General features: G+C 35.3%; 2 protein-coding genes across 2 annotated transcripts; one reads left to right on the forward strand and one right to left on the reverse strand.

Annotated features, from left to right (window-relative positions):
• Window positions 1-27,490: 27,490 nt before the first annotated feature.
• LOC107820402 (uncharacterized) lies at window positions 27,491-29,687 on the reverse strand. Its single transcript, XM_016646684.2, has 4 exons — window positions 29,462-29,687; window positions 29,280-29,364; window positions 28,615-29,074; window positions 27,491-27,948 (listed from the first exon to the last, which is right to left on the reverse strand). Exons 1-4 carry the CDS (start codon window positions 29,487-29,489, stop codon window positions 27,673-27,675), a joined length of 849 nt encoding a protein of 282 aa, XP_016502170.1. The 5' UTR covers window positions 29,490-29,687; the 3' UTR covers window positions 27,491-27,672.
• Window positions 29,688-47,783: 18,096 nt separating this feature from the next.
• Window positions 47,784-54,165, forward strand: LOC107769099 (MLO-like protein 6). The gene is made up of 15 exons (XM_016588286.2): window positions 47,784-48,125; window positions 48,223-48,280; window positions 48,757-48,995; window positions 49,327-49,443; window positions 49,581-49,641; window positions 49,769-49,857; window positions 50,530-50,604; window positions 50,732-50,826; window positions 50,984-51,033; window positions 51,445-51,485; window positions 52,028-52,201; window positions 52,308-52,343; window positions 52,449-52,516; window positions 52,632-52,692; window positions 53,399-54,165. The coding sequence occupies exons 1-15, from the start codon at window positions 48,003-48,005 to the stop codon at window positions 53,903-53,905; spliced, it is 1,794 nt and encodes a 597-aa protein (XP_016443772.1). The 5' UTR covers window positions 47,784-48,002; the 3' UTR covers window positions 53,906-54,165.
• The last annotated feature ends 17,924 nt before the right edge of the window (window positions 54,166-72,089 follow it).

Consider the following 72,089-nt stretch of genomic DNA (forward strand, 5'->3'; position numbering starts at 1 on the left):
CTACAACGGAGCAACTTACTCTTGTGATGAATTTACTACAAAAAAAACCGCTCTCGCACGGGAGAATCTTATACATTATATTTTGCATAATTATCCTCTTGTTTGGAAATCAATTCAAGTTGCTATAATAGGAGTGAACAAATCATATACAATTATAACTTCAAACCATTTACTCCTTCAGAGTTCAGAGATAATGATGGAAATCAATTGTATATAGTGGCATTCTTGCAGCCTTTAACAAGAGCTCCCATGCACGAACATGATGATCTCCCCCATCTTGCATTTTCCCATCCGGTGTATCTCTATATATATTGGAATCTCGATTAATCTGAATTCGTATCCTCATAAGCCTTTTTTACTTTTGGAAGGAAGCTTTGCATGTACAAAAATTTCCCCACAAACTAGATTTTCTAATTATTTTTACGGGGAGTGTAGAAAATATTTAACTACACTGACAATGTAAAGAATTTTTTTATTATTAGTGTATTTTAAATTTTACTCTGTTGTAGCAAGTTATTTGGCTTATTTCTTAGACCATTAATCTCATATATTATGGACAATTACCTATATATATATATATATATATATTTAATTTCTAATGAGATAGTGTAAAAATTCACCATTAATATGTAGGAATTAAATCAAGTGACAGAGAAATATATATATATATATATATATATATATATATATATATATATATATATATATATATATATATATATATGAAGTAATAAAGAGTTGATCCTAGGGCTTAAAATAAAGAACCCAACATTGCCTAACAATGTTCTTACACAGGAATGCCCGTATTGCATTTTAATTTCCACTGTCTTCATTTCTACCAAAACAAGTAGGCTATGATTCTTAATTCCCTTTGTTCTATTTCTTTTACTTTCTTTCTTTTTGAAGGTGTATAAGTAGGCCAAGATTCTTGCCTTTTTAAAAAGAAATTATCTCTTTCTCTCCCTTTTTCCTTCAATTTTTCTTTTTGGTGTTGCTTTTCCCCCTTGTATACGTTTCAAATACTTTTGTATATAAACAATTATTGAGTCAATCTATTTATCATTTGCATATATAAAAATAGACAGATCGTGGCACTACAAAAAAAAAACTGGAATTAGATACGAACTTCGTCGCTAATTCGCTTGTAGTTCAAAGAATTTCTTGATAATCTATCACTAATCCGTTATTAAATAAGATTTGCGATGAACATTTTCTATTTAGTTACAAAATTTATCCATTGCTAATTCCTATTTTTTTAGTCGTAGTGTAGCCTATGAGCATTTTTTCTTTTCGGGAATGTGAAGAAAAGAAAAGAGAATGTATAATAATACCAGAACATGAGCTTAGAACTGCCATTTTTCTCTTCTTCTAAACAATTTACAATCATAATACTTCATAGTAAACGTAGAATTTTTTTATTTATTTAAAATGTGTGGTCTAAGTAGAATGAGATTCTTTTCTCTAAAATTATTGGTGTCTCTTTCTGGGCAATAGGAATTTCTGGTTAAAAGAAGTCAAATTTTCAAAATGCTCATTTTTTGAGTGCCCTCCGACCAGACAAAAGATGGACACTTATATAGCCATAATGTTAGTTTGTCTGTGACAACATATATCCTAGATTGTCCACAATTTTGACATCCTCTTTTTATCACCTTAATATACTTGGGCGATGTTTTGGCGTAATAAACATATATTCATATTCATGTTAATTAGATTATTTGCTTAAATTTCTCTATTGGTAATATACAAGGCTTTATTCACTCAAGACAATTCAAGAGAAACTAAGGTCTACTAATGAAATTGGTAACAAAAATCAAAGAATAAATAGAAGCATAGATTGGCGGATAAGGTTGATCTTGACTTTCACGCCCAAGACTAATATTTCTATTTTTTTTTCCTTTTCGTACATTTCATCTTGTCTTTTTTCTTTCTTTTAATTGTTCTGTGTCCAGTGCTATCATTATAATTATACGGTACATTAATTCTATCCCCAAAAATACTTAGCAATGCATGGGAAGAAATTATCAGTCTTTTTTTTTTGTCTCTACAGGATATATATTGAACAGAAAAAAGTCAGTTCGGTATACAAGGTATCCACGTTCATGCAAGGTCCGAGAAAGGGCCACAACCTAAAAGGTATGATGTAGACAACATACGCTTAATATAAATATTAGTGCATGGTTTCACGGCTCGAACCCGTAACCTATAAGTCACATTGAAAAAACTTTACTATTGCTCGAAGGCTCTCCTTCTTTGCATGATATTAAACACCGGCAATAATTTTCATCCCATTTTATTGGTCATTAGGACAGACAGTACTCAAGTGTTAATTTTTCTTGATTAAAATGTAAAAATGATTGACTGTAGCATAGGATACATACAAAATATGAAATGTCACACCAAGACTTTGTCGAGGCCTATAATGGAGCAACTTTAATAAAGTGAGACTTGGGTAGTGTCTTTGTCAAGGAGAGAGAGATATGTAAAGACAGTGGCTTTGTCTGAGAAGAGCAGTATGATAGCGAGAGATGGGAAAGGAATGGATCGTTGTAACCAAAGCAAACTCTAAAAAACAAAAAGAAAGATAGGGAAAGAAAAGAAGCCCTCGAACTTCATGCTGTCAACTGTCTTACCCTCTCACTGTTTGATAACCACCACTCATGACTCGACACTTTCTCCCCTTATATACCTCTCTCGATTATCCAACGTGAAAAAAAAAAAAAAGATATATATAATGGATGAAACACGTATTTCAAAAAATAAAATAAAAAACTCTATCCATTTCATTTATTTACTCTAATTTGATTAAGCACGAAATTTAAAAATATTAAAAAGATTGATCGGACTTGATGCAACCTAGGGACGACCAGCCAGCTCTTTTGCTCCTCTTTATTGGTTCGTTCAACCTCGAGCTATATTTAAATCATCTAAAATTAAGAATATTATTTAATTTTTGTGATCTTAAATATGTCATGATATTCTTATAAAAGAATGTTATTAAGGATAAATGAAAATATTCGAATTAAAAACTTGTTAAATATAAAAATATAATATTTTCTTAAAAATATTGAAACAAAATACATAAATTAAAATGGAGGGAGTATAAAGGGTAGATTCGAAAAAAATGATGACAGTTGCTACGTTCAAATTACACAAAGACTTGTAATAATAGGAAAATATAAGGAATTTTTTGTCAATTATAAACATTTGTATAAATTCTTTTAATTGTATTGGCTGCCCTTGCGCCTGGCTGTTACTAAAAAACACAGACCGAAAAAAGATTACTCCATTTATTACACAGAGCTAGCCATGCATTTACAAAAGAAGTTGCATGGGCCACAAGCAAGAGTACAGTATTCAAACAGGGAAATATATGTGGAGTTCTACGAAAGTACTATACATATTTACAACTATATGGCTATGGCTAACTCTATGAAACTGCCTACTCTTCTCATCATAATCTTATACATGATCCAACTAACTGGCTAGCTTCATAAATCATAAGGGTACGTGATATTCAAGGTGCATCATGTTACTTCACTTCGTAACAGTACCTTAGGATTTAAGTTATATACCTTGTACCTATAATTAGTAGCGAAAAGCCATAATTTTCACTTAGCGATGTCAAAATATAAATAAGTAAATATACGAAAGAGTCAAGGGAGACAATATATGACATATATACAGAAATAAAAAAGAATCTTTACCTAGTTATATAGTGTAATTTTCCGACAAATACATGATATATTGTGTGTAAGTATTCTTTAAATACGATAAGTGAATTTAACCTATGATGACAACATGTGCGTAATTATTTTTACCAAATTATTAATTTTTAATGCTCACCAAAAAATTAATTATAATTACCTAATAAGTGATACGATTATATAAATATTATTTATATTATCAATGCATATAGCTTGAACTTATGTTCATATTATATTGTCTGCCGTTAACTAGCTAATGCTGCTAATAGTCTGTTTGGCCAAGCTTTTTTGGGCCAAAAGTGCTTTTTTTTATTTTAAAAAAATGAGGTGTTTGGCCAAGCTTTTAGAAGGAACAAAAGTGCTTTTAAGGAGAAGCAAAAACAGTTTTTGAGAAGCAGAAAAAATTAGCTTCTCTCCAAAAACACTTTTATGAGAAGTACTTTTGAGAAAAATACACTTAGAAGCTATTAACACTGGTACTACAGTCCATGCCCAACACAAGCAAAAGCTGCACGACCCATTAGTGGGTCCGTCCGCCAGCCCATCAAGCCACAGTTTTGTAATTAGATCTTTAGCTATTTTAGTTACACTTTTGGACATATTTTGTAATAAGTTAGCTGAATGTTCTAGACTAACCGTCTCTCTCTCTTCTCTCTCTATCTTTAGAAATCTTAGGGTTTTCTCTCAACTTCTTTTGCTCGATAATGGAGTTTGATGATGTTAACATGGTATCAGAGCACGAATTCAGAATCATCACGGCCTGAGCTTCACTCCGATGTAACCCTTGACCGGAGTTTTCGTCTTTTCTGTTTGGTTCGCTGATTTTGGGGTTTTCATCTAAAACGTGAGTTCCTCGAAGAAAAATTGGGGATTTCTACAATTTTGTGTTGAAGCCGTCTTTCCTGGCGATGTATTGCTGGAATCCAGTGGTTATCGACATTTTCTGCTTCATTCGAGTACCGTCCTAGGATTTTCGAATTTTGCTCAGAATTACTTCTCTATTTCAGAAAGCTGGTAACATTCTTCCTATCTCCAACTTTAAAATCTATTTCTCTCCATGTTTGAGGCACATTATGTGATTTGCATGTCGTGTGTGTAGAGATTGTTGTTCGTCTCAAGTTAACTCTGATTTCTGGTGATTGTATATTTTGTGATTGTGTGATTTGACTGAGTCTGCTACCATGGGTAGTCTTCACGATAATGTAGATAATACCACAACATCCAACTCTGGAAGTTTTGTGCCTTTCTCCTTCTCACCCTCTCACCCTTTATATGTCCACCCCTTCGGACAGTCCTGGCAGTCAATTGGTTTTAATACCTTTTAATGGAACGAGATTTATTTTTTGGAGAAGTAGCATGCTCACTTCCTTGTCTGCCAAGAATAAACTAGGGATCCTAGATGGAAGAATATCTCAACCTAGTACAGACTCATCCTATTACCCCTGTTAGGAAAGATGTAATGATATAGTCAAATCCTGGATCATAAACTTTGTGTCTAGAGAAATTGCTACTAGTGTAATGTGTTTTAAGACTGCCAAAGAGGTCTTGAAAGATATTAATGAAAGGTTTGGGCAGTCCAATGGGTCAAAATATCTACAAATTCAAAGAGAGATAAGTACAATTGTGCAAGGCTATTCAGACATAGCTAATTACTTCACTAAGCTTAGAACACTTTGGGATGAATTAAATTCCTCTTATGTGGGACCTGTCTGCTCATGTGGGGCTCTTCCCAAGTTCATAGAAGATCAGTAGTTGTTTCAATTCCTCAATGGGTTAAATGAATCTTATTTTACTGTCAAAAGCACCATCATGATGATGAATCCCTTGCCACCCATAAGTGAAGTCTATTCTATCCTACAACAAGATGAGAGCCAGAGAGAAGCACCATATGCCCCTAGTTTTTCTGGTGATTCTGCATCTTTTCTGGCCTCTCCTACTTCTTTTAACAACAACAACAACGGGAACTTCACTCAGAGAGTCAACTTTGACTCCAAAAGGAATGCTAATTCTGTGTCTTGAAACTACTACAAGAAAACTCGACATACCATGGACAAATGCTATAGGCTACATGGATTCCCTGCTAATTTTAAGTTCACCAAAAATAAGAAATCAGCCTCTTGTGTCGAGATTGAAGTTTCATATACCTCTCATTCTTGTTCTTCTGCTGCCTCCTCTGATAATTCAGCTCATAGTTTTACCAAGGAGCAATATCAATATCTCCTGAGTATGTTTCAGCAAGTTCAACTCTATATTAGGATGTCTCCTAAAGTTTTCTCCACATAAGACTCTGCCTTTGCTCATTTTGTAGGTTTGTTCAGTGCTTATGCTGTTGATTCTCCTGTTTCACATGCATGTGCATCTTCACATCTAGGTGTACAACCTTGGATTTTGGATTCAGGAGCCACAAACCATATCCACACAAACATCTACTTCAAAATCTCACACCTTTACCTAAACCCTTCCTTGTTACTTTACCTAATGATTATAAGGTATAAGTTATATCAACTGGGCCATTACACCATAGACATGGTATAATATTGCTTAATGTTCTTCTTGTACCTTCTTTCTACTTCAGTTTAATTTCTATTCATCAACTTATCTCACAGTTGGATTGTATAACAGTACTTAGAAAAACCAATTGTCTTTTACAGGGCCCTTCTCTAAAGAGGCCCCTAGTAATTGGTAAGGCTGCTGGGAGATTATACTATCTACATCCAGATGCTGATATGTTTCCATCTTCTTTTACTGCCTCTATAGTTCAACCTAGTTCAATTTCTTGTAATAAGCCAAGTTCATTTACTTCTTGTTTCAATAAACCTTCAATTGTTGTTGATTCTGCTTGTAATCAAACATCCATCATTAATAAAATGGACTTGTTTTGGCATCAAAGGTTAGGTCATATACCTTTTCATAAAATGAGATCTATTTCTTATTTGTCTGACAAAATTTCTTCTAAACACTCTTTTCTTTGTCCAATCTGCCTAATGGCTAGGCAATGGAGGTTACCTTTTCATGACAGTTCTATACATTTTACTGCCCCCTTTCAACTAGTTCACATTGACATTTGGGGACCCTATAACACTAAGACATATAATGGATTCAGATATTTTCTAAATTTAGTTGATTAATATACTAGAGTAACGTGAACACTCCTTCTATCTTGTAAGGCTAATGCCCTATCTCTCCTTAGAGCCTTCACATCCATGGTCAAAGTTCATTTTTAATCCAATGTTCACACCTTTAGGTCAGATAATGTTTTTGAATTGGGTAGTAGTACTGAAGCCATTGCTTTCTTTAGAAATGAGGGTATTCTTCACCAAACAACCATTCCTCACTTTCCACAACAAAATGGTGTTGTGGAAAGAAAACACAAACACCTTTTGGAAGTTTCTAGGGCTCTTCTCTTTCAGTCTAAGCTCCCTATCAAGTTTTGGGGTGAGTGCATACTTACTGCTATTTACCTTGTCAATAGAATGCCTTCACCTCTTCAGATCAACCTCTCTCCTTATGAAAAATTACATGGCAATCTACCCACTTAGGTACACTTAAAATCCTTTGGCTGCCTTTGCTTTGCCACATCTCCTAAGGTTGGCAGGGGCAAATTCTAGTCAAGAACCATCTTATGTTTATTTCTGAGTTACCCCTATGGGAAGAAGGGTTACAAATTGTTGAATCTTTCTAACTTTTCTGTTTTCTACTCTAGATACATGTTTTTCCCTATAAATCATCATCATCATCATCATCATCATCATCATCTTCTTCTTCTTCTTTTTCTTCTTCGTGCAACCAATTGTTGAATCCCCATCTCCTGTTTCTTCCACTCCTCCTGATACTAAAGATCTTCCTCCTCCTATTACCAGTCCTCTTGTGTTTCCTTTAGTACCTTCCATTCCTCCTCTAAGTCCTGTCACCTCCAATCTACCTTCTCCTAGTTCTATTGTTTCTACTTCCTCCTCTGACCTTCCTTCTTCTTCTCATATTTCTCTTATTCTTAGGAAATCTTTTAGAACAGTTACCAAACCTACCTACCTAAATGACTATGTTTGCAATTATGCTCTACTTCCTGCTCATCCTCTTGATTCCTCCTTGGTTTCTCCTAGTGATCCTCATATGCGTGAGCCCTAGTTTTACCAGCAGGCAGCATCAAATACTGCTTGGCAGAAGGCTATGCTATAAGAATTTATGGATCTTAAAGCAAACCAGGCCTAGGACATTGTTCCTCTACCACCTAATAAGAAAGCCATTCCTTGTAAGTGGGTCTATAAGATCAAACGAAAGACTGATGATTCTATTGAAAGGTATAAAGCAAGGTTGGTTATTAGGGGTGATGCTCAAAGGGAAGGCATTGATTTCATTGAATTTTTTTTCCTTGTGGTTAAACTGACCACTATTAAATGTCTATTGACCTTGGCTGTCAAGAGAGGTTTGACTGTTTTTCAACTTGATGTGAACAGTGTCTTTCTCCATGGTGACCTAAGTGAGGAAGTCTATATGAAAGTTCCTCCTGGCCTTGACATCTCTTCTTCTTCCACTTCTTCACCACTAGTTTACAGGCTTAAGAAGTCCCTCTATGGCCTCAGGCAGGCTTCCAAATAGTGGTTTTCAAAACTGTTTGAAGCCCTACTCTCTAGGGGCTATATTTCTAGTATTAATAATTATTCTCTCTTTACCAAATCAACTTCTGGTTCTCTGGTGGTTCTTGTTGTATATGTGGATGACATTCTCTTAGCTGGGGATGATGTCTCTGAATTGAATTTCTTAAAGTGCTTCTTGGACTCTCAATTCAAGATAAAGGATCTGGGTATAGTACACTATATTTTGGGGTTGAAAATTTCTCAACATCCTAAGAGCTACCTTATGACTCAACAAAAGTATGTCACTAATCTTCTTGCTGAGTTTAACTGCCAGAATTTCACTCATGTTCTCACTCCTTTGGACCCTTCCTCCAAATTGGTATTGAACATGGGAGAGCCACCCACTGATCCCAGCACCTAGGGATGCTTATCAGGCATATCGGGCGGATAATTACGCTTAACGGTTTGGTTTATCAGTTATCGGATTATAAATATAGTAATCCGCTAGCTATCTAATAAGACAACGGGCGGATTGGTATCGGATTAACAATTATCGGACGGTTAACGGACGGTTTATCGGCTAAACCAAATAGAATATCAAAAATATGTTGTAGAGAAACTATTAGCCAAGTGAAAAATCACAAAGGTGGCAGCTAAAATGAGATCTTTTAGTTACAGTGGAGGAACGAAACAACGACTTAGTGTTGCTATAGCTCTTATTGGAGATCCAAAGTTGGTTATTTTGGTTATCTGAAGCTGAAGGATTCTGCTTTTCTAAGCTCTGGTCGAGAGAAGAGCCAAGCCCAAAAGCTTCAGCCTTCCAGAGAGAGACCAGACTAATGAGTAACGAGTGACGAGCACGAGCATATTCATATTGAGAGAAATTTTGATTAGGGATTTAGGACTTAGGAGAGATGAGTGAATAATGATGACTAGTCGAATTCTCAGTTCTCACCCTCTGGCTGCAGACTTCAATTGGGAATTAGAAATTAGGGATTTAGCCATTTAGGGTTCCAATAGTACTTTATATACATAGGGGTAAAAGTGTAAATATAAAAATTCTTAACGGGTTAACGGTTTATCCGATAACAAAATTGAATAATCCTCCCCCAAACCATTAAGCCGTTAATTATAAAATCTCAATCCGTTCACCATCCATTACCCCGATAATCCGATACCAATAAACCAATAAGCCATCGGTTCGGATAACGGTTTCGGTTCGATTTTGAACAACCCTACCAGCACCTACTTGGGATTGATAGGCAAACTTAATTTCTTGCAACACACCAAGCCAGATATTTCCTTTTATGTGCAGCACTTGAGTCAATTTCTTCAGAAGCCTCAAGTGCCCCACATGCAGGCTGCATTACATGTTCTGAGGTACCTTATGAATGATCCAGCCCAGGGTATTCTTCTTTCCAGCAGTTCTGATTTCTCTCTTCTTGGTTATTCCGACTCTGATTGGGCTGCCTATGCTGTCTCTCGTGAATCTCTATCTAGTTTTTATATCACTTTTGGTGGCAATCATGTTTCACGGAAAAGCAAGAAGCAACTCACTATCTCCTTGCCTTCAGCTGAAGCTGAGTACATGGCCTTGAGGAAAACTGTTGCTGAAGTTTCTTGGTTAGTTCGACTTTTGGGTGATCTTGGTCTGCCCACTTACAGCCCTGTTCCTATTCACTGTGACAGTCAAGCTGCCTTGCATATAGCCAAGAACCCTGTCTTCCATGAACGCACCAAACATATAGAAATTGATTGTCATTATGTACGTGAATGTCTGAATTCTGGCCTTATTTCTTTACATTTTGTTTACAGTTCTGCCCAGCTCGCTCACATCATGACTAAAGCCTTACCTGGGCAGCCTCACTATGGTATTCTTTGCAAACTTGGTATGTTTTCACCCTCTAGCTTGGGGAGGGGGGGAGGGGTGGTGGTGTTAACACTGGTACTACAGTCCAGGCCCAACACCAACAAAAACTGCACGGCCCATTAGTGGATCGGTCCGCCACCCATCAAGCCCACAATTTTGTAATTAGATCTTTAGCTATTTTAGTTACACTTTTGGACATATTTTGTAATAAGTCAGCTGAATGTTCTAGACTGACTGACTCTCTCTTTTCTCTCTATCTTTAGATATCTTAGGATTTTCTCTCAACTTCTTTTGCTCGATAATGGAGTTTGATATTGTTAACAGAAATAATTTTTAAAAGTTTGGTCAAACACTAATTACTGCTCAAAAGTATTTTTTAAATTAATTAGCCAAACACAAATTGTTTATCATTAAAAGTACTTTTTTAAAAATTGCTTTTGAGAAAATAAACTGATTTTAGAAGTTTGGCCAAACAAGCTATAAAATAACAAGAGATTGCCAACTCCATGAGAGTACTGTATTCGACTGAAAGTACTGTAGACTGTAGCAGTCTTCAATTTATATTTATAGTCCAGCTAGCCCCTTCACAAAAAACTCACCGTTATGTCTCTGGCTTCACAAAATTCTTCTTACATGTAAGGTTCATATATAAAAATCCTCCATGGAATTAGACTGTATTTAGTGGTTGAAACTCTGACTTTTGAACTCGTAGAACTAAAATCTTTGATCCCTCTCTATTAAAACGGTGTTCAAATCAACCATCATAGGTTTTAGCTTTGGCTCTATAACTAATGCGATGACAACTTAGAAATATCGCCCGCATACAACGTGCAAAGACTAGTTTAATCATCTGTCCTTATCTGATGATGTCCCTCTTCTTAAATCTCTGTTTGACGAGAAAATGACTTAAGCATGTTGCTTTTGGACCCCTTGCATATTGTCTTCCCACTTTCACCTATACTAGACGTTGTATTCGAGGAAAATATATTTAGGACCTGTCATTTTTTGATTTTACGAATCCTTAACCTATTCCTTTGGTTGGTGCGATCTCATCTCCAGCACCCAACATGTAAATAAGAAACTAGACTAGAATTAGAAAGAAAAAAAAAATTAAAATATGATAGTGTAAAAATTCCTCATATATAAGTTTAACTCCATATTTAAAATCACAAGCTTCAAAAGCCTTGTAATCACATTAAGAAATCGTTTGGTAGAATATATTAGGGAAAATAATACATGCATTAGCTTGGACAAAGATTACTTTTAGCCTGCGGCTTATTTACATATGATACCGCAATGGTGTATAAAATTTATATATTATTTATGTGTAACATACAAAAATGTATATATATACAAAAATAAATATTTTTCGGCTATTATTTTAAAAGATGTTATACAATGTCATTTTACCTATTAGCTTTGGTATTGTTAATCCCTTGTTTGGTGGTATTTTTCAACGTATATAAAAGTAATACTTGCATTAGTTATACACATTTTCAGTACTATTATTATTATACATATCAAATCATCGCATTAGTAATACCATAATTTTTAATACATAGATAAGCATGTATAAAGATAAAAATAATCTTTAAAAATATTTTTAATACATCAAGCCAAACAGTCGAAAGAAATAACCAAAACATAACTAATTTACTAATCCTACTATCCTAGCATTACTACTCTACCTTATTCAATATTATTCTTATACCATACCAAACGGCCCCTAAATGTTACACTAGAATATTTAAAAATTACAAATTTTTAGAAAATTTTATTTTTTTCCTTAAATTTCGTATCAAATTATAAATTAGAACAGAGGGATTGTAACTATTCATACGTACTGAGTAGTACTAACTTTATCGCCCGCGTTTAACGTACAAAATTCCAGTTTTCTCATCTGTCCTTGTCTCCCCCCAAGCCCTTGACTTATTAGGCATGTGCTTCTGGCCACCACCCACCCCGGCCTTGTTTTTGCAATTATTTTCACCTTATTGAAAAAATTTCAACTATTTGTTCCTTCATATATTTTTTTTGTCTTAAGAAAGACAAACAAAATCGTCTTTCTTCAAATTTGTAATAAGTGCATGCAGATATAGTAAATACAATCCATTTTTTCTCTTTATGTATAACTTCTTTATTGTTCATGTTCGGTTTTCCATTTTTAAAAAAAAGTCAAACAATTAGCTCATACGGATATCTACTACTTGTGAACTAGACTAACCTACGTTTGTAACCTAAAATAATGTAGAAAATTCAAAAATAGAGATAATTATTTGACATTTTTAAAAAATAACATGAAAGAATTTGGAATTAAACAAAAAATTTCAAACAGAATAATAGGGAGAGAAAGTAAGTAAAAACTAAAAGAGAAAATACTTTCTCTTAAAATAGGGTCAAAATGATAACATCTACAAGTTTTGGGCTATTCTGGATTTGTTTTTTGTTTTTGAAAAAGCTTAGCTTCCAGAAAAAGAAAAAAACTTTAGCTTTATTTTAGAAAAAATGATAACTGTTAGGGGTGGCAAACGGGCGGGTAGGGTCGGATATTCGCCGGTCGAAAACGGGTAATTCAAAAAATGAATAAATTATCCGACCCGACCCGTATTTAAGACGGATAAAAAACGGATTATCCGGCGGATAATATGGATATCCATATTATCCATGGCTTCTTGAATATGATCACTTATGGGGGAATTCCTAGTCTCCCAAACTTGAGGAACCCCCAATTTGAGGCTTTACAAATGTAAAAGTTAAACATATTAGTTATCCATTTGGTTAACCATTTTCTAAGTGGATAATATGGTTCTTATCCATACTCAACCCATTTTTAAAAAGTTCATTATCCAACCCATTTTTAAAAAGTTCATTATCCAACCCATTTTTAATGGATAATATGAGTGGATAACTGTTTTCTTTTACCCATTTTGTCACCTCTACCTGTTATAAATAGAATTGTATTTAAGGTGAATGCCTATATTTTAGAGAGATCTTATGGTTTGTTATTTGGTGGCTAAGCCACTTTTTTCATATAAATAGAGGTGTTCTATTCCATTGTAATTTATCCCAAATCAATAAGAATCCCCTCTCTACTTTTCTCTGCAATACTCTTCTTCTTCTTTTATTATTTTATAACACATTATCAACACGAAACTCTAACCAATTGAGTAGAAACTTTGCGATTGAGCATAATGATTGTCAATCATTCAATGAACTTCCTTCATGATTAAATTCTGGATAGAAGGTAAGTATTTTACCATATTTTTCTCTTTCAAATTCTTGAAATTCTATAATTTAATTTTAAATACAAGCAAAGACAATAAATTTTGATTATAACTCTAATAGAGTTTGTGAGAAATTATAACTACCCGAAGTGATAAAATTTCTATATCTTGCCATGATCAAATTTATGTATGATTATGAGCACAAGAAGTGAAAATCCGTCCCATTGAATTTGCTTCATTCTCGTTCCCTGAAGAGAATGTGGTAGCAATATGTAATAAGTCTGAAAGAATACAAAATTATTACCGTGAAGGTATCAGTGGATGTGGACATGACAATAGACGAAATTATAATCATCATCATTGTGGTAATAATAATAATAAGGATTCTCAAAATAATCCTTCACTATGTGAAAGTAATGTTTGCCATGGATTTTACATGATATTTGTAAAGCACATATAAATGTTCATTCATGATTTGAATGTGATAACATGTTATTCATGAATACATATTCATTCTTGGAAGAATATGAATATGCTAGTGGTAGTGAATATACCACGCTCACCTCTAGAAGGAGGTTTGAGATGAAATAAAAAAATAATGTCATTATTATGGCATGAATAGTCATTGGTCACGTACCTATTGTATGCCAAAATATGTTGGTAATGTGATTATTAAAGGACAATAGTAATGTAAGAAACATATCTTGCATATAATTTTGACCATAACGATAATGGTATAATTTTCTCTTTACAAGAGATATTCACCATATGGATGTTGATGAATATATGGTAGTACAAAATTAATTGAGAGCTACAGAAGAGCCAATTATACTATTTTGGAGAAATAAAATTGATTATCAATAAGGTATTGTATCGTAGTAAGTCTCAAAAAAACTTATTGAGTTTCTAAAGTATTCGCGAAAGCGGTTCGTTATATTGAAATTATAAATAAAGGAAAGATTTAATATCTTGTATTACTACCGTCACGACCCAAAATTCACTAGTCGTGATGGCACCTAACCCGACCCGTTAGGTCAGCCAATTAACAGTTAACACAATTCTAATAAAATAAAGGTGATCAACAAATGATATATTTGGATTTCATACAATATTCCAAGGACTGGTAGTACAAGACATGAGCTACTAAGACTAGATTATTACAAAAACGGATATGAAATAAATACAGCTTATATTTGAAATGTACATAACTAGAATTCCACTCTAGAGCTACCCAAAGACAAGTGGTAGCCACATCCGGAAGGCACGAACATCATCAGAGTCAGCCCCCGACATCCACCGCAGTTGCGCTCCAAAATCTGCACGCAAGGTGCAGAAGTATAGTATGAGTACAACCGACCCCATGTACTCAATAAATATCTTGACTAACCTCAGTGAAGTAGTGATGCGACTTTTTAGTTAAAAGATACTCACTGATATAACATGTGCATAAGACTAGCAATAGAACAATACCAGAGCATAACAGAATAGAGTACAAGAAAATAAATATGCGAAGTAGTAAATGATTTATAGAAGAACCCCGATTAATATTTCCTCAATATCACGACCAATCCTTTCCTTAGAGCGATAACCAGCAAATCACGGTAATAAATCCATAACTTTCACAGTGTGAGAAATATACTCAAGACATCAATTCAATGGCACGGCAACACCCTTCGTGCATTTATCTCATCCTCACCAAATATACGTATAACAGTACCAACTAAGTGAAAGAAATACCGATAATAGTAATGGCAAGGTTGGAAATATACAAGTAGAAATAATAAACAAGGCAGTACATATGGACAACAGTACTTGATTAGGTAGGAGGCATAGGAGTAATGACATTAATTAGGAAAGAAGAACATAATTTCACCTAACTAGCATGGTAGAGGGCATAGATGTAGATATAACAAATAAGAGTGAAAAATATGATCTTTATAATCTAACAAGTAGAGGCATAGTAGAAGGCTTATACTAAAGTGCAACAAAATAGATATGACATGGATGTGGATATAACAACAGGAAGGAAGTTATGATCTTTGCAAGTTAAACATATAGAAGGCATGGACAACACAACAACAATCGAGATAGAGGACAAAGACAAAATAACAACAACAAGTCACGTAGATAACATAGGTGCAACAGTAATAACTCAAGGTAAAGGCATGAATGTACACACAAGGAAAATATATCACAACATAAGGCATGTCCCTCATCATTGCTTGCACGGAAACACCTTTCGTGCAATGAACTCATGATAATATAAAAATATGGTAATATAAATGAAGTAGCACGACATCACCCTTCGTGCTTTTACTCTTACCCTCGCATGATAAAGTAAATGAGATCAGGATAATATAAATAAAATGACACGGCATCACCTTTCGTGCTTTTACTCTCAAATGGAATGGCACGGCATCACCCTTCGTGCTTTTACTCTCAAATTCCCTTCGTGCTTTACACTTTTCTTCACATGATAAAATATATGATATGGTATGGCATCACCCTTCGTGCTTTACACTCTCCCTCACATTATAATATATATGCAATGGCACGGCATCACCCTTCGTGCTTTACACTCTTCCTCACCAAGCATATGTATATCAATGACAAGCAAGGTAGGAAGCATAAAAAATATCAAGGAGAGTGGTTAAACGAATATTCCAAATGAACCTCAATCGCAACTTTCAAGCCAACAATAGTTCAATAAACCCTCAAGAACCTTATTGTTCAAGTATTTCAACAATCTAAAAAAAATGATCTACAACTCAAGTATAGAATCTATTATCTCAAGAATAACGGCCGTAGCAATGTATTAGTGATTAAGTATAATAACGATCGAATTAGACACATCAAGGCAGGTTTGGAGTGGCTCACTAGGTTATTTAATATTATTTTTAGAATGAAGAAAATACCCGAAGAGTGGATGTGGAGCACAGTGATTCTTGTATACAAGAACAAGGGTGATATCTAAAATTACAATAACTATCGGGGTATCAAGTTGCTTAGCCATACTATAAAAGTCTGGGAGAGAGTGGTAGAGCTAAGGGTAGGGAAGAGGGTGTCGATTTCCTATAAACAGTTTGGATTTATGCCGGGGCATTCGACTACAGAAGCCATCCACCCTGTTATGAGATTGATGGAGCAGTATAGGGAGAGAAAGAAGGACTTGCATATGGTATTCATCGACTTAGAAAAGGCGTACGATAAAGTTATGATGGAGGTTTTGTGGAGATATTTGGAGGCTAGAGGTATACCCGTTGCCTATGTTAGGTTAATTAAGGACATGTATGATGGAGTAAAGACCCGAGTGAGCACGGTGGGTAGGGACTCGCACCATTTTCCGGTTATGATGGGGTTGCATCAGGGGTCGGCACTAAGCCCATTTTTGTTTGCTCTAGTGATGGACGTACTAACGCGCCACATCCAAGAGGAGGTGCCGTGGTGCATGCTATTTGCAGATAATATTGTATTGATTGACGAGACGCGAGACGGTGTGAACGCGCAATTAGAGGTATGGAGGCAAACCCTGGAATCTAAAGGTTTCAAGTTGAGCAGGACCAAGACAGAATACTTGGAGTGTAAGTTCAGTGGCGAGACTCAAGGAGGGGAAGGGGAGGTGAGGCTGGACTCGCAGGTCATCCTTAGGAGAGGGAGTTTTAAGTACCTTGGGTCTATTATTCAGGGGGATGGGGAGATTAATGAAGATGTCACACATCGTATTGGAGCGGGATGGATGAAATAGAGACTCTCTTCCGGTGTTATGTGTGATAAGAAGGTGCCACCAAAACTTAAGGGTGAGTTCTATAGAGTGATGGTCAGACCAACATTGTTGTATGGGGCTGAGTGTTGGCCAGTCAAGATCGCTCATGTCCAGAAGATGAAGGTAGCAGAGATGAGGATGTTGAGATGGATGTGCGGGCGCACCAGGTTAGATAGGATCAGAAATGAGGCTATTCCCAATAAGGTAGGTGTGGCTTCTATTGAGGACAAGATGCAGGAAGCGCGGCTTAGGTGGTTTGGTCATGTGAGGAGGAGGAGTACAGATGCCCCAGTGAGGAGGTGTGAGAGGTTAACATTGGAGGACCTATAGAGAGGTAGAGGTAGGCCAAAGAAAAGGTGGGGAGAGGTGATTAGGCAAGACATGACGTAACTTCAGCTGACCGAGGACATGATCCTTAATAAGAAGGTATGGAGGTCGAGGATTAGGGTAGTAGAGTAGGTAGTCTAGAGTATTCATAATAGTAGTATTGGCACATAGTCTCGCTTTCTGTGGGCAGTAGGTTTTTATGACTAACCATTATTTTCTTTTATTGTGGATTACCGTATTACGTTGTTATTTTTATTCTGCTTTTATATGAATTTTTGGTACTGTTCCTTCTTGTCTATATTTTCATTAATGTGCTGCTTATACTTTCCTGAGCCAGGGGTCTATTGGAAACAACCTCTCTATCCTCACAAGGTAGGGGTAAGGTCTGCGTACACACTACCCTCCCTAGACCCCACAGTGTAGGATAAGACTAGGTATGTTGTTGTTGTTGTTGTTGTAATATTTCTCAAAATGCCGTCGAATTTTAATCAAGTTATAATAAACTAAATCTTGGTTCCTAACATTTAATTCCATATTCTTAGTAATCTAGAAGTCAAGTAAGACATGAAGCAAGAAGGTCACGTAATTCTACAAAGCTCAATTTATAGTATAATTTACCCCCGAGCATGATTAACCCTGGCACATACATATACGCTCGTCACCTCATATATGTATCACTCCCACATGTAGCAAACAATGGCAATTAGTAGGAAAAATTTTCTAAACAATGTTAAGCAAAACATTTACCTCAAACGAGCCAAATCGATACCCTAGAAGCGCCATCCCGCTCAAATCATCCTCCGAACGGCTCGAAACTAGCCAAAAGCAACTCAAAGGCATCAAATTATACCTACGGAAACAATTCCAAATGATAGAGGTCAAATCTTTAATCAAAATCTCGAAGTCAACTAAAAGGTCAAACCTGGACCCGCACTACGAAACCTGATAAAATTTATAAAATTCGATAACTCATTCAATTACGAGTCCAACCATACTAATTTCACTCACATCCGACTCCGAATAAATATTCAAAACTCAAAAATTCACTTTAGCAAAGTTTAGACAAAACCCCTATTTTTTCTTTTGAAACCCTCGATCAAATGCCAAAAACGAAGGTAGATTCATGATATAAAATAAAAAATGAGTAGAGAACACTTACCCTAATCCATATGGTAAAAAATGCTTCAAGAATTGCCTCAATCCGAGCTCCATAGCTCCAAATATGTAAAACAAATAGCTGAACCCCCCCAAATAGAGTACTTTATATTCACTAGACACGAATACCTTACGCGATCGCGGGACATTCTTCGCGATCGCGAAGAACAAAATCAGCAGCCTCACAAAATACCTTACGCGATCGCGCAATAGCCCATGCGAATGCGGTGGTTAGCTTCATCTGAGTTATGCGATCACAACAAATACAATGTGAACACGAAGAAGAAGCATCCACTGCCCAGCTCAGTCCAAACCACTATGCGAACGCATGGCACAAACAACAACATCCTACATGAACGCGTCTGAGGACTCACGAACGCGAAGAATAAGAAGAAATACTTTGCTCAAATTTTCCGTTATGTGATCACACCTCTAAGTCCGCGATCGCGAATAACCTTTAGTGCATCAGACTTAAGCAGAAACCAGCAATGCGATATAAAGGAGAAATGGTACGAAATCGATCTGAAATCACACATAATAATAACGTCCGAATATTCCAACAAGTCGTATCATAACACGGACCTACTCGAGGCCTCAAATCACACATAATAACAACGAAACGATGAATCGCACCTCAAATCAAAATCAATAAACTTTGAACTTTCAACTTCCAAAACTCGCGTCGAAACATATCAAATCAACCCGGAATGAACTCAAATTTTGCACACAAGTCCCAAATGACTTTATCGAACTATTCCAATCCCCGAAACCATAATCTGAATCCGATATCCTCAAAGTCAACTTTCGATCAAACTTATGAACTTTTCAAACCTTCAATTTTCTAAATGTAAATCTAGGCATACACCCAAGTCCAAAATCACCACCCGGACCTAACAGAACCATTAAAACTTCGATCCGGGGTCAAATATGCAAAAAGTCAAACTCGGTCAACTCTTCCAACTCAAAGCTTCTAATATGAGAATCTCTCTTTCGAATCGATCCCGATTTATCTGAAAACCAAAAACAACGATTCAAATAAGTCATAATACGTCATATGAAACTACTCAAGACCTTAAACATCTGAACGAAACACAAATGCTCAAAATGACTGGTCGGATCGTTACAACTACAACTTTGTATGTATATAAAAAGCTACCCGCTTTATTCTCGAGTTTGTACTGAACAAATATAAGAATACCACAATAAAGTGGATGTTTATTGATATAAAAACTCATATCATAATAAACTTGGAGTTTATTGATAATTGCACACGTCATGGTGTAAACCTGAAGTTTATCAATATTGATAATTTATCCAGTTGGCACAACTAGTTTAGCCATATCAATTTCAGTATGATGTGAAGAATAAAAGAGAATTCACATGGGTAAATAATTAAATATTAAAGAACTAGAAAGTTCTTTACGAATTCTCTTATGTTGCTTGTTCTCATTAATTAATAGACCAACTAAAATTGGGATTTAATCCTATGAATGCTGAAAATATCAAAGGTTAATATGGGCCCATTCACCTGCCATGTATACCACATAAGATGCATATATGAGATGGTTATATGTGCGATTATTATTGACCAGCAACCTGGTGTTTGCGAGGTAAGTTGCTCAATAATTAAATTTACAGCATAATTTCCAGATTTTCTATTCAAGAAGTTCATTTTGATAAGTTGGTTTACTCACAGTTGGTTTAGCAAAATGATTTATTGAGTGCCCCCACTTAATAGCTAAACTATTGCTTATGAGAACAGAGTTATCTATATAAGTTTGATATACGTTACATACGAAAGTATATTACATTCTCCCCTCACAAGTGATTCAAGGTCAGGAACTAAATAATTTCATCTTATTATTATTGATATGCAGTGTATATATGCACAAATGTGGGTTTTCAAAGTTGAGAAAGCAAGTTAGTTTTTCTAACATGAGGAGGAGACCAGATAAACAGTTGAGAAAAAGTTACGTGGAATGAATTATCATTTGTACATCTAGATCCTAGAACAAGATAATTCATCTGCAATATATTGCAAAGCATATCAGACACATTTGCTGACCCAAAGAAAGTAACTATATTATCACTGCAAATACTCCTATTATAATAAGTGCTATAAGAACAAAGTCAATGGTATGCTTAAAACGTATAAATAAATCAGTTTCAAATAAAATTCTTGATAAAGAAGATGAGCAAATGATCACAATAAAGAGGCACTTCCATATCTTGGTGATGGTAGGCTAAAATCTTGTGTTTTAGTCGCTTATTGCACTCTAATTTGCTGCACTTTAATTGAGTTGAAGCTTTAATCGCTAGTGTTTTACATTAATTATGTGTTTTATGCCTTGTAGGAGTGATTTCGGTCTATGTAAATGTTGTGGAATTAATTCATGCTATTTTGGACCTTTGAAGTCTGAGTAAAAGCCCAAGGATTAAGTTAGGATCGTGTTTGGGGATCAACGGATGATAGTGCACTTTAAGAACGAAATGAAGAATCGAGCAGGCATACTGCGCATTGTCTAGTAAAATGCACATAACGTTTTCCTCGGAACTCTGTTTGGGATCCACAATATATCGTTGGAAATCTATTTAAAAGGGCTACAACTTTCATGTTTTAAGATTTTCCAAATTTCTAACTTACCAACCAGTGCGCGACCACGTGCGCGACCGCGCACCTGGGGCAGAATGGTGTGCAAAATGCGCGACCAAGTGCACGACCAAGTCCCTAGGTGCGCGACCGTGCATGTTCTGTTAGGGAAAATTCCTATTTCTCTAATAAAAGGGTAGTTTCATCTGGGATTAGTTTTGGGGGCGGATAAAACACCCCATAACACCATTTTAGCCATACTTTTGACATACCAAGACCTAAGAAAGCTAAGGAGAAGAAGGAGAAGCAAGAGCACAAGGATTTCATCCTTCCTTCCTCACTCAAATCCGGGTTTGGATTGTATTTATATTTTTCTCTATTTTTATTTTATTTGTGAAGAACTTCTCCATGTTTATGGAGTGGAACCTTTTGGGTTTTGATGGATTTAGTGTATTGATGGTTGTTTGTGGATTATAACTCTATTTTTATGTATTTGAATCATTTTTGGAAGATTTAATTATTGCATCTATGTTCACTTGTTCTTGTAATCGAAAGAGGTATAACTTGTGATATATTTGCACTATATTATTGGTTGAGTTCATAGATTCTTCTATGTAATCGAAAGAGGCTAGTTGAATCATTGATTAAATCTAGTTAGGAGGATAATCAAAAGAGGTTCTCCTAAAGACCAATCCATTACGAATTATTGCATATCTTCACCGAGCTTAAATTGGTTCATATTGTGAGGTTGAGACTTAATCGAGAGAGGAGTTTCTTCTAAATAATTATACTGATAATTAAGTAAATTCTAGAGACTCACTTGAACATTAGAAGTGAATTATCTAGAGTTAGATCCCGAACAATTATCTTGCACCTATCATATCAACCCATATTTTCTCCCATTGATAACTCCCTTGCTTACCTTTGTTGAGATTGTCATTAGTTAATAGTTTAGATTCTTATTTAGTTTCAATTCTTAAATTGTATAAATCTCCATTGTTGATCCTCATGGATAGCAATTGAGCTATGAATTATGAAAATACTGTTTAAATTCAATCCACGTGGAGACGATAATTATACTATACTATCTTTGACTAGCGAGCACAATTTAAGTGTGTGTTTTGCGCTCGTCACTTGGCAATCGACTAAGCAATCAATCGTAGCTACTTCATCTAATCATGCTGAGATAATTTCTATTCATGAAGCAAGTCGAGATATGTGTGGTTGAGGTCTATAATATACCTTATTCCAGAAAAATATGGTTTGAAATGTGATAAACTACTCACAATTTTATATGAAGACAATGCAACATGCATAACCCAATTGAAGAGAGGATTCATAAAAGGAGATATGACAAAACACATTTCACCAAAGTTATTTTTTACACATGATCTTCAAAAGAATAGTGATATCATTGTGCAATAGATTCGTTCAAGTGATAATATGACTGATTTGTTTATCAAATCTCTACCAACAATCTTTTGAAGATGGTGCACAAGATTGGAATGCGAAGGCTCAAATATGTAAATTGATTGTCTCATCAGGGAGAGTTAATACGCATTGTACTCTTTTTTCCTTATAAAGTTTTGTCCCACTGGGTTTTCATTGGAAGTTTTTTAATGAGGCAACCAAAAAGCGTATTGTTAGATATGTGTACTCTTTTTCCTTAACTAGAATTTTTTTCCACTGGGTTTTATTTTTGTTAAGGTTTTAACGAGGCACATTATCTGTTGAATAGACATTCAAGGGGGAGTGTTATAAATAAAATTATATTTAAGGTGAATGTCTATATTTTAGAGAGATTTTAGGGTTTGTTACTTGGTGGCTAAGCCACTTTTTCCCTATAAATAGAGGTGTTATATTCCATTGTAATTCATCCCAAATAAATAAGAATCCTCTCTCTACTTTTCTCTGCAATACTTTCTTCTTCTTTTATTATTTTATAACAATAACTAAGAAAATTAATATTTCTGTAAAACAATAAAAGGAGTTTTTTACGCAAATCTGGCCTTAAATAGTTTGTAAACAGCAAGTAGGTCCATTTAGGTGAGGCATGCTGCCCTCTCCATGATTACAAGGGGGCAACTGGGCTCCTTAATTAGCTGGTGTTTTTGTTTTTTCTTCTATCCTTTTATTTTCTGTCAATATTAGGTTTCACAAATAGAGTCTATAGGTAGTTTGTTTCATTTAATGAAATCTAGGGGGTTATTTTAGAGGTAAGGTTTAATAACAAGCAAGACTAGAGATCTTATCAACTAAAATAGAGAACAATATCGCCAAACAATCGTAAAAAGAAAGAATTAGACATACTATTTGAAAAATACATATTGTGTTAAGTTTATATCCATTACCACAATAGAATAACAAATATTTTTAATGATACTTTTGTACTCACTAACTTAAAATTTCAGACTCGTCCTTTATTGTATATAGAGAATGAAAAATAAGAACGATGGAATTCTCATTTACGTATTTGTTTTTAACCTATAATTAACAGATTTATAATGACACTTTGTATTCACTAGCATAAAATTTGAGACTCATCTTTTCTTACATATAGAGTATGAAAATGGAGAATGATCAATTTCTCGTAAACCTAAATTTCTAAGGTGATTTAAGCTTTGTAGTAACTCACGTTTTAGCTTTGTCCGTCAACAACTGAATATTTCGATATGGTTCAATTCAACACAATCCCTCTTCTTTTTTTCTCCCAAAAAGTATAATTAAGATATCAAACATGGAGCCCCATGATTTATTTTTAATAAAAAAAACCAAGAAAAAAAAGATAAAATGAGATAGTGTCGGGTGTTTTTGAAATTGCTAGAAATTAAAGACATTTTCCCATCAAATAGCTATGGTGGGAGGGCATTTTGCTCCCTTGTTTGGTACCTGCAAAGACCTACACAGATTAATGTTGTTTGGCTTATGCTCCTAAACAACTCACACAATGTCTCAACAATCAAATAATATATTACTGTGGAATTTGTTTTAAAAATAATTGCAAAAAAGGTCCTCCAAAACCAGACATTTTGGCAACTATGATCTACATCAAAAGGTAGTAGTTGTAGCATATACTTCAATCGATTGGACTTTAGGGTGATCAATCCCTTGTCATTCATATCATTTCTTGATTTGTTCGAGCGTCATGTCATTTCTTGATTTGTTCGAGCGTCAGAGAGAAGAAAAAACGCAAGAATCTCTCTTATTCGATCAGCGAGTTAACAAATAATTGACAAAGTTTTAACCCGTCAATATCTTAAACTCTATTAATTCGGACCCACTATGCTATCTGAATTCGAAAGCATGAGTTGAATTTTAGTTAATGATGCAATGGTAAGTAATTGACACAAAAAAAGTACTTAAGAATTTTTTCAAAATCACTTTGTTCAATTTGCGCAGAGTTATAATTTATTTCTTTCTGGTGCTCTTCTGTTAACTCTTGAATGAATAATACAAGACATGATTGAAGGATCTCATAATTAAGTCATAACTCATAACTCATGAGTAAATCATGTTATAGAAGGAAAAGAAGAATGAAAACTATACTTCACAGATTCTATTTATTTATTTATTTTTATTTTTTGCTTTGGTAAAATCCAAACCTAAAGCAACTTGTGAAATTTTCACACGATATGATTGAACTCTAGCAGCAAATGGATCCTCATACTTTTACGTGAACGTAGATAATAAGACCTATTCAGTTTGGATTATGAACTTCTATATTTGGACAGGTAATTACTTAATAAATTATCAGAAAATTGTATATTTCATTAAAGAGCAACTTTTTATAGGTTCAAACTTTTTTGAAACATTATCCGACTGTGTACATAAAATAAATATAATAGGATAAAATGAAATAAATGACTACTCCATTAGATCGGATCAAAATTATACTTAAATTTTTTCTTTATAAAATTTAAAATATGTTGAAGTAAGTATTATAAAAAATACTTCATGACAGACAAGTTGCGTTTGTAGCCTGTAGGGGTAGGGGGCTAGGGCGGATCTGCCAGGTAAGTTACGAGTCCACATGAATCCAATAGTTTTTTCCCAGAACCTGTATATGTATTAAAAAGTTTATTAAATATTTATAAATATTATTGTGAACCCAGTTATTATAGTATATTAATTATGATTTAAAAAAAGTATTTGGAATTAAGTTGAAAACTGGTGTTTGTAGTATGAAATTATATTTGGACATGAATTTCACTTGAAAAAATATTGCAGTTTTGTGAATTGAAAACAAATATTCTTGAACACTTGAAAAAAAAAAAATCACTTTTCGGATTTTGAAAAACTTATTTTCTAAAATCTTAAAAAATTTCGTGGACAAACATATTTTTAAAAATTCGGAAAGAATAGAGTATGTTATAAACTCTATGATGATCATATGTAATATCATCATAGAGTATGTTATAAACTCTATGATGATCATACAGTACTTAGTTCGTTCTACTTCATATTTTTTACATTCTAGTTAGTAGTTGAGGTTATTAATGACTAGAGTGTGAAATTTTAATATTTTTCTGAATTCCCTTGTTAAAACGCTTGACTCGCCATGCATGCATCCCTCTCTACCCAAACGAAAGAAAAGCTCTAAACAAAGAAAATAGCATTGGCGGCGCAGATGGATGATTATATAGCAAAGGCATAGCGGCAAGACAACTGTTGCTTTTGTCCCCCTTACTTGTACTCTTCCTTTGTGATTTTTCTGTTTATTATTATTAATATAAAAACTAAAATCTATGGACAAACGGGTCCTTATTTATTCTCCAATGTTTTAATTTTGTTTTTTGTTTTTGTGGTTTACTTACCACAATCGCAATATGGGCCGACATGCCTTGTGAGACCATGGGGAATGGTTCTGATTCCATTTGTCATATTTGGGCCTTTGATTTGTCAATCAAAAGAGTGGGCCTTATCTTTAATAGTACATATGGGCCAGGAATGACTTGAGGCCTTTGATATTTCACGTCAACATTTAATCCGCAAGTCTTTTATTGTATCAAACATTTCGCTGTTTGACGACTGTTCGACAGATCGTCAATAATGTCATATTCTGACTACTACTTGTTACTTGTTATTTTCTGCACTGTCGAATGGTACCTTTCTTCATCTTTCACTTCAGAATTTATTGCAATTTATTCTCTCAATGGGCTGGACTTATTAGATGGGTGTTTACACTACTGCCACAGACCATATAATGTAATCCCCCATACCCGGCAGTGGGGGGTGGGGGCGGGGCAGTGGCGGATGTAGCATTATAGTTACATGTCGGAGCAGTGACGGATGTAGCACTATAGCTACGTGTTCAATTGAATCCATAACTTTCGAGATAGAGCATAAATTTATTAAAATTATAAGAAATACTAATAGATATGAACTCATAACTTTAAAATTATAATAGTTTTAATGCTGAGAACCTTAAATATTGAATCCACAAAATTTAGATTTTGAATCCGACTTTGGGACGTGGGAGGGGTGTGTGCGGTAGGACAATGTGAAAAATCAAGCGCATGAAAGTGACCCCAGCGCTTGCAATCTAGAGGTACGGGTGACACAAGTATATTAATAATTTAAGCTGACGTATTTGACTTTTAAAGTTGTTAACAATGAACTTATTGTACTTTATAAATTATAAGTTTATGAGCATCAAAAATATTGGGTTCGAATAAATCCAGTACCTAACGACTTGTCAAAATAAGAGTAGTGGATACAGTGTAATTCTGCACGCACTTTTAAGTATTAAAATAAAATCTTAGATTAATCTTAAAATCCGTTATATAAGAGTACTTTTATCAGTAATACAAAATTACAAGTATAAATTTTACGAGTATTGTATGCCTTCTGATCTTAGCTGGCCCAAATTCTCCCGAGTGAATGGATTGTATCTTAGGCCCAAGAATACTTTGGTTATCATTTTCAAGAACTCAGATAACTATTACATTTAGTTTGAAATCAAGAGAGCTAGATATTCTCTTAAATCAGCGAGGCAAAGAAAGGCATTTGGTCTAGTGGTATGATTCTCGCTTAAGGTGTGAGAGGTCTCGAGTTCAATTCTCGGAATGCACCTTTCTTCTTTTTGTTTTCGCCCCCTTTCGCCCTTTAATAAAATATATGATAAATAAATATTTATTCCACTTATACTTTCAAAACGTAGACTATTTACTATAGTATAGGAGTAAGTCCAACCTTTTCCCCTAAACATAATTGGGATTTGGGGGTGTTTTACACCATTTTACAAGATAAGAAGTACAATAGATTAATCATTCATACTGAATAACTCGAACAACCAAGACTTTTTATTAGTTACATTCCCTAGTCACGACATACTGGAATTCCATAAAACATCTCCAAGAAACAGTTCAAAGTAAATACTCCAATATTCCACAAACCAACTAAAATATATGTAAAACAAAGACTATATATATAACTTTAGTCAATAATAATCGATGCTATAAATTATAATGGAAATGGAAGTTCATTTCCTAGTTGAGTAACACCATCTTCAGTCACTTCCTGGTTTAAGTCCTTTGATTCTTCTTCTTCTTCTTTTTCAATGGTGCATTCCAATTCATTGCTTTTGTTCTTGTTAATATTTCCAATATTATCCTCAGAACTGCCCTCATCCTTCAGTATTCCATAGCTAAAACAAACTTCTTTCCATTCTTTTCCCTCTGATAAGTGCTTGTGTCGTCTCAAATACCTTTTCAATTCCAACATAATATTCCTAAAGGGCTAACAAAATAAAAAATCAAATTCAAGTTAGTACATGCTCCTAAGAAGTTTACATTCTTTTATTATTGACATTATTCAAAATATACATGTAACTCAGACCAAGATTTAACTTATATATAGTGACACTGTAATTAGAGAAATTTCAACTTATTGTAGCAGGTAACCCGCCTTATTTTTCATTTAACTAATTCTACTTACTAAGGACCCATTTGTTCATAAATTTTTTTTTTTTTTCAAAAACATCATTGTCCATGAAAACTTTTGTAAGTTTTTGGAGATTTTTCGAAAATGAGTTTTTCAAAATGTCACTTTTTCAAATTTTTCGGAGAAAAGTGTTTCCCCGCTAATAAACCTGCAATATTTTTTCCTGTGAAATGCATATACAAACATAATTTCAAATTCCAAATACTATTTTTCAACGTAACTCTAAATACCTATTTTCTTTTTTCAAAAGTTAGCAATTTTTATGTCAAAGCGCCTACTAAGAATGATAAATATTGTTGACACTGCAAAACCTTTTTTTACGCAATCAATACATAGAAATTAAACTCCTCGAACAATATGTGTAACTACTTCAAAACTGCTTTTTACTAATTGATGAAAACCCTATGAAGCAATACTTACTACGTATGATAATTTTCAAAGAATAAAGAGAGAGAAATGAACCTCAGCTTTGGATTCAAGAGCGAGTCGAAAGAAAGCAGCAGAAACAAAGTGTTTTCCAACGGTTTCAGCCAATTTAATCTGAGAAAGCCAATAAGATGAAGTCTCCAGCCTATCAAATCTGCATTTACTGCAATTTACAGCACTGTAAAAAGGGGTGCTACCAGAAAGTCTAGGCTTCACCAAATTAGGCGATTTTTTCACTGGAGTTTGAGGCTCAACAGCATCTCTGTTTTCTTGGAAACACACACTTTTCTTTCTTTGTCTTACTATGTTTTCTTCAGTAGATTTCTTGGCAGTTTCAATCACTGGATTTGTAGCAGAATCAGTTAAAGATTGAGTCTTTTTTGATGATTTGCATGGTTTTTGAGAAACCCCAGATGAAGCTTTTGCCACGGGCTTTTTTGATACTGTCTTTGTTGGTACATTTGGGTTTCTAACTGTACCAAAAACTCTGTTTTGCCTGCAAAAATAGATATTTATATTTGTTGCGTTCAACCTTTAAAGTCTTCCGATTGAACCTATTAAACATTTGATATTATGAGTTCGAAATTTAATATTTGTTGAAATTTTATAATACTTATATAGAAATTTGATATTGAGTTCGGTTGAACATGTAGCAAATATGTTATAGAAACTGAAAAAAGTTTCAGTTTTTTTTAAATTACCTGGGAATGGATGGTTCCTTGGATTGGGTTTTCGGTGCTCTGGAGATGTTTTTGTTAAATCTTGATTTCACGGGTAGAACTTTACCTGTAAATATGTATTACTATATCAGACAAACATATTAAGAATAAACCAAGAAAAATAAATGGGGTAGTGAAATTTGAACAAGAACGTGGGTAGTTACCTGGAAATGGTGTGGGATGAAGATCCATAATTGTTAGCAAATAGAGTTCAATCAAATTTTCGCAGTCCTTTGTTGTTAATATTTATTTGGATTTGGATTTGGAATTTTAGTGTCAGTAAAAGTATTTTTCTTTTCGTTTTGAAGTTCAAATGTTGATCAAAAGCGGGAACAGGTTTAAAGTCTGAGTAAGGCGCGGTTACTGCAGACGCTCCTCATTAGTTTATAACTAAGGCCCAATTGGGCGAAATCAGCACGTCGATCTCACAGGTCTGAAAAGGGCGAAGTACACTAGTAGTCGCCTTATATTTAAAAGATATTCATAATTTACAACGTATTTAAAAATTAGTAAATTCTGAATTTTTGAACTGCTAATTTAAAATTAAGAACTAAGTATCCTAAATTCTAAACTGTCAATTTAAAATTCAGGATATAAGATTCAAATTTCTGAATACAGTTTTTGAACTTTGGGACTTGATGTCCTGAAGTTTCAACTTTGAGATATAAATTTCAGGACGCTTCATCCTGAAGTTTTGGCGAATGAGCTAATATTTAAATATATAATAAAATGTGAATATATTTTAAACTGAATGCTTAAAAATGGCTACCTGATGTCATTTGCATGTTTGAAAAAGATAAAATTGTTGTTCAATATTTTTTTTTTTGTAAAAAGAATTAATAAATGTTTAGAATGTAGCAATATTTGTGCAAGTTTAATCGTGTAAACAACACAGCAATCATATCAAATGGTCAATCGAGTTTTTATTCATTTAACATTACTTTCTGAACCTCGTCTGTCTTCTTACAAAATTGAGTTAGTCTAGTAGGTGATTTTGGAATCTTGACAGAAGATAAATTATATTGACTGATTAGGGCACATAAATATATATTTTTAGTCATTCTAAAAAATAATAACTGATAATATATATATATATATATATATATATATATATATATATATATATATATATATATATATATATTGACTAACATAATGCAATTCGATCAACCCACCAATTTTGTATTTTCTCCACCTGCTTTAAGGAGGGCTGTCTTGGATTGCACGCACAATTGGTCTATCAAAACATTATATTACAAATAACCAACTTGATTAGAAGTTTCCTAACCCTTTCAGATGGTGCTTACTTCAAAAGAGCGGCTACAAATAGCAAAGGACAAGCACTTAAATTTGACTAAAAAGATGGAAATGTTACTTTCAAGAATATACTGTAAAACAGTTTGTGTTCCCATTCATTTGGGGTTCCTTCTATTTTTAGCCATGCACTAGTCTTCTCAAATCATATTTCAAAAGGGTCTTATTAAATCTTAATCTCAAAACTAAAAACTACCATTAAAAGTAAATCAAAACCGGAGAATCCCTATTCCAGAATACCACCGGCGGAGCTACATTGAACCAAGGGGTGTTAAGCGACACTCGTTCGCCATAAAATTATACTATATTGCTAGATATTTTTTTTAATGTATATTTATTATACGTTGACTTTTTTTGAATTTTTGATATATCTAATTATTTATATTTTGATACTCATTGATGAAAATTCTGGCTCCGCTACCGCAGAATATCCAACAAGGATTTTGATAGTTGGAAGAGAGATGGCAGAAGCGAGATTTGTTTTGCGTAAAAAAGAAGGGTAAATTATATTAAACGGCCCTGTAATATGATTCAGTTTCAGATACACCCCATGTATTTAAAATCAAACACTCACACCTCATATACTATGAAAATCTTATATTTACACCCCTGTGAGGTAAATAGGTAACTAAGTATATTAAAATAACTATAAAAGATAAATTAAAACCTAAACTTCTTCTTTAAATTCCATAAAAATAAATATGTAAAAACTTTTTATATATAATTTTTATTCATCTTTTAATAATTATTTTGATAAACTTAGTTACAGATTTACCTCACGGGGAGTGTAAGTGTAGGCTTTTCATTACGAGTGTCAATGAGTATTTAAATACCGACTAAACCGATCGAACCGTACCTAATAGAATTCGAGGGTCCACCAAACTATATAGAGAACCAGATTCTTTATTAGTTTCCACAGATTACACGAACACAATAGAAAATAAATAACACTGAGAGTTTTTGCGTGGAAAATTTCCAGCTCAACGGGATTAAAAACCACGACCTACCCTTGTAGGATTTCAACTTCACTACTGAGCAACTTTCAGATTACAAGCTATGCAACCTAGGAATTAACCTCTTAACCCCTCACTAACTTGTAACATACTATTACAAGCCACTTTGTAATAACTCTATTACAAAGACTTTACAACTTGACTAACTCTAACCAAGATACAAACACAAGGGTTTATGATTTACAAAGGGTTTCCTACGGAATGCTTCTAAACAAGCTAAGTAGGAATTACAATTGAAGAGCTATTGCAAAGTTACAACTCAACTAAGGATATACAATAACTTAATATGGGGAACTGGTCCATAGTAGTGTTGTTCTTTGTTCTTGATGCACTTGAGAATCATTTTCTTGATGATCAATCACAGTAAGTGGCTTGAGTAAATTCTTTAAGTGTACAAGTGATTTGTTTTACCTTCCTTGATGTTAATAATGCATTTGTGACATCACTAGAATGATGTAAGCAAGATAGGTAAAAGATACTCCCCATAAAGTTGACTGCTGCACTGTTTCTACACTGTAACGTGTGTAGGCAACAACTTTACAGTTGGGGCAGTTGACTTGTGCAGTTTCCTCGGAAAACGGTAGCTATCTGTTCCCTCTGTTATTCTTTTGACTCTGAAGAGTTGAACCATATCCCAAGCTGGAATCTTTTGATCTTAAGGTCTTGAGAATCTGTAACAGGTTCCTTATCTGGTTCTTGACAGTAAGTTTGTTAGATCATCAAAATAGTTGTCTTGTGCATTTTCCTCGGAAAACGGTTGCTATCTGTTCCCTCTGTTGTTCCTTTGACTCTGAAGAGTTGAACCATATCCCAAGCTAGAATCTTTTGATCTTAAGGTCTTGAGAATGTGTAACAGGTTCCTTATTTGGTTCTTGACAGTAAGTTTGTTAGATCATCAAAACATAACAGAGATATACATATAACCTATCAATTACCCCCTTTTTGATGATGACAAACTTATAATTCAAGTTCCCCCTAAGAACCATCATTTCCTGAATTCCCCCTGAATCTTTTTCCCATCCCTGTTCCCCCTGAATTATTTTTCCCTCCTTTTGGCATCATAAAAAGATTAGTAACATGCTTATAGTAAAAAGAAGTCTAGCTTTAGTTAACTCATGCTACTTGTATGCACACAACATGACTAAAAACAGAGCATAAAGATAAGGCATATACAACAAAAAGGGAAAAACTTCCATTAACAATTTGGATTTGAAAACAGGGAGCAAAGTCAATGTTACTGACAACCATCCACAATTCAGAACAACAAAAACAAATACCACAAACATCATAAAAAAAACTAATCATAGGAAACTAATACTTAAGACTTGACACTGAGGGGACACTGTTTAGGGAGAACTGGAAGGAGAGGGCTTAGAGGCAGAGGCAAGGGTTTGGAGGATGAGATCCATTCGAGCATTCGCCGACATTTGCTCATTGAGCAGTTTCTCTTTCAGGTCCTCCACCTGTTTCTTGAGCACAGTATTCTCCTTGGTGAGACGGGCAACCTCTTCACTTTGAGAGATACTAGAACCAGGTGCCTCCTGAAGCTGACTCAACTGACTCTCAAGAATAGCATACATTGCTTTCAACTGCCTTATCTCAGCAGTAACACTGTTCTGAGCTTTGATCAACTGAGAAATGGTAGAAGTGCTTCAAACTCCTCCAGCCCTATCAATGCACTCACATTCTTCCAGAGTGGACTTGGAGAAAGTTTGCTTCTTAGTGCCCACTTTAGCTTGTCCCAGAGGAACCTTGAAGTACTCAAAGACCTTGGTGAGAAGGAACCCATAAGGCAGCCCATGATTACCATCTTAAAATCTGCCACTTTCTGTATGTGCTCTATCATGATCCCAGGCAGGTTGATGGTAGTGAAGTTGTCCAGTGCTTCCATGAGGAACAGGTCTGCACGAGAAGTGATAGATCTTCAGCACGAGGGAGCAAGACCTTGTTCACCATCTCAAATAGCAGTTGGTACACTGGAAGAAGGGCCTTCTTCTGTACCCGTTCCCCTTGCTGAACTGCTCTGTCCTTCAAGATGACGTTTCTGAAATTTTGAGAACAAGATCCCTGCACATTAGACAACCCTTCAGCAGGCACATCCATAATAGATCTCAACAAAGCAGAGTCCATTATCATATCAACTCCATTCACCAGCACGCAGATGTGATCATCCTCAACTTTGAAGAGGTCGGTATAGAAACTTTGAACTTCCTCCTCATACACCTTTGGAGCATCACTTGTGAACAAATATGTCCACTGTTGAAACTCACAAATTTCAACCAGCTGTCTCATACCAGCCTCCTCCAAAATATCAGGGACAAATGTGCGGCCCCATAGCACTTTTTGATTCCTCAACGTCTCTTTCCCAGCACTCTTTGGATCACCAACTTTGGCCTTCTTTGAGGAACCAAGTTACTCATTAGTATCAGCTTTTCTCTTAGCAGACTTGCGAACAGTTTTTCCTTTTTCATTAGACTTCATAGACTTTTCACCCAATTCTTCCATCACCCTGGCACCAGACTCTTCTACCAACTTATCACCAGATTCTTTCAACACATTTTCACTAGCGACAACATCATCAGACTTGTTCAGACTTTCAGCAGACACAGAAGATCCCCTTTTAGTCTTGGGGAGAACATGCTTCTGTGAGTGCTTTCTAGTCAAGGAACCAGGTTCCTCTTCTACTTCATCATCCACATTCACAACTAGCACTGTCTTCTCGCTCACAACTTTCCCATCTTTCACTAATTTTCTTCTCCTTGACTTAGCTTGGATGTTCTTAAGCGCAGACACAAGAGCCTCCTTCCTTTGCAACCTTGTAGTAGGTTGCTTAGGATTAGACTCTTGAGCAACCATTGGTCTACGCCTAGTCAAGCTAGGAATTGGCATATTATCAGAATCCTCTTTACTTTCCCCAACTACTTCTTCAGAATCAGATCTTATCTCAGGCATGACTACAGACAAAGGCTCATCATCGAAATTGGGGGAGGGGGGGGGGGCAGGATCAATACTGACCTAGGGCTTTTGAGAGGACCCCGAGTTAGATCCTCTGAGAAGGGATCGGGTCCCTCATTTGGAACCCCAGTAGTATTGTCCTGTGCCGATTGTTTAACAGCCACAAACTCTCTACCCTCTACTACAGTCTTAGACTCTTCCCCCTGAGCCTCAGACCCATCCACACTTCCTTCTATAACAACCCCTTCATTAGCTATAGATAACATGTTATCTGTTGCTTCTTTCTCTTGTAACTCCATTGAAATTACAGAAGAAGAAGAAGGTGTACCTGTAGGCTCAAGATTGGGAACTGAAGCATTCTTAAAACCAAAAGTTGGATCTATATTTAAGCCTTCATCCAAAGGAAGACTAGAGATTTCCTGATTCTCTTCTTCATCAACATGACCCTTTTTACCCAGTTTTTCTTGCAAGGCAGGAGGTGAGCTTGTAACCATAAATCTTTTAGGAGTTGAGATTTTGCGACTCCTATGAGAACCAGAACTCGATTGGATAGGAGAGGAGACGGAGTGTGAGGGTGACTCTGCCCTAGGGTTTTGGCTAGTGGTGGTATAGAGGGAGGAGTCTAATATCGGTGTTTGAATGGCTGAGGACGCAATAGGGGTGTCACTTGGAACACTTGAGGTTTCGTGATTTTCAGCCATGAAGAGAAGTGATGAGTTGAGGAGAAGAGATGGGTAGTTTTAAAGAGAGAAAGAAGAAGGAAAATTTTAATGTTTGATGTGAGGAGTTGTGATGGTGATGGATGTATTTAAGATTGATGAGGGACCGGTTAGGAAAAGGCGACAGTTTTGGGAGTCGGGTCGATTTCTAACGGGTGAGACGTTTGGGTTCAAAAGACGCAAAGAAAAGAAACTGACACACTGATGATGTGGCACTTGTTTTAACCATTCAAAATTGTGCATGAGAGAACATAGAAACTACTAACCTGTGTCAGGAGAACCAGGTTCCCTGACTAATCTTGCATCTGTAAGCTTTGCCTTTTTTACCAGCGCGTACTGCATCAACTACCTATTTGCTATGTAATTATCATACGTGTCTACCTATATAGAGATGAGTTAGACTTTGCCAGAAAATACTTTTTAGCTAATTTTACCTGAACATTTCTTTCATAGCAAATCATCGAGGGATCAGGTTCTCAGTTGGGTTTTATCAACCCTAGTGCTAGACGATTTCTTTCAAAATGTTCTCTACTCAAGGCCTTGGTAAATATGTCTGCAATCTGATCTTCTATGTTGCAGAATTTTATGCAAATGAGCCCCTTTTCAACATTGTCTCTGAGAAAGTGGTGACACACATCAATGTGCTTGGTTCTCTTATGTTGGACTGGATTTTTGGCCATATTGAGTGCACTTGTATTGTCGTATAGGAATGGAACACAATCTGAGAACACTCCAAAGTCTTCCAGCTGCTGCTTGATCAACAACAATTGAGCACAACAAGAAGCAGCTGCTACATATTCTGCTTCTGTAGTTGAGAGTGCCACTGAGTTTTGCTTCCTTGTACCCCATGAGATTAGGCAAGAACCCAGGAAATGTGCCATTCCAGACGTGCTTTTCCTATCCACCAGATATCCTGCATAATCAGCATCATCATACCCAATAAGATCAAAGCTGTCACCTGAGGGATAGTAGAGAACCAGGTCCTGCGTTCCCTTGAGATATCTCAATATTCTCTTGGCAACCTTCAGATGAGATTCCTTTGGATTGGATTGAAACCTTGCACAAAGGCCCACGCTGAACACAATGTCTGATATACTTGCAGTGAGATACAAGAGTGACCCTATGATCCCTCTATACATGGTCTGATTTACAGGAGAACCAGGTTCATCCATGTCTAGACGAGTAGCCGTGGCAATAAGAGTGTCAATAACTTTTGATGTTTCCATGTCAAACCTTTTTAGCAGCTCCTTGATGTACTTCTACTGACTTATCATTGTTCTCTTTTGAGATTGCTTCACTTGAAGTCCCAGGAAGAAATTTAATTCTCCCATCATACTCATCTCAAACTTACTCCCCATGAGTTTTGCAAACTCTTCAGAAAGAGAGTTAACCGTGGCTCCAAAAATGATATCATCAACATATACCTTAACAATGAGCAGGTTCCTCCCTTGTTTCTTCAAAAAAAGAGTGTTGTCAATTTTCCCTCGTGTAAACCCATTTTCTAGAAGAAAATTTGATAACCTTTCATACCAAGCCCGGGGAGCCTGCTTTAGCCCATACAAGGCATTGGTCCTGATGAATACAACAGGATATCGGCATGTTAGTCAGCCAAGAAAATCTGGGAAGCCCTTCAGACAACTCACGAAGGAACAACACATGTTAAGCAATCCAAGATCGACATGCTCACAACTGACTTTTCTACGGCCTTTCGATCAGCGTCATTGAATTCATTCCTTGTCTTGGGAATGGATACAGCTGGGTCATCAAGATTCTTGGTAGGAACAAATAGTCCATCACAAATAACATCCCACAGCTCTGAATCTTCATCCGTGATGAAGTCGTGCATCCTAGTCTTCCACTATCCATAATACTGTCCGTTGAACCTAGGTGGTCTGTAAGTAGACTGGCCTTCTTCGAAGTTTGGCGAAGCGGCCATGAGGATCCTCTATACGTGTTAGCCTGATAGAAAGAACCTGCTCTGATACCAATTGATAGAATTCGAGGGTCCACCAAACTATATAGAGAACCAGTTCTCTATTAGTTTTCACAAATTATACGAACACAACAGAAAGTAAATAACGGGATTAAAACACCATGACCTACCCTTGTAGGATTTCAACTCTACTGAGCAACTTTCAGATTACAACCTATGCAACCTAGGAATCAACCTCTTAATTCCTCACTAACTTGTAACATACTATTACAAGTCACTTTGTAATAACTCTATTACAAAGACTTTACAACTCGACTAACTCTAGCCAAGACACAAACACAAGGGTTTATGATTTACAAAGGGTTTCCTACGGAATGCTTCTAAATAAGCTAAGTAGGAATTACAATTGAAGAACTATTACAAAATTACAACTCAACTAAGGACATACGATAACTTAATATGGGGAACTGGTCCGTAGTAGTATTGTTCTTTGTTCTTGATGCACTTGATAATCGTTTTCTTGATGATCAATCACAGTAAGTGGCTTGAGTAAATTCTCTAAGTGTACAAGTGATTTGTTTTACCTTCCTTGATATTAATAATACATTTGTGACATCACTAGGATGATGTAAGCAAAGTAGGTAAAAGATACTCCCCATAAAGTTGAATACTGCACTGTTTCTGCACTGTAGTTTGTGCAGGCAACAACTTTACAGCTGGGGCAGTTGACTTGTGCAGTTTCCTCGAGAAACGATAGCTATCTGTTCCCTCTGTTGTTCTTTTGATTCTGAAGAGTTGAACCATATCCCAAGCTGGAATCTTTTGATCTTAAGGTCTTGAGAATGTGTAACAGGTTCCTTATCTGGTTCTTGACAGTAAGTTTGTTAGATCATCAAAACAGTTGACTTGTGCATTTTTCTCGGGAAACGGTAGCTATCTGTTCCCTCTGTTGTTCCTTTTGACTCTGAAGAGTTGAACCATATCCCAAGCTGAAATCTTTTGATCTAAAGGTCTTGAGAATGTGTAATAAGTTTCTTATCTGGTTCTTGACAGTAAGTTTGTTAGACCATCAAAACATAACAGGGATATACATATAGCCTATCAGTACCGTACCGAACCGAAATTTAGGCTTCTTTTAACAAAATCGTAGGTTTTTATATAAATCTATAACCGTACCGATAATTAGGGTAAGTTTTTTATTTTATAAAAATAAACCAAAAAATACTGAACCGTACCGAATAAATTTACAATGTGAATAATATATTTATATATTAAGTTTAAAAATAATAAAGCATTAAATTTTTTTGGGCCTTGGAATTATGAAACAGTTACAAGCCAACAAGTAATTAAACTCAAAATCCTAATTCCCAAACCTATTATGCTACTCCTATTGAAACTAAATTATTTCCAACATGTTCACTAGCAAGACACAAGGTATTATAGCGATTATGAGTAACAAACTACAATGTATTGAATATATTTCCTTTCGTATGATTTTAATTTATCCTTTTGAATATTTAATCTTTTATTGACTTTATTCTTGAATCCCAGCTTAGTTAATATTATTCCACTCGTGTGATTTATATTATTTTTGTATTTGCTTAGTTTCTTTTACGATGATGTAGAATAATAAATGGATCTATACTCTAGTCATCTTTCATATTTTCTTAATTCATCACCTTTTAAACTGTAAAAATATCATGGAGTTTTGCTAAGTCCTGTAAAAGTACGTATGTTATTGCATTCTACTTCTACTAGTGACTTTTACATGACATTAAAAAATTACTGAATCATACCGATACCGAAGAGAAACCGACATGATTGAGACGGTTTCGAAAAATCTAATTTTGGTTATACATAATAGAATAACCGAAAAATTAGTATGACACAAATTATATAAAATAACCGGTCGAATCGAAGCATTGACACCCCTAATTTTTATAGTGTATGGGATTTTTAGATCTATTAAGATGTTTTAAAAGGAAAAAAAATACATTTAATGGGCTGAGATCTAGATTAACTTATTTTTTATAAGTACATGTATGCGTGTTTTGTGTAATTAACTATGACATTTTCATTTTGTATGAGCAGATAGAGAAACAAGGAGTTTGATGCAAATCATCACACACGAGAAAGATTATTTAGTATTTCCCTTTAAATTAAATATAGAAATTCGTCAGAGATCTTTAAAGTAGTTGTCGATTAAAGTAGCATTGAAATGTAAAACATAGAGTGGATTAAAATCTATCTTTATCCGTCCAATATTAGGAGTGGATTAAAAGTATAGTACATGACATATTTTGAAGAAAAAAATGCACATTTGGAATTTTCGGAAAATAGAAACACATACCTTATCTGTTTATGAAGAAAAATAAATTAAAGTCTAATGTCAACGTAGTCGGAAGTCATCGTTTCGCATTTTGATTCATTTATAGAATCTTTTTCTCTGCTTTCTTTGACTGTTCACTACTTATATGTTCATTTGACCGAAGGAAATGTATAATTTCAGTCTTTTGTTCAATAAAAAAAAAGATAATATAGGAAAGTATCCTTGACGTTTCGTGGGAGTGAAATAAAATACAGAAATCTGGCTTTTTTGTCAAACAAATGAACACCATTTTAAATATCATTTGAAAGTTCTATGAGATTAATTTAATCTTTTGTTTTGAGATTAATTAATAATTATCGTATCCCAGTGTCCTATCTTATAAAAGACAAGAGGAGTTGGTATTAAATAATATAAAGGGTATAACTGTCATTGTACATTGAAGTTGTTAGAGAGCCGTTAATTACTGTTAGAGAGTTAGTTAAGCTTATTATTAGGAGTTAGTTAAGAAGCCTAAATACACTGTTAATGGAACATGTATAAAGGCAACAATTAACTGTATTTCAATATACTTTTTTAGTAATGAAATAATCTCTTTCACTGGCTTATCTCTATTCTCTCAAATGACTGCCTCATTGTCACGACTCCAAATTCCCTTCGCAGGAGGTCGTGATGGCACCTAGTCTCTAAGATTAGGTAAGCCTATCAATGCGGAATAATAATAGATATCTGAAATAAATAAACTACAAATCAAATAATTACAACTCCCAAAACCCGATAAAAATAAGTCACAAGCTTCTAAGAATTTATCCTCAATGTCTCTCTATATATCAAGGTCTAAGAAAATAAGGAAAACACAATAATGATAGAAGGAGACTCCGGAGTCTGCGGACGCTGGCAGATATACCTCGAAATCTCTGTACACTGGTAACTCACTGATGTCTGGGCTGGTAAGATGTACCTGGATCTGCACAAAAAGATGTGCAGAAGCGTAGTATGAGTATACCACAGCGGTACCCAGTAAGTGCCAAGTCTAACCTCGGTAGAGTAGTGACGAGGTCAGGTCAGACCCTACTGAAAAAATAAATAATGGCATGGTAAAATGTTTAACAATATAATAAGATAAAATGACAATAGAAATGAGTCAAGTAGTATGTCACCATTTAGTTATACCAAATAATGACAATTAATACCTCGCGGAAACAAAACAGAATTCTTTTCAACTTTAAGAAAAATCACAACAATAATCAAAGGCAACTGCGGCCATAAATCAATATCAACAAGAGCATTCCCGAGACACTGCATCGTAGTCCCAAATCATAAATAAATTCACAATATCTCATTTTCTTATATCACCGCAGGAGCCTTCATAATTTATTTAAAGAAAATATTTTTTCCGAAATAGCATCCCGCATTTTTAGCCACCCTTATCATACCGCATGACTTCTAGTAGTCTCCCCTACTAGCCACGTGTATCAAGCCACCCTTATCTCACCGTATGCGTTTCAATACCCAGACCTTATACCACCGCATGCGTATCAATATCACAATATATCACAATTTACACCTCAAGTGCCCAATATTTCAATTTGCCGAAATAAATCAACAACAATATTTTTTCATAATAAAGAGCTCACGACTCCATCACAATGAGTACAAAATCTCACAAAAATATTCGGGAATAAATAACTCAACAAAATAGTATTTCAAAATTTTAATACGTTGCTTCAATACCAAGTTTAAAATGTCAAATAATTCAAATTAATAATATTTAATTTAAAGAAAATCACCCTTCAATAATGCACAGAATAAAAGAAATCAAGTTTCAACTAAACAGGTAAAACAATTAGCAGGAAAAGGTCAAACAAATTTAAAGTATAAATATTTAAATCAATGATGAAGAATATAACAAGGTAAAATTATTTAATTAATATGCAACATCGATCTACATAATTTAAAGACATAATCTTTCACATTTAGGCCGTGTACACACTCGTCACCTCATGTACATGACTTTCAACACATTTTAATTTATCACTTCAATACCAATCCTAGGGGAAATTTCCCTCACACAAGGTTAGACAAGTCACTTACCTCGACTTGCTCCAATTTAACCAAGTAGTATGTCTTTTCCTCGATTTTCCGACACCGATCGACTCTAATCTAGTCATAATTAATTCGACACAGTCAACAAAAATTATAGAATCACTTCCATAAGAAAATACAATATTTTTCAATAAAAATTCAAAATTAACTCAAAAATTACTGTCTCGGAATCCGGCAAAAGTTACGAAATATGAACGCCCATTCAACCACGAGTCTAACCATACCAAAATGACTAAATTTCAATAATAATTCAACCCTCAAATTCTCAAATCTATCCAAGAGGATTTTCAATTTTTTCCAACTTAAATCACCAGTTAATTGTTAAAAACAGTGATGGATTCGGGTAATCTAACCAAGATTGAGATAAGAACACTTACCCCAATATTTTCTCTGAAAATCTCCCAAATATCGCCTCAATTCGAGCTCTAAATCGTTAAAAATAAAAAATGGGACGAAGTCCCATTTTCAGAACTTAAATATTCTGCCCAGTGATTTCTTCTACGCGATCGCGGACCAACTCTACGCGATCGCGAAAAATTCCACGGGATCGCGAAGCACAGTCTCCGTAAGCCTACGCGATCGCGAGCCTTCTCACGCGATCGCGAAGCATTAAGCGCGTGGCCCAGCTTCTGCCTCGTTTCCTCTTCGCGAACGCGGTCTTAGCCACGCGTTCGCATAGCACAGCTTGCCAAACCTACGCGATCGCGGACTCGCCCATGCGATCGCATAACACAAAATTTCAGCTGCCCAATTAACCCTACACGATCATATACCTTCTCACGCCATCGCGTAGAAGGAAACCAGAACCTGCAGAAATCAGAACTTCAGCTATCAAGCCAAGTTAAAAAATAATCCGTTAGGCATCCGTAACTCACCCGAGCCCCTCGGGACCTCAACCAAATATACCAACAAGTCCTAATACATCATACAGAATCTTCAAATCATATCCAACAACACTAAAAATATGAATTACACATAGATTCAAGCCTAATGAACTTTGAAACTTTCAATTTCTACAAACGACGCCGGAACATATCAAATCAAGTCCGATTGACCTCACATTTTGCATGCAAGTCATAAATGATATAACAGAGCTATAAAAATTTTTGGAACTGGATTCTGACCCCGATATCAAAAAGTCAACTCCCCGGTCAAACTTCCAAACTTAAATTCCTATTTTAGCCATTTCAAGCCTAATTTAACTACGAACTTCCAAATAAAATTTCGAATACTCTCCTAAGTCCAAAATCATCATACGAAACTGTTGGAATAATGAAAATTCTATTCCGGGGTTATTTTCGTAAAATATTGACCGAAGTCAAACTTAGCATTTTAAGGCTAACTTAAGGAACCAAGTATTCCGATTTCAACCCGAACACTTCCAAATTCCGAACCAACCATCCCCGCAAGCCATAATTTTATAAAAGCATATACGTGGAGTTTTATTTAGGGGAGCGGGGTTCTAAAAGTCAAAGTGATCAGTTGGGTCATTACATTCTCCACCTCTTAAACAAACGTTCATCCTCGAACGAGTTTAGAATTATACCTCGAGTGGTGAAAAGATGAGGATAACAACTGCGCATATTATGCTCGGTCTTCCAAGTCACCTCCTCGACCGGATGACCCCTCCAGTGAACCTTCACGGAAGCAATGTTCTTTAACCTCAGCTTTCGAACCTGCCTATCTAAAATAGCCATTGGTTCCTCAACATAAGATAGATCCTTCTCCAACTAAACCGAACTGAAGTCTAACACATGAGACAGATCGCCATGATATTTTCGAAGCATAAAAACATGGAATACCGGATGAACTGCAGAGAGACTAGGTGGTAGTGCAAGTCTATAAGCCACATCTCTAACTCTCTCAAGAATCTCAAAAGGCCCAATATACCTAGGGCTCAACTTTTCCTTCTTCCCGAATCTCATCACACCCTTCATAGGCGAAACCCGGAGCAGGACCCGCTTACCAACCATGAATGCAACATCACAAACCTTCCAATCCACATAACTCTTCTGTCTAGATTGGGTTGTACAAAGTCGATCCTGAATCAATTTAACCTTTTCCAAGGCATCCTGAACCAAGTCTGTACCCAATAGCCTAGCCTCGCCCGGTTCGAACTAACCTACTAGAAACCGGCATCGCCTACCATATAAGGCTTCATACGGAGTCATCTGAATGCTCGACTGGTAACTGTTATTGTAAGCAAACTCCACAAGTGGTAAGAACTGGTCCTAAGCACCCCCAAAATCTATATCACACGCATGAAGCATATCCTGGAGTATCTGAATAGTGCGTTCGGACTGCCCATCCGTCTGAGGGTGAAATGTTGTACTCAACCCTACCTGAGTACCCAACTCAGCTGTACTGCCCTCCAGAACCGTGATGTAAATTGTGTACCCCGGTCAGAGATGATAGATACCGGTACGCCATAAAGTATGACAATCTTGCGAATATAGATTCTAGCCAACTACTAGGAAGAGTAGGTAGTCATCACAGGAACGAAATGAGTTGACTTGGTCAACCTATCCACAATCACCCAAACTACATCGAACTTCCTATGAGTCCGTGGGAGCCTAATGATGAAATTCATAGTGATCCGCTCCCATTTTCATTTTGGAATCTCTAACTTCTGAAGCAATCCACCCGGTCGCTGATGCTCATATTTCACTTGTTAAAAATTTAGACACCGAGCTACATACTCCACTGTGTCTTTCTTCATCCGCCTCCACCAATAATGCTGTCTCAAGTCCCGATACATCTTTGCAGCACCCAGATGAATGAAGTACCGCGAACTGTGAGCCTCCTGGAGGATCAACTCACGCAAACCATCTACATTAGGCACACATAGCCTGCCCTGCATCTGTAATACATCGTTATCTCCAATAGTAACTTCCTTGGCATCACTGTGCTGAACTGTATCCTTAAGGACAAGCAGATGAGGGTCATCGTACTGACGCTCTCTGATACGATCGTAAAGAGAAGACTGAGAAACCACACAAGCCAAAACTCGGCTCGGCTCGGAAATATCCAACCTGACAAACTAGTTGGCCAAGGCCTGAACATCCAAGGCTAAAGGCCTCTCTGCTACCGGTAAATATGCTAAGATGCCTAAACTCTCCGCCTTACGACTCAAGGCATCGACCACTACATTGGCCTTTTCGGGATGATGGAGAATGGTGATATCATAATCCTTAAGCAACTCCAACCATCTCCGCTACTGCAAATTAAGATCCTTCTATTTAACACAGATGTTGTAGACTCCGGTGATCGGTGTAGACCTCACAATGGACACCGCACAAATAATGCTGCCAAATCTTCAAGGCATGAACAATAGCTTCTAACTCAAGGTCATGGACCACATAATTCTTCTCATGTACCTTTAACTGTCTGGATGCGTAGGCAATTACCCTACCGTCTTGCATCAACACTGCATCGAGACCAATACGCGACGCATCATAATACGCAGTATAAGACCCTGAACCTATAGGTAATACCAACACTGGGACTGTAGTCAAAGTTGTCTTGATCTTTAGGAAAGACTTGGGGGAATTAAAATATTTTCTAGGTATTGAATTTGCTAGATCACATAAAGGAATCACTATGCATCAAAGGAAATATGCCTTGGAGCTAATTTCAGAGGTTGGACTTACTGCATCAAAACCATCAGTAACTCCATTGACAATAATGTCAAACTAACCTCAAAACAGTATGATGACCATGTTGGACAAACAAAAGACTCAGAAGACATTGATCCATTGGTTGATCAAACTTCCTATCAGAGACTGATAGGAAAACTCTTATATCTAACTGTAACTAGACCTGACATAGCTTTTGGAGTTCAAACACTTAGTCAATTTCTTCAATAGCCCAAAAGATCACATATGGAAGCTGCCTTGAGAATTGTCAAGTACGTTAAGAATTAGCTAGGTCAAGGAATCTTACTATCTAGTACTCAGATTAATACAATCACTGCATTCTGTGATGCAGATTGGTCTGCATGCCCTTTGACCAGAAAATCTGTCACATGCTTCTTAATCAAGTTAGGTGATTCGTTGGTATCTTTGAAGTCAAAGAAACAAACTACTGTTTCTTGAAGTTCTGCAGAAACTGAATATAGAAGCTTAACAACAACAGTAGCTGAGCTAATTTGGCTCTATGGACTGTTAAAAGAAGTTGATACTCAAATTAAGTTGCCTATTGATATTTATAGTGACAGCAAAGCAGCTATACAAATAGCTGCAAATTCAGTATATCATGAAAGGACCAAACACATTGAAATCGATTGTCATTTTGTGATAGAAAGAATTCAACAAGGACTTATTACTACAAAGTACATCTCAACAACTGATCAACCTGCGGATATACAAAGGGACTAACCAGAGTTCAACATGAGTATCTAAAATCCAAACTATGTGTGTTCAATATTTTTCCACCACCTAAATTGAGGGGGATATTAAATAATGTAAATGGTATAACTATCATTGTACATTGAAACTGTTAGAGAACCGTTAACTAATGTTAGAGAGTTAGTTAAGCTTATTGTTAGGAGTTAGTTAAAAAGCCTAAATACATTATTAATGGAACGTATATAAAGGCAACAGTGAACTGTATTTTCAATATACCTTTTTAGTAATGAAATACGACTGCCTCATCTCCTTTTTCTTCCCTTCTCTTCTTCCTTCATCTTTCTGAATCTTTAATCACTATTATGTGAATTACATCAGTTGGACACGCTTAATGCCCAATTGAAGAAGGAAAATATTGTCATCAAATGAAGACTAATACCACCTTAAAATATAAGGCTCAGAAAGGGCAACTATATTCCTGTTTTTTATTTTTCTATTTCTAATTAAATAACGGTTAACTAGTGCAATCTATAATTTTCTGGCAAAGTTTATCTAGTATTTTTTGGAATTAGTTATCGGTCCCTCGTAAATTTTCTTGTATTTTATTTTATTTTATATTATTATATTTAAGGATATGAAGGGGAACCTTGGCGCAATTGGTAAAGTTGCTGCTATGTGACCGTTCAAGCCGTGAAAATAGTCTTTTACAGAAATACAAGATAAAGCTGCATATAAACCCTTGCAGTTCGGCCCTTCCCCGAAAACCGTGTATAGCGGGAGCTTAGTGCACTGAGCTGCCTTTTTATAAATTAAGGATATATATGTTGAACTATGATTCCTTATATGAATAAACTATATACTATATAATCAGAGGCGGATCTAGGATTTTTATAACATGGGTGCACCATTAAAAAAAAAGGAGAAAAGAGGAAGTATTAAGTGAGATTTGATCCCTAGTCTTTTGGAAAATAACTCAACATTCAACCAAGTGCACTATTTAGCCTCTTTGGAGAATGAGTGCCAGCAAATAATACTAGGCCAATTCTAAAAAATATATAAATAAAATATCTAATTTGACGGAAAGATCATGGGTTCACGTGCCCCATGTATTTGCCTATAAAAGACCATAGGTTCACGTGTCCTATGTATTTGCCTATAAATCCGCCCCTCTATATAATTAACCACCTCCATACATAGTCAACTCCCAGAAGAAGAAAAAAAGGTAATCAGCAAAATTTAAATTCACAGAATAAACGATAGTAGATGATCATTATATCATTATTAATTAAATATATGAATATTATGCATTTACACTATTTATATATACCATTGAAAAAGTAAACTAATATTTTTCTAACAAATGAAGGTAATGGTTGGTAAATCATTAAATAAATTCAGAAATATTTTCTAGTTTAAGTAAAACAGGATACCATCATAGTCAAAGAAATATATTTGTAAATATATATATCATCACTAACTAAATATGTGAATAATATACATCTATCCAAATAATATATAGTTATATACCAAGGAAAAAGTAAACTAATATTTTTAAATCATTAAAAAAGTAAACGAATATTTGGGCATATGAACTATAGTTTCTGAAAATAGTACTATAATTAGTTTGATCAAGTCAGCCAAGTATTCCTCCTTTCATTCTTTCTTATTACGCGTCTATAAAGTCCAAAGTCAACCATTTTCCCCCCTATTCTATACCCTTTTTTTTTTTTCTTTCTACTTTGGTTTTATTTTGTCCTTCACAAACGGTTATCTTCTTGGAGTTCTATATAAATAATAATGTCTTGTCATTCTATTCTCCTCACCACTCTCTAGCTACTACACTCTCTCTTTTTCATTCGATATCTGAAACGATCTGACACAATTCTTATCAAAATTTTCCATTTTCGCTGAGCATTTGAATTCAAAACTTCTTATTAAGGGTGAAGAGATCACACCATCTGAACGAGTTTTCAAGAAACGGTGAAACGGGAAGATGGCAGGAGGAGGAGGAGGAAGATCATTGGAACAAACACCAACGTGGGCAGTTGCTGTAGTTTGTTTTGCGTTGGTTGCCATTTCTATTGTAATAGAGTTCATCATCCATCTTATTGGCAAGGTAGGCCAGTTACCATGCAGTATTAATTCTTATTTTAAAATAGAATTAATTATTTTAAAGACGCAATAATTTATTTATTTTATGTTTATATCTTCAGTGGTTGAAGTCTAAACACAAAAATGCATTGTATGAAGCACTTGAGAAGATCAAATCAGGTACATGTGTGTTTAATTTAGTACATTGAAAACTATTTTCTGGAAATGCCTTTTGAAATATAAGTTAATTATAGGAGTATATTTTATGATATTTGATTGAGAAAACTTTTCTAAGGAGAATATTTTTCATTATATTAAAGAGTAAGAATGACTTTTCACTGATTGACGAACCTTATTGATTTTTCTTTACAACTATCACAACTCTCAACTTGATTCAATTAACAGTTAAACATCATTATCGATCTTTAATATTCAAATTCATTTAAACACTATTCATTTTTCTAAAATTATATTATCATCAATCCTTGATAAATATATTTTTTTTAAAAAAAAGATCACTCACGGACTAAACACCGAGTGAAAAACATTTTTCCACCGATAAAAATATATGCTCGTTTTCTGGATAAACTTATTATGATTAATTTTGAGCTTACAATTTTCAAGCTAACATATTGTTATTTTTATTTATTTTGAAGAGCTTATGCTACTTGGATTTATATCCCTACTGTTAACAGTAGGGCAAGATCCAATTTCAAATATATGTGTATCTGAGAAGATTGCAAGTACATGGCATCCATGTAGTAAGCAAAAAGAAGCTGAAAAGTACAACGTGGCTAAAGAGGCTGAGGGTCATCGCCGGCGACTTCTTACGGCTGACGACGGTGGAGTTCGGCGAAGTTTGGCGGCTGTGGGAACTGACAAATGCGCTGCCAAGGCATGTCACTTTTTTTTTTGCCCTTTTAAAAAAAAATCAGTTGAAAAGAGGAAAATATTCTAGTATAATAAAATACATTTTTCAATATAGATATATAGATAAATACATATTTTATAATATAATTTTATATTATAAGTACAATTTAACCTGATATAGAAGATTATTTGTCTGATCTTTCAATTTAATAATTTCACTTCACTTATTTAATTTTTAGGAGTAGTTACCAGTTATAGTTACTCTTTTGAATAAATCTTATTGTGTTTAATAGAAGTTAAACTCGTTAATTATTTAAACTAAGTGGATTATTTTTTCTTGTTGGATTTGTTTGCAGGGAAAAGTAGCATTTGTGTCTGCTGATGGTATTCATCAATTACATATCTTCATTTTTGTGCTGGCTATTTTTCACGTATTCTACTGTATTACCACATTGGCTTTGGGAAGAGCTAAGGTACTTTAATTATAAGTTTATTTACTTATTTTACCATATCTAAGATAATAGAAATGCCTATCACCTTCATTTTTTTTTTCTTATTTACTTCTTGCGTTTTGACCCTCTTCCTTTTCTTTTTTCTTTTGCGATATCAGATGAGTCGATGGAAGGCATGGGAAAAGGAAACAAGAACGGCTGAGTACCAATTTGCTCATGGTATATAAAAGAATAAAATTCTTTCAATTATATTCATTTGATTTCGCCATTTTAGTTTGATACAATGAAAAAAATAAAAATATCAGTAATTAAAGCCACACTACTGACATATTCTATATATTAACAGATCCTGAGCGATTTCGCTTTGCCAGAGACACGTCATTTGGAAGAAGACACTTGAGCTTTTGGACTAAAAATCCCGTTCTTCTTTGGATTGTAAGCATCTCCATCTCAAGTATTTTGGCAAATCATTGTTTTTTTATTCCCTTATTATATGTACAAGAACAAGAATAATAAAAATAATTACATCTCAATATCAAACTAGTAAAAAAAAATTAGCTATATGAATTATCAAATGCTAGTTATGACCTTGTTAGATAAAAGAAAATCAAAAGTTGATGACACTATATATGTATTTCTATTCTTCCCCTAGTTCTTTTTCTTTCTTTTCTTTGGGTTTTATTATGTAAGCAAATACTTGATAGATTGAAGATAAGGACAGTGACCAAAGAAACTAGTACAACCGATAATTGCTCTTTTCTATTTGTCTGACTTTTGCAAGACGCATTTTTTTTTTTTTTTTTTTAAACCCCTCCCAAAATAGGAGAATATATATATAGTCTTTCCACACTTCCCTCTAGCGTGACTCGAACCCAGGACCTAACGACGCAGCTTATTTGACTTTAGATATACACGTATTTTTCATCACAAATCGAAAAATGATCATGTTATATTTTAATTTTTAGTTTAAAGTCTGCCATCCAGATTCCTTTTCCGGGTTTTCTTTAACAAAAATGTAATATATTAGCTTTTCTGGTTTAATTTGAAAAAAAGAATCAAAATCATAGACTAACCTTTTTTCATTTGTAATTTGCCTTTAATTTACAGGTTTGTTTCTTTAGGCAATTCGTAAGATCTGTTCCAAAAGTTGATTACTTGACCCTACGACATGGGTTTATCATGGTAACTTCATTTTCACTTGTATACACACATATTAAATTTAAATTTTGAATTTGTCCGTAAAATATTGTATTCAAAGTCGGTTATATGTATATATTTGTTCTTATAATAGTTTTGCTGTGATTTCCAGGCGCATTTGGCACCTCAGAGTCACGTAAAGTTTGATTTCCAAAAATATATCAAGAGGTCACTAGAAGAAGACTTCAAAGTAGTAGTTAGCATCAGGTTTTTGAGCATTTTGATTTATAGTTCTGATTTTCTATTTATTTTAATTTAATTGAACATATTTAACCCATTACCAGCACATAATTCAATTTTGCATAGTTCTTGTGTTAATCTATAGCCGACATGAATTAACATTCAAAATTTGTGTTTTTGGCAGTCCACCAATTTGGTTCCTTGCTGTGCTGTTCCTACTCTTCAATACTCATGGTAATTAAATACGTAGAACTTTAATTGGATTTTTTTAATCTTTTTTGTGTAGCTAATTATTTATTACATCTTTATGCTTGATTATATTGTTTCCAAATCTTTTAAAATATTCATTTTGTATACCTTCTAAGATTTGAACAATCGTAGTCTTGACTCTTGAAATTAATCACGGATTAAACTAGTTAATGATATTCTAATTTAGCACTTACCGCTAATGTGAGTTGACCAAATCGATTTTGCTATATGGCTATATATTAATGTGTTACAATCCATTGAAATCCTTCATCTAAGTCAAAAAGAATTTAATTAATGATAAGGGCACAGATTATTTTTATACAATTTGTACTTTTTTCCGGGTCTTATGCAATTAAATTGACTAAAGCATATTATATCATTGTCATTTGTGGACAGGCTGGTATTCTTATCTGTGGCTACCGTTCATTCCGTTACTCGTAAGTAGCCCCAATCATTTATACACACATTTTTCATTTGACTTTTGTACCTTTTTTATTTGCACATTCTACAACTATCCTTTTCAGTTCCTAGTGTGTATTTATTTATTCATTATTTGATTTGGTCAGAAAAAAATAATTTCTACAAAGTGATGGAAATTTAAAGGGTGATTAAAAAAAAAGAGTTCTAGTTCTTTACAAAGTAATTACAGGTATATTATAAACATTAATCAATAACTTGATAAAAGTAATACTCTTCCTGTTTCAACTTAGATGCCACATTTCGCTTATCGAGAGTTAAATTGTGTGAAGTTTGACCAATATATATTTTAAACTGTATTTTGTGATCTAAATTTTAATTTTAAAATACTAAGTTGAACTAATTCAATTTAGCTTCAAAGTTTTGTCAAATTGACTCTGGAATAAGTAAATTGTGTTATCTAAATTAAAACAGAGAGAGTAATTAACATGTTATAACAGATTAAACTACATAAATAATGTGAAAAATCTTTATATAACATAAATTGTAAATAAAAATGCAGGTGATATTGCTAGTAGGGACGAAACTACAAGTGATCATAACAAAAATGGGACTAAGAATTCAAGAAAGAGGGGAAGTAGTGAAGGGTGTCCCTGTAGTTCAACCTGGGGATGACCTCTTTTGGTTTAATCGTCCTCGTCTCCTTCTTTATCTCATTAATTTTGTCCTTTTTCAGGTATTCCCTTGTTTTTTTTTTATTTATTTTTTTTTTTTTTTACCTCAAACAAAAATATTTTTAATTTGACCTAGTTAACCTTTTTGATTTTTTTGACTTGTTGCAGAATGCTTTTCAGTTGGCCTTCTTTGCTTGGACTTGGGTAAGTCAACAAACTAATTCTATGATCGTTAATAGGATAGAAAAAAGAAAACCAAGATAATTAAAACTAACTTCGGATTTTGTTTGGTTTCTCTTTTAATAACAGTATGAGTTCGGGTTGAAATCTTGTTTCCATGACCATACTGAGGATATCGTCATTAGAATGACAATGGGGTCGGTATTATATCTTTTACAACTCCTTATTTTTGCGGTTTTGCTTTCTCTTTTAACTATTAATATTAATTTCATCCAAAGTATTTATATATGAAATTGTTGGTGTTTTGAGCAGGGTTCTTATTCAGATTCTCTGCAGTTATGTCACCCTTCCACTATATGCACTCGTGACACAGGTATATGAAGTGTATATTAAAACAATTGCATATCTTTTTAGAATATAAGTCCACAATATAATTAGTACTTCCCGTCCCAATTTGTGTGAAAATGTTTGGATTTCGAGAGTCAAACGAGTTGTTCGTTGACCGCAATTTTTTATATGCCTTTTAAATATTTTGAATCATTAATTATTGTGATTAATAATACTTTTTATATAATTTTTAAATATATAAATTTTATTTTGAAAAATTTAAAGATTCTATGTTTAAATATCTGATAGAAATTGACAAGTTTGAATCTCGAAAAACGAACATAAACATTTATTGTCGCCAGGGGCGAAGCTACCGCCTATCAAGGGTGGTCAATTGACCACCCTTCGTCGAATTTGAACGCTCTTGAGAAAATTCCTGGTTTCGCTAGTGATAAATTATCGCAATATTACAACAATGAATATCAAGAATACCCTAACTTTCTATCCTTCAACGGGGATTCATTTTCCTCCTTCTTTGGAATGAAACACTTAAAGGCAGTCCAGTGCACTAAGCTCCCGCTATGCGCGGAATCCGCCGAAAGGATTCTACTTAATTATATTCACTAACACTGTAATCCGTTATAACACATTGCCTGTCTTATTTTTCGAATTGTATAGTGTAAATTATTTTTTATATTGATGGTGTACAGAAACTAAAACTTGTGCTGAAAATGTTGCATAAATTTAAACAGATGGGATCATCAATGAAGCCAACTATCTTCAACGAAAGAGTGGCAACGGCACTGAAGAACTGGCACCACACTGCCAAAAAGCACGTCAAAGAGATCAACAAGCATTCAAATACAGTAACTCCAATGTCAAGCAGGCCAACTACGCCTTCTCACGGCATGTCACCTGTCCATCTCCTCCGCGGAAACCATTTGAGGAGCGACATGGACGACAGTCCTCGAAGATCAAATTACAATGTTGATCATTGGGACACCGAGGGCTCGCCATCCCCCACCCGATTCAACCAGGGTAGGGAGGGCTCGCCATCTCCCACCCGGTTCAACCAGGGCGGGGATGGGCATCAGATTCAAATTAGTCATGATCACTTGCATCATGACTCAGAATTAGGTCACGAGCCTAGTTCGTTTCAAGTGGTTCCTTTGCAACAAACGGCTCGTGACCAACATGAGATCAATATTGCCAATCAAACGGACGACTTCTCGTTTGATAAAAGAGCAACCAGTCTTTAAAATTTAAAAGATCATGCATGAAATGGATGATCTATCGTCTAGTAGAAGTTAGAAAAGACAGATGTACAAGGATTCGAGAAACGGACTACAAAATGGCTTGATTGACAACGGAGAAAAGTGCATTTCTTGATTGTTTTTATTACATCCAAGTTTCAAAAACTGAATCTTGTAAATGAGATCTTGATTACAGTGTCACGGCAATTTGGACTGCATATGAACTCTCTAATTGTGAGATCGAGAATCTGGCCAACTTTAATTTCTATCGAAGAGATTATGTAAATTGCATTTGCTTATGTATATGATCAGTAATCGCAACATCGACTAAATTCGCATAATGTTCAATCATTCTTGTTGCACTTGTATTGAATTTGACATCCGGAAAGAGAATCCATATAAAATGAATCGAAATATTGCTTTGATTTTTAAAAGTTATTAATTAAAATGAGAATACATATCACCTAATCATAGTTAATTGATAAAATTCAAATACATTACAAATGCCTTACATTAATTACTGATTTAATTTAAACATTAAGTGCGAGTAATACATAGGATAGAAAATACATAAAAAAAGTGATATAGTCGATCCAACATGACCAATTGAAAGTACACAGACGTTAAGGGGTCGTTTGGTAGGATGTATAAGACTGAATATGATGTATTAGTAATGATAATATTATTAATGCTGAGATTAGTTATGATGATATAAAAAATAATATGTATTACATAATTTTTTTTTAATTTTTTGTTTACAAAAATACTATCCACATTCATTGAAAGAGATTTGGAAAAGGTTTTGAAAGAGGTGACTTTATACATGTTTATATATGTATTAAAAATCATGATTACTAATATTTATATTTTGCTATGTATAAGAGTAGTATTGAATATGATGTATAACTAATACATATATTAATTATACATATATTAATAAATAAGTACTTCTTATCAAATAAGAAATTAATAATACAAAAGTTAATAAGTAGTGTATTATTTTTTCTAATACATTATATCAAACGACCCCTAAGCGCTAAAGAAGAGTGTAGCAATTGCCTTCCGAGCATAAACCGACAAACACATTGAGGTAAAGCTGCCCATAAAACAACAAACTCCGGGAACCGCAAATGACACAACGCAGCGCCCATAACACAGCAATAAATTAGTCCCCCCCACATTATTTTGGCCGCCCTCCCCCTACCCTCTGTTTCCATTGCCCCTTGTTTTTCTTTTCTTCATCCCACCTATATTTAATCCAACACACTCACTCTCTTCTGCATTATTTCCTAACCTTTTTGCTCCAACCATAAATTACAAGATAGAGAGGTACGTTGAGACTATTACTTGAGAGATGGAGAACATTCAAGGGATGATGGGAAAATTGGGAAGACAATGCTACGCAGTTTTTTGTTTGTGGGTTCTGCTCATTTCAGTAGCCGTAGCTCATTATTCCACTTTTGCTGATCAAGAATCCAATGACCAAAGCCGCCATGAACGCACCCGGAGGCGTCTCCAGGCTGTTCAAACTGCTAATAGAATCAGAGACGAATTTAGGTTTTAATGTTAGTCGGTTCAAAATAAGTGCGATTTTATTATATGTATATATTTTAATCTACTTTTTCTATGTATACGTAATTGAAATCCCACCTCAGATTCGCATCGAAATTGAACTGACATACTCTACAGAAAAGTCACAACCTTATAGAATACTTACTTATTTGAGCGATGTCTAATTTACCCGTGGAAGTGGAGCCTTGGAGCAACGGTAAAACTATTTTCGTGAGACCTATAGGTCCCGAGTTCAAGTCGTGAAAGTAATCACTAATACTTATATTAGGGTAGGTTGTCTATGTCACATCCCTCGGGGTGTGGCCCTTCCTTAAATTCTACGTGTACACGTGATATTTTATATGTCAATGCCACATAAGAGAGGGTGATTTGTGTGGCGTTCAATTTTCGCGTGCACTGATTATAGCAGGACCTGATTCTTCTAAGTGTTTCTTAACCTACTGTTGCTGAAATAGTAAATGCGAAAAGTAAAGAACACAAATATTTTTACGTGAAAAATACCCGGCTCAAAAAGTGAAAAAATTATGACCTACTATTCAGTAGGATTTTTCCCAACACTTCACTAAATCACTGAGCCAAAACAGCATTTATAAAGACTCTTTGTAAACCTAAGGATTACCTCTAATCCCGTTGTGGCAATCAACCTCTAACTGTTGCGACAATTTCAAGTTAACTCTAACTTGAATACTCAGAGTACCTATTACAATTGTTTCTAGATAAAGGTGAAAGGTACAATTTGAAAATCACCTACTACAATTGAACTAGAATAAAAGACAAACACTTGGAACTGATTCTTCTATCTGGTTCATGTAGTTTCAGGTTCGCATACTTGAATCACACAAGAATCGCTTGCAAAATACCTTGCTATTTTCCTCTCAACTCACGTTTAACATCTGCTTTTGTGCGTACCTGTAGAATGAGAACATCCTGCAATATATAGAGTTAGTAGAATAAAAAACAACTAGAGTTCTAATGCTACTCTTCCTTGGTGGAAGAGTTCTAGTTATCCTCAACTTCTAACTCCTCCCTTATCTTGGATAGTGTTCTCTTTGAGTAAGGAGTCTTTCTCCTTATCAATTATGCAGCTTTTTCGATCAGGAGATATCAGATATAACAAGTTAAACTTATCTCCTTCACGTGCATTTCTCATGCTTGAATCTGCCCGTGTCTGTGTACGCTAGGGATGGACCTGGTTAATGCCTGAGCTTCCTTTGTCAATCTTCAAAACAAAATTTCACTTGGGCCAATAAATTCCCCCCTTTTTATGATGACAAACTCTGTGCTTTTCATAAGCTCAGGCCCTGTTTTAACTTAGCCCAACATCAACACAATGTTAGAATATTTTACCTTTTTAAAGTCACTTATCATCAAGGATGAGGTTCATTAGGTTATAAACATCACTGTCCAAAGTGAAAGCACAACCTTTTCCCCCCTTTTGGCATCATCGAAAAGTTGTATAATAATGTTAGATAACCAGATTTTAAATAGAAATTACTCATGGCCACTGGGGTTACTTCACATGCAATCATGGATTAATCATCATATATCAATCTAAGGATATTATCCATCTAAGAAATATAAACAAAAAGTTAAAGCAAAAGACAGTGAATTTCATTGATTGATAGGATCCTACCACAAAGCATAAGAAGAAATAAAAATATTGGAACATGAGCAAAAGAAACAAAAAAAAAAAATCCCGAACTAGGTCACTGGTTGATCTACACTAGGCTAGGAGGCTTAAGGCTGGGAAGGACCAGGTTCTTGATTTTTGGCTTGGAGTAGTTTCAGCATATCCTGAAGAATGCCATCATTCTTCTCCTTTTCTTTTACCAGCTCAGCTCTGAGAGCATCTCTCTCAGTCTCCATTTCTGCCAACCTCTTCTTCAGCCTATAAATCTCAGCATCCTTAGCCCCACTCTCCTTCACCAAGGCTCGCACTTTGCTATTCACTGGTACCTTTTTGGATAAATCAGGTTCTTTAGGAGTGGTTTGGACTTCATAGTCACAAGCAGTTAGAATATTTTTCCTTTAATGATCCTTGCTTGTACCAACCTCCTATTTTTTGATGGGTACCTTAAAGTGTGCAAGTACAACTGTGAGAATAAATCCATAGGATATGACATGAGTCTTGATGCCATTTAGAACCCTATCAAGAAGCTGGATTATAAAACCAGGCTAATTGATTTGCCTCCCACTATCCAAATATTCCATAAGGACCAAGTCCATTAATGTGGAAATGTGCCTCATTTCTTTCCTAGGCAGCACACATTTGTTTACAAATTCGAACATCACTTTGTGGGGTGGCTTCATCTCATTTTTGTAAATAGCCTTGGGCTCAAGTTTCTCTTCATTGTCACCAAATTTCCTAGTAATGGCAAGGGCAGTAGGGAGATTCTCTAGATTTGGCCATTTTAGTTTCTTATAATTATTGTACCCTTCAGCAGGTACACCCAAGATCTCTCCCAGCTCTTTCTCATCAAAAGATACTTTCACCTCCTTTACCGCACTGGTGACCCTACCATCTTTTATCTCACAATTGGCCATAAACTCCACAATCTCATTTCTGGCCAACCTGCCATCCATCTGAAGGACCATGTCCTTCCAGCCTTGCAACTGTAACTTCTCCAAAAGCATCACCATTCCTTCCTCCTCCAAGTCCATGAGGAGTCTGCCTTTCAAGATAGTCCTCTTTCCAAATTTGACCATCTTGTCTTTCTCAGCATCAGAATCATCTTCTTCTTCCTCTCCACTCTATTCGTCTTCCTCCACAATTTTCACTTTTCTTGATTTTACAGCAGACCTGGTTCTTTTAGCCAAAGTGGATAGTTCAACGGACTTTGAATTTGAAACAGACTTCTTTGTGGAAGTCTTGGATTTCTTAGCTTTAAGAGTCAGAACCTTCACTTCTTCTGTCTCATCTTCATCTCGAAGGACCGGGTCTATCTCATCAATTTCAACAGCCTCAACAAGCTCACCCACCTTCTTTTTTCCCTTAGCAACAACTTTTCTTTTACTTTCTTCTAAGGCTTTCTCCAATTCAGCCTCACTTTGCAACTTTTGACATCTTGTGGCTCTTTCTCTTGTGGGAGAAATTTCAACAGGGATAGAAGAGACAGCCTTCCTTTTCTTGTTTTCCCTAGCAGTGCCAGGGGTGTTAACTACTGAACTTCTTTTCTTCTTTGGATTCTAACTTGCAGTCACCCTTTTCAGTAGATCTGCGAGAGTTTCCTGTTTAGATGGAACAGGTTCATTTATATATTTCCTAAGTTGAACCAGCCTCTCAGTAGCTTCTCCAGACCCACTCCCCCTGGTTTTCTCATACTCTCCTCTATTCCAGCAGATTCCTCACCCCAAGCAACCATTGCACCTGATTCTTTAGTTAGACTAACATGAGTGGGTGAAGAACCAACCAATCCTTTTCCCTTTCCCCTCACAGTACTCCGAGAACCCTCACTCTCTTTTTCTTTTCCTTTTTCATTTTTACCACCAACCCTTCTAAACTCAGTAGTTTCAACACCTGCCATGGATCCTGCCAGCACAAACATATTCTCCAAATTTGTAGCAACCTCAGAAATAGTTTCAGGAGTAACTTTAGGGCCAGATGATACCTGTTCAGTCTCAGAAGAAACCGTTTCTTCCCCCCTCAGTAGCAGAATTAAATGAGTCTTCAGATTTCTGAGGTTCCTGGACCTGGCTATCCTTCAATTGTTTATCTAATTTCTTAGATAATGCGCTCCCGGCCATAGTCTTGCGAGCAAGCATCTTAGTTCTTCCTTTCTTAGACAGAGGTGTGGTTGAAGGTGTGATAGATGGTGTGGGTGTGGTTTCCTTGGGTGGGGATGAAGGATTTTCTGAAGGGTTTGCCATTTCTGAGTTTAGGAGATTTAGAAAACAAGTTTGTGTGAGAGTCGAAGAGGAGAGAAGTTTGAGAAAATTTGGACGGCTTGAAAATTTAGAAGTGAAGAAACAAATGAATCCTAATCAATATAGAGTGGAGTAGTTCACTTAAGTAACGACAACTTTTGCAAAAGTCTAATCAAACTGCAAGTCAGTTTGAAAAGACGTTCAAGACTATCCCTAGAATCTAGGCACTTAATGCAGTTAGGACTTCTTTTGAACGGAACTGGTTCATTTTGTAACGGATAAGTCCAAAAAGGATTTGGGATTAGATGGGACTCTTCTTTTAATCATGATCCAAATATAATTATTCCAAATTATGCAGAGTGTAGAATGCATACCAAGTAATCTTGATGAACCAAGTTCTTCACTGAGAAATATCTTGTGTAAATCTGATTTTTTCAAGAAAATAGAGATAATATCATTAGAGATTAATGAGTCATTTTAGCACATGGCACAAGAGTATACTATTGAAAGTATGAGACTGAGCAAAATCTAATCTAACTATATACATAATTTACAGATTTTCTAACCAATTTATTTTTTCATTTTTTTCATTTTTTTTCGATTGTGAAATTTTGAACTGGTCCTTTTAGGTGATCTTAATCATCCCTAATTCTAACCTGTTCCTTTCAAAGTGATCTCTACTTAGAGCTTTTGTGAAGATGTCAGTTATTTGCTTGTCAGTAGTACAAAATTCCACAGTGATCAAACCCTTATCATAGTTGTCCCTCAAGAAGTGATGCCTAACATCTATGTATTTAGTTCTCTTGTGATGAACCTGGTTTTTGGTCATACTAATTGCACTAGTGTTATCACAAAAGATGGGGATACAACCAACATCAATTCCAAAGTCCATTAATTATTGTTTGATCCACAATAATTGAGCACGACATGAAGTAGCAGCAACATACTCAACTTTAGCAGTAGATAAGGCCACCGAATTTTGCTTTTTGATGGCCCAAGACACAAGACATGAGCCAAGAAAGTGTGCCATACCTAAGGTGCTCTTTCTATCCACAAGAAAACCTGCATAATCAGCATCAGCATATCCCACTAGATTGAAATTACTACCTTTTGGATACCATAGACAAGGGTCAGTGGTGCCTTTTAGGTATCTCAAAATTCTCTTGACAGCAGTCAAGTGAGACTCTTTTGGATTCTCCTATAATCTTACAGAAAGGCCTACACTAAAAATAATGTCAGGTCTGCTAGCAGTGAGATACAACAAGGAGACAATCATTCCCCTATACAAATTCTGATCAACAGATGCACTGGGTTCATTTATATCCAACTTTGTAGCTGTTGCAATAGGAGTGTCAATTTCTTTGGAATCTTTCATTTTAAACCTTTTAAGCAACTATTTAATATGCTTTTGCTGGTGGATCATGGTTCCATTTGAATTTTATTTAATTTGTAACCCTAAAAAGAAATTAAGCCCACTCATCATGTTCATTTCAAATTCACTACCCATTAGTTTAGCAAATTCTTTACTTAACTTATCAGTGGTTGCTCCAAATATTATATCATCAACATATATCTGAACTATCAAGAGATCTTTACCTTTTTCTTTCAAGAATAAAGTATTGTCAATTTTACCTCTCTTGTAGCCATGCTCAAGCAAAATTTTTGATAATCTTTCATACCATGCTCTTGGAGCCTACTTGAACCCATAAAGTGCCTTGTCAAGCTTGTACATATAATCAGGACATTCCTTGCTTTCAAAGCCCGAAGGTTGCTTGACAAATACTTCTTCCTTTAGATAGCCATTGAGGAAGTTACTCTTGATATCCATCTGATGGAGAGTGAATTCCATGTAAGAAGCAAAGGCTATGAGGAGTCTAATTGCTTCCAATCTTGCAACTGGAGCAAAAGTCTCAACATAGTCTATGCCCTCCTCTTGACTATATCCTTGAGCTACCAATCTTGCCTTGTTCCTTGTAACTATTCCATCTTCATCAAGTTTGTTTCTAAAGACCCATTTAGTGCCAATCACTAATATGTCCTTGGGTCTTGGTACCAGATGCTAAACTTAACTTCTCTCAAATTGGTTGAGTTCATCTTGCATTGCATTCACCCAATTTGCATCTTACAAAGCCTCAACAATACTTTTAGGTTCAATAAGAGATAGAAAAGCATAAAAAGCACAAAGATTCTTCAAAGAAGATTTGGTTTCGATTCTAGAGGTTGGATAAGTAATTATGTTCTCAATAGGATGAGAACTTTGGTATTTATAAGGTATCACAACCAGCTGGTTTCCCTTAGATGTTCCTTCAGTGTTTTGTTGCTGAGGAACAGGTTCATAGACATGTTGCCTCAGGGTTTGATGATCAGTTCTTCTTTGTTCAGTTCCCACTGTCAGGTTTCCCTGTGTAGAAGGACCTGTTCCGTCACCTGTTCCTTCCTTTGGTGCAGCTTCAGTCTAGGCTGTAGTTTCATTTGAGTTTCTAACTAGCCCAATTGCTTTATCTTTATGTTCCTGTCTCTCAAAAAGAATGTTAGTTTCATCAAAAACTACATGTACACTTTCTTATACACACATAGTTCTTTTGTTATAAATCTTGTAAGCTTTACTATGTGAAGAATATCCCAAGAATACTCCCTCATCACTTCTAGGATCAAACTTACCTAGGGAGTCTTTACCATTATTGTGCACAAAGCACTTGTATCCAAATGTCCTAAAATGGGATATGCTTGGCTTTCTCCCTTTAAGTAAGTCATAGGGAGTCTTCTCTACAAGAGGTTTAGTCATGCACCTATTTATGATATAACATGGAGTGTTCACAGCTTCTGCCCAGAAACTATGGGGCAGTTTACTAGAAAGAAGCATAGTCCTAGCCATATTTTTCAGTGTCCTATTATTTCTTTCAACTACTCTATTTTGTTGTGGAGTCCTAGGAGCAGAAAAGTTATGATCTATGCCATGTTCATCATAAAATTCAGCAAATTTAACATTCTCAAATTAAGTACCATGATCAGACCTAATTGATGCAAGTTGATTACCTAGTTATTTCTGAGTTTTTCTAACAAACGAAGTGAACATGTCGAATGCTTTATTTTTAGATGTTAAAAATAATGTCCAAGTAAACCTAGAGTAATCATCAATTATCACCATCACATATCTCTTACTACCTCTGCTTAATGTTATCATTGGTCCACAAAGATCCATATGGACCAGTTCTATCGTCCTGGTGGTGCTTACCACTTTCTTGCTTTTAAAAAGAGGATCTTACCTGCTTCCCCCTTGCACAGGCCTCACAAACCTTATCTTCCTTGAATTTAATGTTAGGCATTCCTATCACCAAGTCCTTGGAGACAAGTTTATTGAGTTGACTTAGGCTGGCATGTCCAAGTTTCTTGTGCCAAAGGAGGGGATCATTATCCAACATATTTTAGCAAGTGAGTTCATTTTCTGAAAGTGTGGACAGATCTACAACATATATGTTGTTCACTCTTTTTCTCTTCAAAACTATCTTGTCAGTGGTAAGATTAATCACAAAGCATTTGGTAGATGTGAATGCTACCACGTTACCTCTATCACACAGTTGTGATACACTTATTAGACTGTACTTTAGTCCATCTATCAAGTAGACGTTCTCAATAGAATGAGAATCATTCTTGCCTACTTTTCCAACCCCAATGATCTCACCTTTCTTCTCATTTCCAAAGGAGACATTACCTCCTTTAAGGTCTTCAAGTGAAAGAAAATGGTTCTTGTTTCCTGTCATGTACTTTGAGCAGCCACCACTATCCATGTACCATATTTGACTGCCCTCCTTCACTTGGACCTCAGTTTCCTCATCAGATTCTCCAATGGCCATAAGTGCTTGTTCATCCCCATCATTATCATCTGAGCTTTCTCCCCAAGCAGCGACCATAGCCTTGGTTGATCCTTTGCTCTTCTTGGGTTGAACCTGTTCCTTCTTCCTGTTACTTCGTTCAGCTCTTTCATCCTTCCATTCAAGTTCCCTTTGGGGACAATATTTGATGTAGTGATCAATCTTTTCCACACTTGTAGCATCTATCATTGGTTTGCTTCTCAGGAACTTTTGATTTACTATAGCTTCCACTTCTTGAAGAACCCTTTCCTCTCCTCAAGTATTTCTTGAAATCCTTAGTGATCATAGCCATTTCATCATCTTCAAGATCAGAACCTTCAGTGATTCTGAGTGCCAGGCTCCTTTCCTTCTTTGGTATATCCATTTTCATGGGTTGTCTCCTAAGTTCATAAACAGTGAGATTTTCAATTAATTTATCCAGTGGGAGGGTGGCAATGTTCTTTGATTCCTGAATGGCAGTAATTTTGCTCTCCCAAGTAACAAGCAGAACCCTTGTCAATATTTTCTCGACTCTATCTTTTTCAGAAATAATCCTTCCAAGAGACTTTAGTTCATTTGTCAATGTAGTGAACCTTGTGTACATCTCTTGAATGATTTCTCCTTCCTTCATAGTAAAGTTCTCATATTGAGAATACAGTAGAGTTCCTATGGACCTTTTCACCTGAGGTGTTCCTTCGTGAGCCATTTGCAGAGTGTCCCAGATTTCCTTGGCAGTAGTACAACTTTGGATTCTGCTATACTCATCTGGACCAAGTCCACAAACAAGCCACTTCTTGGCTTTGGCATTCTTCTCCCATTTCTTCAAGTCCTCAGTTGTGCAATCTGCTCTTGTCTTTGGTACCTCTACTCCTTCAGCATTTATCTTCATGGTAGCCAGTGGGCCATCTGTGACAATGTCCCATAGCTCACAGTCTTCTCCTATGGTGTGATCTCTCATCCTGGTTTTCCACCAGGAGTAGTACTGGCCGTTGAAGAGTGGTGGCCTAGTAGTGGATTGCCCTTCCCAGTTTTCAGGTGGTGCACTCATCTTGATTTTCTCCTAAGGTGTTAACCTCTTCAAGGGTAACCAGCTCTGATACCAATTGATATTTTATATGTTAATGCCACACAAGAGGAGAAGGGGGGGGGGGAGGTGATTTGTGTGGTGTCCAATTTTCGCGTGCACTGATTGTAGAAGGACCTGGTTCTTCTAAGTATTCCTTAATCTACTGTTGCTGAAATAGTAAATGCGGAAAGTAAAAAATACAAGTATTTTTACGTAAAAAATACCCGGCTCATAAGGTGAAAAAACCACGACCTACTACTCAGTAGAATTTTTTCCAACACTTCACTAAGGGCCCGTTTGGACATAAAATTTGATGGAAGATTTTTCCAAAATAAATTCACTTTTTTTCGAAATCAGTGTTTGTTCCTAAAATTTCCAATTTTCACTTGAAGATGCATTTTGGAAATTTTCGAAAATTTAAAAAACAACAAAAAGTTATTTATCAAAATTTCCACTCAAATAACTCACAAAACTTCAAAAACAACCCAAACTGAAATTTATGTCCAAACATAACTCTAGATTTTAAATAACATTTTCACTTGAAAATTTTTTCACCATTTTTTCGAATTTTACAATTCTTATGTCCAAACGCTGGCTAAATCACTGAGCCAAAACATCATTTATAAAGACTTTTTGTAAACCTAAGGATTACCTCTAATCCCGTTGTGGCAACCAGCCTCTAACTGTTGCGACAACTTCAAGTTAACTCTAACTTGAATACTCAGAGTACCTATTACAATTGCTTCTAGATAAAGCTGAAAGGTACAATTTGAAAACCACATACTACAATTGAACTAGAATAAAAGACAGACACTTGGAATTTGTTCTTCTATCTAATTCATGTAGCTTCAGGTTCGCACACTTGAATCGCATAAGAATTGCTTGCAAAATGCCTTGCTATTTTCCTCTCAACTCACGTTTAACTTCTGCTTTTGTGCGTACCTGTAGAATGAGAACATTCTGCAATATATAGAGTTAGTAGAATAAGAAACATCTAGAGTTCTAATGCTACTCTTCCTTGGTGGAAGAATTCTAGTTATCCTCAATTTTTAACTCCTCCCTTATCTTGGATAGTGTTCTCTTTAAGTAAGGAGTCCTTCTCCTTATCAATTATGCAACATTTTCGATCAGGAGATATCAGATATAACAAGTTAAACTTATCTCCTTCACGTGCATTTCTCATGCTCGAATCTGCACGTGTCTGTGTACATAGGGGATGGACCTGGTTCATGCCTGAACTTTCTTTGTCAATCTTCCAAACAAAACTTCACTTGGACCAACAACACGGAATGTCTAATGCAGCAGATTGCTTTTTTCTTCTCCTAATCTACCCCGGTGAAGAAAGGATCTAGAGTGAAATTTCAAACGCCCTTTAAGCTGAGTTGGTGCATTTTCGAAGGCTCTGTATATGGTTTCTTGTTAATTGCAGGACATATACAATAACTTTATTTTATCTTCTTGTTTTATGCAATAATTCAGAATGGTGGAATTTTCAATAACACTGTTTTATCGTCTTGTTTTGGCATGTAATGGTGGAATTGACTTACTATTGAATTGCTTTATTTGCTTGATAGAGAATCTAGGTTAATTAATTCTCTTATACGATAACGCATTTGCTTCTTCAAGATAGATACGGATTACATATTATAATTGTACAGTCTTATCCTTTCTGAGTTTCCGCAATTATATTCTTGATAGGGACAGGACTCTCGCACTTACCATAACTACTTGAAACCTGTGCATGGCCAATTGGAAGTTACCTTATACTAATAAACATGCCACTTGGAATTTACCCGTGCTCAACACCGTCATTTTGAATTTGTCCGTACTCAACACAGACTTGGAACTTACCGCGCTTAATACAATCACTTGAAACCTGTATGTGCTTAGCGCAACTACTCAAAACCTACTCGTGCTTAGCACGATCATTTGGAACCTATCCGTGCTTAGCATATTTACTTATTAATAGTATATGCTATGTACTATTATAATAATTGTGATTAATATATATAAAACTAAGGATAAAATATTATAAATTTTTTAATATGATGTTATGATGTTATGAATAAGGCAAAAATATAATTTGAACTAAAGTAAAATAATAAATTAATTAAATTAAGTATACATAATAACAACATTTTGTTGAAATGAAAATGAACCATATAATTAAGTAATAATGTAAGTAATAATATGGAATTCATAATGAATAAATTATTAACAAAATTTTAAAAATAATAGTGTGGTATATAATGATAAATCAAATAAAAATAATTGCTGATATATTTAACAAATAAAATATATTAATGAACATTTCCATGTTTTAAAAAAAGTATAATTATCAATAAATTACTTTTGAAATCAAGAGAAAATAATGGTATATTTATTAATCATAATATATTGATAAAAAAATCAATATTTACAAAAAATAGAAGTAATTATTAATAAATTATTATTAAATTAAAAAATATGTAAAAATAATATATTATGCTATTAATAGCTAGAAACTTTGAAGAAGTTAGTTTTGGAGGGCCAAAATTAGGTGTCTAACACCTGTGGTCACCCAACCATGTGGAACCAACTCATACTCGGCACGTCCATTTAGATTCTACTCATGCTCAACACGGCTACTTGGAACCTACCCTTGCTTAGCGCTTGAAATGTATCTCCGTGCATAACACAACTGCTTGAAACCTATTCGTACATGACCATTTGAAACTTACCGATGCTCATTATGGTCACTTGGAACCTACACATGCTTCGCGCAGCTAATTGCTCGTGCTCGATCACTACGACGACCACTTGGAACTTGCTCGTGCTCAGCACGGCCACTTGAAACCTGCATATGCTTAGCACAACTGCTTAAACCTACTCGTGCTTAGCACGACCAATAGCATACACATTTCGTAACCGGTGCCACATTTTAAAAGTGAACAAATAAATAAAATACTACTAATAACATCATATAAAATCTTATTAATAAACACAAATCAAGTATATTACTACAACTCTTTTAGATGAGTTTCGTGTTTCGAAAATTATTAAAAAATAACCTCATTAGAAATAACACTAAGTACTATTTTTTCTATATAAAACACCAAATAATCACTAAATGCTCATTAATTATTGATTTGGCATATCGTTCTTAATCAATTTTGTTGGCAAGAAAGAAGACGAAAGAGAAAAGAAAAAGAATAGAACAATAATTAATCATGGAAGCAGCATTCTTCTCATAATACGAATAATTGATTGTCAACCAACAAGCAGCCACTACTAAAAGAACCTTACCTTTTGTGTTTTTTTTCCAACTTAGCTTTTGTGTTCGTTAACTAGAATTATGACCTATTGTGGCTACTATCAAAGTCGCCAGAGAAAGCTTATTGAGTCGACTATGAGCATCGCCACGACGGGTTATCACGAAAAAATCTTTCTCTTGTAGTGAATTATATACGCCGTGGATGACAATCGAGCACTTGACATCTTTTGCTTTGTGTTTCCTGGTAGATTCAGACTATTATTATATCTTTGTTTAAAAAATATCCTAAGACTATCCATAAGACTACATAATTTCCTATCTGCGGCCGAAAATATCTCAGCAGAAATTTAGAACATTTTCTGATGGGAAAGGAGGTACAGAGAAAAAAGAAAAAGAAAAATTTACCTAGTCAAGCTTAAAGTATAGTCGGAAGACAAATTTTACCCACAAGAAGTGAAATAAATTTAATAACCTAAAGATAATCTAGAAAAAAGAAAGAAAGGTGAAAACCTAGAATATTCTTTGTGAAGATAAAGTTTTGCAGAATATCCCCGAAAGGATACAATATTTCAATCAAAGAATTCTCTTTTCTGTACCCTTTAGCTTTAATTGGATTCGATTATGAACGGTGTAGAAAAAATAGTTTACTCTTATATCTTTTGATGTTCTTTTTTTCTTTTAATGAAGTTTCTTTTGTAACAAGAAGCAAGATGCTATACTTGATTTGATTGAATTCGTTATGAATAATCCATCTAATAGTTAAGTGATTATTTTCAGTGAACTATTTTTAAAACTATAATTAAACGATAAACGATAGTCTGCAAATAAATATAAAGTATGCAATATAAATATCAACTAATAAAGCAAAAGAGTAAATTTTTATTCTATTAATGAAATTGTCATGACACAAAATTCAACTAGTCATGATGGACCCTAACCCTACCCGCTAGGTAAATCAGTTAACAACTAACCAATTCAATGAGATTTATTAAGAGAAGAAATGATAATACAACTGTTTTTATACAAAGAATTCCCCAAGAACTGGTAGTACAAATCATGATATTCTAAGATTTATATTTTTACAAGGCTGAACTGAAATAATTACATCTGTTTGAAATGTAAATGAGCATAATTCAAATCTAATGCTACAAAGGACAAGTGATAGCCACAACTGGAACGCATGTACATCTTCAAATCCAGCTCCCGCCGTACACAACAATATCAGCATTCAGCATCAGCACACAAGTTGCAGAAGTGTAGTATGAGTACAACCGACCTCATGTACTCAATAAGTAACAACCCTATCCTTAGGTTGAAAGAAGTGACGAGCTGGGACAAGGGTTAGTATCCAACTCCAACACCAGCAACCGTTCATAACAACATAATAAAAATGGTACAAAAAATAATTCAGAGGTACGATGCTCAACGTGTTCACAGTTAAGGAAAAATAGGCATGTTTTTCAAAGATGTCAGTAAAACTCAGATCTTTTCACCGATCACCAGAGATATGAGTAAGTCTGAAAACTGTAATTTTTCCCAAAACATATTTCAACAAAAATTAATATGTTTCATTTTCGGGTAGCATGAGAAAAATACATCTCTATACCTACATGTCAATATGCAAGTGAAATCATGAATGTCACCAAAATCGGGTAGCATGAGGAAATGCATCTCTATGCATGTATCTCAAGTACGCATGTCACATGCAATGCACCTCAGTTATGAACTCATGTACTCACACTATCAGAGTACTCAATCTCACTGTCTCGTATTCTCACACATCATGCTAAATACTCAGCACTCTCAGTCACTCAGTACTGTACAGGGCAGATCCAGCCCAAGTCAGATCTAGTCCAAACATAAATGAATCCAAGGCAGATCCATCCCAATGCAAATGAATCCAGGGCAGATCCATCCCAAAAATCAATAGCAATTGCGCCCACTGTGGATGTGCAGACTCCGGAAGGGCCGATCCAACCCAAGTGCTATAATAAGTCAAATCATGGCATGAACCAATAAATTTTGCTGCGGTGTGAAGCTCGATCCCATAAATATCACTCAAAACAGGCCCTCGGCCTCACTCAGTCATCAATCTCTCCAGTCTCTCAGGCTCACCACACTCATGCTAAGCAACCCTAATCAATTATACGAGATGTGCCGATATACGATAAAAGAAATTGAGATATGATATGTAAAGATGAATGCGACTGAGTACATAACTGCAATTAAGCAAATAACTGAACAACAAAGAACGACCACTGTGGGTTCCAATAGTACCAACATATAGCCTAAACATAATTTCTAGCATAAATTATAGCTCAAGTGCTCTAACACTTAGAGTACAATAAAAATGTTCAGATAAGATAGCTATACAGTTCCATGGAATCGACTAAATCACAATTCATACGGTGCACGCCCGTCACCTAGCATGCGCGTCACCTCAACATACATCATATAACATGTAATTCGGGGTTTCATACCCTTAGCACCAAGTTTAGAAGTGTTACTTACCTCGAACAAGCCAAATCCAACACTGAGCAAGCCAAGCGATGCTCCAAAAATGCCATCCCACGCGACCAACATCCGAACGGCTCAAAACTAGCCAAAAGCAACTCAAAAATATCAAATAATGCTAAAGGAAATAACTCCAAATGATAAAGGTCAAATCTTTAATCAAAACCCCAAAGTCAACCAAAAAGTCAAACCCTGGGTCCGCACCTCGGAACCTGACAAACCTCAAAAAATCCGACAATCCAATCAATGACGAGTCCAACCATACTAGCTTCACTCATATCCGACTTCGAATCGATGTTCGAAACTCGAAAATGCACTCTATGAAACTTTAGACAAAAACCTCCAATTTCTCTTTTTTTTTAAATTAACAACCAAATGCCAAAAATGAGTATAAATTCATAAAATATAATCAAAACCGAGTTAAGAATGCTTACCCCAACTCGTGTGGTGAAATTCCTCTCCCAAGCCGCCCAAACCGAGCTCCAAAAATGGGTAAAAATATTGAACCCTCGAACTTAAAGCATTCTGCCCAGCACTGTTCGCATTTGCGGACAGTAGGTCACTTTTGCGACGTTCGCTTCTACGGCAAAATTCTTCGCTCCTGCAAAAACAGCTTGGCCCAGTACCCCCTCGCACCTGTGGTAAATAAATTCTGCTTCTGCGAAGGTCTTCGCGTCTGCGCTCCAATTCATCGCACCTGCGGTGTCGCAGGTGCGCCAATTTTCTCGCTTCTGCAACCACGAAGCCAGTCCTCCAGTTACACTTCTGTGCCTCATTCCTCGAAATCGTAACTCTCACACCTGTGCCCAGTGGTCCGCATGTGCGACCACACCAGACTTTACCCAGAACCAGCTTCCTTCAGCAAATGCAACATGCGATAAAAATGATCCGAACCTCGTCCGAAACTCATCTCGGGACCCCATCCAAATATACCAACAACTCCCAAAATATAATACGGACATACTCGAGGCCTCAAATCGCGCATAACAACATCAAAACAATGAATCGCACCTCAAATCGAACTCAATGAACTTTTGAACTTTCAACTTCCAAAACGCGCACCGAAACATATTAAATCAATTCGGAATGAACCCAAATTTTGCAGACAAGTACCAAATGACATAATGAAGTTATTCAAATTCTCGGAACAACAATCCAAACCCGATATCATTAAAGTCAACTCCTGGTCAAACTTATTAACTTTTCAAACCTTCAAATTTTTAACTTTCACCAATTAGCACTGAAACCTTCTAGAAATATCCAAATACAAATTCGGGCATATGTCCGAGTCGAAAATCATCATCCGGACCTAACAGAACCATCAAAACTCCAATTCGAGGTCAAATACTAAAAGGTCAAACTTGGTCAACTCTTCCAACTTTAAAGCTTCAATCATGAAATTCATTCTTTCGAATTAATTTCGAATAACCTGAAAACCAAAATCGACGATTCACACAAGTCACAATACATCATGCGATGCTGCTCAAGACTTCAAATAGCTGAACATAATGCAAATGTTCAAAATGACCGGTTAGGTCGTTGCAGAAATCTACGGTACTAATTTATTCTTAGCTTTTCTTTAATTTGGAGCTTGATATATGTAATCTTCATTCTTGATTTTTTCTCAAAATAAATAAAAATGGTTGACATTTCATTAATGTAGATACAAAAGTTATAAAAAAATAAATTACACTAATGCAATATATATATATATATATATATATATATATATTTTAAAGAGAATAAAGTTATAATATATAATTTGAATTGTGGTTAAGCCAAGTGGCAAGCTATTTGTAAAGACCCGACCGGTCGTTTTGAGCTCTAGCACGACGTTCGACGGTTTGAGGCCTTGAGTAGTTTTACTTAAGGTATTATGACTTGTGCGTGTAGTCGGAATTGAATTTCGGGAAGTTCAGAGTTGATTTGGAAAGAAAATTCTAATTTCAGAAGCTTTAAGTTGGAAGAATTGACTAAGGTTTGATTTTTGAGTAAAAGACCTCAGAATCGGGATTGGAAGGTTCCAACAGGTTCGTATGATAATTTTGGATCTAGGCGTATGTCCGGATA

This window comes from Nicotiana tabacum, chromosome 9 (assembly GCF_000715075.1).
Source record: "Nicotiana tabacum cultivar K326 chromosome 9, ASM71507v2, whole genome shotgun sequence".
Taxonomy (NCBI): domain Eukaryota; kingdom Viridiplantae; phylum Streptophyta; class Magnoliopsida; order Solanales; family Solanaceae; genus Nicotiana; species Nicotiana tabacum.

Bases quoted from the DNA above. Each gene is read 5' to 3' on its own strand.
- LOC107820402 (XM_016646684.2), bottom strand. From the start codon at position 29,489: ATGGATCTTCATCCCACACCATTTCCAG. The intron at 29,075-29,279 runs GTAATTTAAAAA...CTATTTTTGCAG, and splicing joins AAGGAACCATCCATTCCCAG to GCAAAACAGAGTTTTTGGTA. The intron at 27,949-28,614 runs GTTCATTTCTCT...TTATTTTGTTAG, and splicing joins CTCTTGAATCCAAAGCTGAG to CCCTTTAGGAATATTATGTT.
- LOC107769099 (XM_016588286.2), top strand. From the start codon at position 48,003: ATGGCAGGAGGAGGAGGAGGAAGATCATTGGAACAAACACCAACGTGG. The intron at 48,126-48,222 runs GTAGGCCAGTTA...TTATATCTTCAG, and splicing joins TCATCCATCTTATTGGCAAG to TGGTTGAAGTCTAAACACAA. The intron at 48,281-48,756 runs GTACATGTGTGT...TTTATTTTGAAG, and splicing joins ACTTGAGAAGATCAAATCAG to AGCTTATGCTACTTGGATTT.